At 42.2% G+C, this 52,632-nt stretch overlaps 1 protein-coding gene across 1 annotated transcript; it reads left to right on the forward strand.

Moving 5' to 3' along the window:
* The first annotated feature begins 29,042 nt into the window (after positions 1–29,042).
* Positions 29,043–51,472, forward strand: LOC120046101 (nucleoside diphosphate kinase A-like). The gene is made up of 5 exons (XM_038991052.1): positions 29,043–29,163; positions 40,536–40,665; positions 45,037–45,138; positions 48,325–48,437; positions 51,097–51,472. Exons 1-5 carry the CDS (start codon positions 29,048–29,050, stop codon positions 51,209–51,211), a joined length of 576 nt encoding a protein of 191 aa, XP_038846980.1. The 5' UTR covers positions 29,043–29,047; the 3' UTR covers positions 51,212–51,472.
* Positions 51,473–52,632: the final 1,160 nt, after the last annotated feature.

A 52,632-nucleotide genomic window follows, 5' to 3' on the forward strand; every position in this document is an offset into this window, starting at 1 on the left:
CCAACATGGACAGGCCCAGGACACCATTCTCAGGAGTTATTCCACAGAAGAGTAGGGTTTTCTCCCCAACTGGCGGCAGGTATCGGAATACAAAAAACGGTAACTGTAATCCATTACGTTACCATCAGAAATATTGTAGTCAGATTACATACTTTTCAAAAACTCAATAAGACCTTTCTTGACTTCATCTGGAAAAATAAGTCTCACAAACTAAAAAAATCTGTCCTTTCTAACAGAAGAGCTGAAGGCGGTCTAGAAGTGTTGGATTTTGTTGACATAAATAACACTTTCAAGATAAACTGGGTGAATTTTTTTTTGATCGATACTGATTCAATATGGTATTTCATTCCAAATAATGTATTTAATAAATTGGGAGATTACCTGCTAAATTGGCTAGGTTTCACCAACAAGCTTTAATGGCCTGGAAAATATGTTTCCTGCACAATTTTTCCCCTCATAAAGCTCTTTTGTGGAATAATTCAGACATAACTGTAAGGAATAAGTCATTGTTCTACCCCAGCTGGCATGAGAGGAATATTGACTTTGTTCTTGATATTTTCGACAACAAGGGTAATATTCTCACATATGAACAATTTATAACATTGAAAGAGTTTCCAATACCTTTCAGAGAGTTTATTTCTGTGATCAAAGCCGTTCTTAGTGGTCTAACTACACTTATGAAAAGTCATCTTAATTTTGGGAATGATCACAAAGTTTATCAGGAACTCAGATTGGAAGGCGTGGGCTTACTTGAGAGATCTGGTTGTAATAAATATATAAGACAAATTCTTCATTCACAAAACCAACTTACACCGAGAGGAAAGTTTTTCTGGAACATGCTTATTCCTGACATTGTCTGGAAAAATGCCTGGTTAAGGCCTTACAAATACTGTATACCAAACAAAGTTAAGGAAGTCCACTTGAAAATTTTACATAAGATATATCCATGTAATTCTATGATTTCCAAATTTGTGGCTATTGATGATATCTGTGTTTTCTGTGGAAAAGAAGGTGAGAATCTGTCTCACTTGTTCTTTGAATGTAAATTTGTGTCAGAATTTTGTGACTTATTTACCATTATGAACACTTGCTATATTTTTAACATAAAGTATATAATATGTTACTATTGCAATGATAACAAAACCACTGAAATGATTGTTAATGTTTTTATTCTTGTTGCCAAATACTTTATACACAAACAAAGATTCCAAAATTCTATACCAAAATTACCAATTTTTCTGATTGAATTTAATTATCTTATTAAAACATTAACCCTAGTGAATAACAACATGAATAACACCTTCATGAATCATTATAAGATCTTTTCAGAGTGAATATAATTGCACTTAAATTGTTTATTTTTTGTATTTTATTTTTATTGATATTTTTTGTATGTTTGAGCATTGCTAATACCTGTGTTTGGTTTGCTAGACATGTTTGATCTAGCAATGTAAGTTGATTTTTGTATTATGAATAAAAAATAAAAAAAATAAAAATAAATACATACTTTTCAAAAACTAGATGATTACTAAGGATGTTTGCGAGAAAAATAATCTTTGACACTTCTCTGTTTTCTCAATGACATTCAAATCAGCATAAGTTTAAGTTTGTTCTACCTGAGCAAGTCTGACCAGAAGTCAAAGACCACCACTATGATGGCACACAAAATGTGTTTAATGGATCGTGGGAAAAGAGCAGGAATAGTCTTTTGTAGGCTACAGTCCAAGCGATGTCTTCCTATGGTGCGACTGCTGTCGGCATCCAAAGATTATCCAACATGAATAAACGCTTGGAGGTAAGGATGACAGCAGTGGTATAGTCTACTGCGATACGGATATCACTTATTATTGATATCTACATAGTGCATTGAAGTGAATCACACTGACGCTCTCTCATTTAGCCATTTGCACCTTGCGGATTGTGGTTGTTGTGGATGGCGGTTCACAAATCGAAATGTGTATTTGAACCCAAAAATTGTTGAATTCAGAGGACAGACAGTGAAAAAGGCACTCGTGCAACAGCTGCATAGTGAGGATCCCAGCCTATGGAATAAAAGTGGGGCTTTTATTGCTCAATCTAATTCATGCTGATTAAAAAAAATCCATAAGCCTAATGGACACATGCTTAAACTCACACACTTTTGATAGACTTAAAGGGGCAATCTGTAGTTGCTAGATCCATTTTTGGACTTATAAATGATATTATTGTAAAGATTTAATTTCATTGTATTATTATATGTAGTAGAAAGAGATGGGTTAGATGAAGCGTACATAACCAACCCATAAAGTTTAAAACACGTAACCGGTGAACAAGGGTTGTGGATTAAATCTGTTATTCTGTGCTAATATAATGGCGGGTTTTCAGACACCATAAGTGAGGAATTTGTGAGCATTTGGTCAAGATGGTAGTAACTTCCCTGAGACAGAATGACCAAATTTGAGCTACAGCTAGTGAATGAAAGAGAGGACAGGAAATGGAGAACGAGAGGGATGGAGAGCCAGACCGGTCAGATATTTCTGTCTCTCTACTTTCTAAGTTGCCTTATTAGAACATTCTCCGAGCTTCTAAAACCCACAAAACACATTCTGAATCATCAACTAAACTTGCCAAAATGAGTTAATCTATATGGCTCTGGCTCTTCCTAAATTGAGCTGCTGTGTCTCTTTCACTTGGCTAGGTTGATAATTGTTTCCTATGTAGAGCGGCTCCAATCAATGTAGCCAAGGGAGTGATTAACAGAGCATGTCAGGTGACCTGCTGTATCAGATATATGACCTCTCACTACCTCTCTCTCTACCTCAATACCACTCTCTGCCTCTCTCTCTACCTCTGTCAGCCAGGTCACCCATGATACAAATCAGTATTTGACATCCATCCATGTCTGAGGACGTCGGAAATGATGTGGAAACCGGACACTTGGGGCAACAGTTAGAGCTGCTACCTTCAAGTAGGTTTCTGTTTTGCTAGGGCGTTGTGGACGGGGATGTTGGATGTGCATAAGCATCTGCTTTTGATTCCAAAGGTTGCAATATTGAATCCAGCGATAGAGTTGTTTTGATATTTTTGTCTTAAGCCTAACCCAAACCTTAACCATTCTGAGTTAACGCCTAAACTTAAGAATTTGGAGTTCATGCCTAAACTTAACCCTAAGCTTAAAAATTTGGGGTTAATGTCTACACTTTAACTCCCACCTGTTTTGAACTGTTTAGAAAAAATATATATACAGTACCAGTCAAATGTTGACACACCTACTCATTCAAAGGTTTTTCTTTGTTTTTACTATGTTCTACATTGTAGAATAATAGTGAAGACATCAAAACTATGAAATAACACATATGGAATCATGTCGTAACCAAAAAAGTGTTAAACAAATCAAAATATATTTTATATTTGAGATTCTTCAAGGTGGCCACCCTGCCTTGATGACAGCTTTGCAGGCTCTTGGCATTAACAGATGTGCCTTATTAAACGTTAATTTGTGGAATTTCTTTTCTTCTTAATGAGTTTGAACCAAACAGTTGTGTTGTGACAAGGTAGGGGTGGTAGACAGAAGATAGCCCAATAGTAAGAAGAGACTTGCTTGGGCCAAGAAACACGAGCAATGCACATTAGACCGGTGGAAATCTGTCCAAATTTTAGATTTTTGGTTCCAACCACCGTGTCTTTGTAAGACGAAGAGTAGTTGAACGGATCATCTCCGCATGTGTGGTTCCCACCATGAAGCATGGAGGAGGAGGTGTGATGGTGTGGGGGTGCTTTGCTGGTGACACTGATTTATTTAGAATTCAAGGCACACTTAACCAGCATGGCTACCACAGCATTGTGCAGTGATACGCCATCTCATCTGGTTTGCGCTTAGTGGGACTATCATTTTTTTTCAACAGGACAATGACCCAAAACACACCTACAGGTTGTGTAAGCTATTTGACCAAGGAGAGTGATGGAGTGCTGCGTCAGATTACCTGGCCTCCACAATCACACGACCTCAACCCAATTGAGATGGTTTGGGATGTGTTGGACCACAGAATGAAGGAAAAGCAGCCATCAAGTGCTCAGCATATGTGGGAACTCCTTCAAGACTGTTGGAAAAGCATTCCAGGTGAAGCTGGTTGAGAGAATGCCAAGAGTGTGCAAAGATGTCATCAAGGCAAAGGGTGGCTACTTTGAAGAATCTCAAATGTAAAATATATTTTGATTTGTTTCACACTTTTTTGGGGTACTACTATTATTTCATCGTTTTGTGCTAATTAGCTCATGTTTGCCAGTGATAGAGTTCAGTAATAGACCCATGTAATTCCAGTTCATATTGCAAGGGTTGTTTTGTTTGCTTAATGCGTTGTCTGTGCGTCGGTATATTGTCTATAAGTGTATCCTTGTGATTGTATTTTGTTTTCTTTTTAGACCACATAGGCCTAATAAAATACTTCAAATGGTAGGCTCACCGTCTCTCTCTCTCTCTCTCTGTGGTGACTTAAAGAAGAGTAAAGTTAAGGCCTCAACATCTTGCTCAATTTATCTGAACTAACATCTGAATATCTATCGGCGTCCATTTTGAAAGTGCTAAACAAAGGCCTACCTCGTCGCAGTTCGTTTGTTTGCTCGTGCTTATGCTTAGTTAATAATATGAGAACATACATTATGAATTTACATAAACGTAATAAAGTCAAATGAAGCCAAAACTAATGTCGGCATTCGTTATTATTTAAGGAGAATGCAGTTGTTAATCGAGTTACACAAATCCACAAGGAGTTAGTAGAAAACATTTATTTAATTAAGCAAGTCTACCACATCAGCTGTGTTTCTTAAAATGGCAGAATAAACTGTTTTGCTGCCAGACGAGGCTCCACTGATAGCCAGGTGTAGTGTTGGTAAGGATTCACTCCATGGTGCTGAAAGGAAAGCTCCCCTGTCAGGACAGCTTTATGTCGGCCCTAACAGTTTGTGGGCACCGTTTGTCACCATTCTAGTGCAATTAATGTATTGTTTAGTGTTGTGTTGTGTAGTGGCTTTGCTGGCATGCATCTAAAAAAAAAATGGTTGAGTTTGCGCCACCAATCTCCACTGATGAATTTCTGTCTAATTCTGACTTGAGACTGAGAGGTCTCTGTACCTCTCTGTACCACACCTCCAGTCCTGCTGTAAATGACCTATACTCCGCTATACCACAGAACCTCCAGTTCCTCCTCTTAACTAAACAGCTCCACTGAAGAGTTGACGCTTTAGCCACTGCACAGGAGGTTGGTGGCACCTTAATTGGGGGAGGACGGGCTCGTGGTAATGGCTAGAGCGGAATAGGTGGGATGGTATCAAATACATCAAACACAAAGCTTGATGCCATTCCATTTGCTCCGTTCCGGCCATTGTTATGAGCCATCCTCCCATCAGTAGCCTCCACTGAGCCTCTGTCTTGTAACATTAGTGGGAAAGATAAAGGGGATAATTTCAGTATTTTTTTAAAAAATTGAACCTTTATTTAACTAGGCAAGACAATTAAGAACAAATTCTTATTTACAATGACGGCCTACACCGGCCAAACCTGGACGACACTGGACCAATTGTGCACCGCCCTATGGGACTCCCGATCACGGCCGGTTGTGATAGAGCCCGGGATCGAACCAGGGTCTGTCGTGACCGCTGCACCACTCAGGACCCCTAAATTGTCCCCTTCCATTTTCAGCTGTCCTTGTGTCTCCTTACAGTCTTCTAAATTGATGTGAAACAACTAGACAGGTGAAATCAGGTTCCTAAAGGTTGTGGTCAGATCAGTGCGAACAAAGGAGACCACTGTAGACTATTGAGACAGACCCAGAACTCATCACTGGAACAACACTGCCCCCTGGTGGACTAGCCATGTTTTATTTTACTAGGCAAGTCAGTGAAGAACAAACTCTTATTTTCAATGACAGCCTAGGGAACAGTGGGTTAACTGCCTTGTTCAGGGGCAGAACGAGAGATAATTTTTTTTACCTTGTCAGCTCGGGGATTTGATCTTGCAACCTTTCAGTTGCTAGTCCAACACTCTAACCACTAGGCTACCTGTAACAACACAACATGCTCTTGGCATATATTACAGTTTGTATAATAATACATTTCGGCACACAGCTTCAGTTCTCCGTGGGACATAATTTATAATGACAATCTCATCCCAGTAAATCCCCTGATTAACATTTTTGTATCAGATGATCCTCATCTGCATCATAAGATGGAATAATAATTCTCAATGTATGAACACGTTCCTGCCATATGAAGGTTTCTGCATGGCAGCATACATGTATGTCAAAGCAGTGATTGGTCTGTGGATGTGGGTCAGGCAGCAGTCCCCAGTTCATACATGAAGAAAATATCATGAAGAAAGAGCCACTTTTTCACCTCGCTGCTGCTTTCCTGTCTCTCTCTCTGTCTCTCTCTCTCGCTCTCGCTCTCTCTGTCTCACTCTGTCTCTCTCTATCTATCTCTCTCTCTGTCTCACTCTGTCTCTCTCTCTCTCTCTCTATGTCTCTGTCTCTCTCTCTATGTCTCTCTCTCTCTCTCTCTGTCTCTCTCTGTCTCTCGCTCTCTCTCTCTCTCTCTCTTTCCCCCTCTCGCTCTCTCTCTGTCTCTCGCTCTGTCTCTGTCTCTCGCTCTCTCTCCTCCCTCCTTCCCGCTCCCCCTCTCGCAGAATTCCTTGATGCGGTTACAAGGACATGAGCGGCCGTGAATACTAACTACTGTACTCCTGTTCTGGCTTTTATTCTTGTCCTGTTACTGTCATCATCATGCACCCCTCAACAAAACTCCTTGTGATTCAGCTAGTCTGTATTGCCCTCCTACTGTGTGAATCCCACTCAGACAGTACAGTATATTGGAGGCATACTGTGTATAAGGACCTGTCCTTTCGTGTGGTACTGCTCACCTTTCCCAATACCAAGACCCATGCCTGTATTCGGTTGATTTATCTTCTCCCACCGCTATCTTATTTACTAAACTCAGGTAGGTATTGTATCAGAGGAGGCTGGTGGGAGGAGATGTAGGAGGATGGGCTGAGAGTGGGTGAAAACGCGCTTTGGTGATGACTTCTCCCTTCTTTATGTTATAAAATACATGTTACCAAGACAAATATGGATTCTTCATGTTCTGAGTCGTTCAGCGGGATCTTTCTCTAGCATGTTCTATTTCTTAGTGGGCGGCAGGTAGCCTAGTGGTTAGAGCGTTGGACTAGTAACCGAAAGGTTGCAAGATGGAATCCCCGAGCTGACAAGGTAAAAAAAACTGTCATTCTGCCCCTGAACAAGGCAGTTAACCCACTGTTCCTAGGCCGTCATTGAAAATAAGAATTTGTTCTTAACTGACTTGCCAAGTTTAAAAGAAATGTCATTAACATTGTATCCAAAAAGTCAGATTTCCTAACCTAATACGTTGGGTAATACACACTTCTGTTGACAGAGCGCCATGACTTTATCGCTGAAAGTTTTGAAGATTTTACATTTTGTGGTCATCGTCTTCCAAGTTGTTTCCGCTGGTCGCAAAATGAGCATGACACGAGCTGAATTAAATGTAAAAAGCTTTCAAAATAAAAACGATTGGGTGCGCCCAGCGCTTCCTTGACATTTCACAGAGATACGCTTGATTTTGTGATAAGTCTTCGAAAAATAACAGGAATTTTGCATTAATATGACTGGCGTATACTAAAATAGAAAAATACTACATGTCTAAAAATCAATATCTATCGTACCTCTATATTGGATTCGAGAAGGAAGATTATAAGGTCAATAGTGAGCCTGTCAGGTAGACTTACTGACGTTACCCTATTTTCCTGATTCTTGACCACTTTTTTACTCTGACCTCCATTGATTTAGTCACCCTAATCTTGGCCATCCTACAAGGGTTAAAACTCCAATAAGTTTTGAACGGGTTATGATAGAAACATGAGGTTTGGACTGTTGGTTTTATTACAGAAGTATCTGCACAATTATTATTTCCACAATTAGTCAAAATATACAATTTGATTGGACACCATATAGAGAGAGAGGAACCCACCTTTCAGCATTATAAGTGGTCAAATGACTCCTAAGTGGCTACGATAGAAGTAGGAAGAGAGATAGAGAACTTTTATGAGACATCTTAACAATCAATCCCCCACTTTATACCCTGCTTCCGCCCTGTGGAACAGACTGATAGCGGACGGCAGACAGCAGATAGCGATTGGTAGTTAGCACAGGGTCTGTGGTGTTAGTGGACAGTAATGGGTCTCTCTGAGAAGCGTAGGGAGCTTGTCAGGGTGGCCTAACGAAGACAAAGCCTAGGGCTGGGACTGGGTTAGGGGGGAGGAGGAGTGGGTTGAGGGGGGGCTAATGTGGTATTAATGGGGACCTCTACTGTCCTTGGCAAATCGTGAGGTTTTGGTTGGCGCACAAACACACACACAGTAGTGTACACACACTAATCACACACACACCCACCTACACAGTAGACCCGCAACAAGCCCCAAACTAAGCACTCGCCGCCATGTACGAGTTTAGTAAGAGTAGTGACAAACGGCATTTGTGACTGTACACATCCTCTCATTTGCGTAACATCATCAATGTCTGTCTGTCTGTCTCTCCACATCACATTTAATAGCACTGGTAACGGTTCCATAATGGCAAATTAATGTCAAAATGGCACAGCGTACCCCCATTGCCTTGTATCAGGGGAATGTAGCGTGCCAACAACATCGGATGCTTTTAATGCTCTGCATCCCTAATGGCCATCTGGTCAAAAGTAGTGCACTACATAGGGAATAGGCAGCTATTCGGTACACAGCTTGAGTTTCCCCTCAGGATAAAAAAGAAAGTGTTAATAGCTCAGTTGAGGACCCTGAGTGTACCGCGATCACTTTACTACCACAGACACATAACAACAATCCTCTGACAGAATCAAAAATGTGTGTTAATATGTGTTCAGCATTCCGGGTGGTCCAGCATGACGTTATTGGATGTGGATGTTGGCGTTGTGTTCAGTTCTTGTATCACAATAAAGGAGAAGTCCATTATTTAGATGCAATGACATACAATGGCATCAAGGGAAGTACTGAGCTCCCCCCCCCCCACTATCCATCTCTCTCTCCCTCCCTCCCAATTTCTCTCCCTCCCTCCCTGTAGTGATACAGTCACCCTCTGGTCCTGTGAATTGAGTTGTAAATTCCCGTCTGCCATGAAATGGCTCTAAAGAGCTCTGAGCGGGTGAGCGGAGCTATAAATTGAAGACAGTGGATCCTGGGGTAAGTAGTTGTATGCGACATGCATTACCCAACACCAGTTTAATGCACTTGGAGATGAATTGATTTAAAGCTATTTGAGAAGTTAATGTTTCAGGTATTATTCTGCTAAGTGGGTAGTAATGTCCCTGTGCTCTCCAGTGGTTAGAATGTAATGGTATTGATAGAGAGCATTGAAAAGGTATTGCAACTGATAGAGGATAATTGATTTTGGAGTCATACTATATTTCACACAGAAAAACACCTCCACTCCCAGCCTATCCTTGGCCCAGAGCAGAGGTAGAGGTAGAGTGATGGTTGTAAAGGAAAACAGAACATTAGCTTCATTGGCATCTGCCAAGAGGCTGACAGAGGAAACGCTGTCACAACGTTGTAAAGATGTACCTGAGACACCACCAGCCCTCACAGTCTGATAGCACAGCATCACTCACCCTGTGTGTGTGTGTGTGTGTGTGTGTGTGTGTGCGTGCGTGTGTGTGTGTGTGTGTGCGTGCGTGCGTGCGTGCGTGCGTGCGTGCGTGCGTGCGTGCGTGCGTGCGTGCGTGCGTGCGTGCGTGCGTGCGTGTCAGGCCATCATCATTCCCCCTGTCTTCCTCCTAGAAGTGGCCGTCACAGCCAATAACCCTGGCCTCTCTGTCACTGAGGACTGTGGGTGCCATGGGAACGAGCCAGGAGAGAACCAAGGAACTCCAACACAACACCAGTAACAAAAGTATAATTTTGAATTAGAAAATACTCAAATTCTCTTGCAATCCAATGAGGGCTATGGCAAAAACTGAGTTTTCTTCAAAAAATGCATGTTTAAATAGATAAATAATTGAACAGTGCACCAGAAGTACTTGCTACAGTGATTCCTGAAATGCAGAGCCTGTTGGGAGTATTTTTCTAATCCCAAATTATACTTTTGTTACATTGTTTGCTAGCTCAGCAGGCTAGCTAGCTCTCAGTCTCATTGACCACCAAACGTTGCCAATGCTAGCTAGCTAGCCACTTAATGTCACTTGTTTTCTCAAAATGTATGTTAGGTTATACATGTTATCCATGTTACTAATACAGCTCCCATCCATGTTACTAATACAGCTCCCATCCATGTTACTAATACAGCTCCCATCCATGTTACTAATACAGCTCCCATCCATGTTACTAATACAGCTCCCATCCATGTTACTAATACAGCTCCCATCCATGTTACTAATACAGCTCCCATCCATGTTACTAATACAGCTCCCATCCATGTTACTAATACAGCTCCCATCCATGTTACTAATACAGCTCCCATCCATGTTACTAATACAGCTCACATCCATGTTACTAATACAGCTCCCATCCATGTTACTAATACAGCTCCCATCCATGTTACTAATACAGCTCCCATCCATGTTACTAATACAGCTCCCATCCATGTTACTAATCCAGCTCCCATCCATGTTACTAATACAGCTCCCATTCATGTTACTAATACAGCTCCCATCCATGTTACTAATACAGCTCCCATCCATGTTACTAATACAGCTCCCATCCATGTTACTAATACAGCTCCCATCCATGTTACTAATACAGCTCCCATCCATGTTACTAATACAGCTCCCATTCATGTTACTAATACAGCTCCCATCCATGTTACTAATACAGCTCCCATCCATGTTACTAATACAGCTCCCATCCATGTTACTAATACAGCTCCCATCTGCTGTCAACACCAGGATACGATTCTAGTTACCTCCAAAAGTGTGTTTGACTGCATGCTGACAGTGAATTCAGCAACATTCAGTGGCTAGCTAGCTACAGTACAAACATAATTTGACCAGGTTCCCATGAAGGACTTGTAATGACAGTCCACCACAACACACAACATAACCAAAAGTTTCCCGATTAGCAAGCCATTGTGTATTAGAAACACAGTTTGAAATCACTGTGAGGGGATTTCGCCAGTGGTTCAATGGGGAATTGGGCAAAATGTTGTTTGAGGTTGCATCAGTAACCAAGGGGGGTGGGGCTTAGCGAAGGGTCAATTGTTTACCCCAGGGATCATCAGCTAGACTTAGCGCAGGCTGATTTTTGTTGTGTGGATAGTCAGGGGGCCTGAACATATTTACAAATCATTTGTAGACTGCAAATTGACCTCAAGAAACCCATGCAGACATAACATTTCACTAAAACATATTCATTTCAAACCTTGCTAACATTTGCATGGGAGCACATATCTCTCTCTATTAAGCGTGGGAATACTTTGAAACAGATTTCCAAAAATAAAATCACTTGGAGCTGATTTGTTGGTGTTTTTACAGTCTCTTATGTCCAACAATAAAAACAAAAATTAAATAAACTGTTATTTTGCTCATAAAACTTGGGGGGGAAATACAATCACCCGCAAGCAAAAATTCAGCCCACGGGCCACCAGTTGGGGAACGCTGCTTTATGGTATTCACCTTATGGTGCCAAGTGCCCACTTGACCCAGTTCCCGATCGAAAGTGATTGTTTTCCTTCTTCCGCCCCATTCACAAACACTGCATGAAAAGCAGAGTTCCTGGGTGAAATCGGATCTTCTATTGTATATTGGAATCTAGAGGAGTAGAACGAAAACAAGACGTTGATTTCCACCCACCTGAGTTCCACCCACCTGAGTGGCTGCTAACCCCCGTAGTTCAATTAATCACTGATTGCTGTACTTTGTTGGAAACACTAATTGCTTCTGTAACTGCATGGACTGTTTCACTGAAAATAACAGTAATCATGAGCTTGGTACACGTTTTGGCACAAATGCTGTTTAATACTCTAGTCCACATGCCTGTTGCTCTGTGCACTGACAGTATCAAATGAAAAACGTGTAGCTGGTTTGATTATAATGACCTTTGGGTAGGTGTTTGTGGGAGATACATTGAGTGTATGTAGCCAAAGGCTTGTGGAGCCTCTTCCAACCAGGAGGATGGAATTCAACTGTTGTTTTCACAGTAGTCCCATATTGCCAATAAACACAGTAATTTCGCAACATATCATGAAGATGAAGGTCAAAGGTGAGAATTCCCCTTTACTATATCTCAATCTGTGGGTTGGATAAAGTTCCCCATTTTATATTAATTATATAAAAATTCATGACTTGAGACTGATACAAGTGGTACTGTGTTCTATGGGTCGTAGATGAGAGAAACATCTGGGGAGGAGTTCATGTGGACCTGATAAGAGGTGAGGAGGATGGCCTGCAAAACGGCAAACTGACGTGCCTCGTCAAGCCCTGCTACCAGAGCTACTTGACGAGCCACACCACACAGATCATGTCTGATGAGTTATCGTCAAGGCAACCTACAGTGCCTTCAGAAAGCGTTCACACCCCTTGACTTTTTCCACATTTTGTTGTGTTATCGCAGCCTAAATTTAAAGTATACTGAACAAAAATAAACGCAACATGTAAAGTGTTGGTCCCATGTTTCATGAGCTGAAATTAAAGATCCCAGAAATGTCCCATATGCACAAAAAGTGTATTTCTCTAAAGTACTCTGTACATATGTACAAAGGAGCATTTCTCCTTTGTCAAGATAACACATCCACCTGACAGGTGTGGCATATAAATGAGCAGATTTAAAAAATAAAAAATAAATAATAATTTAACTAGGCAAGTCAGTTAGGAACAAATTCTTATTTTCAATGATGGCCTAGGAACAGTGGGTTAACTGGCTCGTTCAGGGGCAGAACGACAGATTTTTACCTTGTCAACTCAGGGTTTTGATCTTGCAACCTTTCGGTTACTAATCCAACACTCTAACCACTAGGGTACCTGACGCTACCTGCGGTGATTGAACAGCATGATCAGTACACTGGTGGACTGTGTGCTGGGGACAATAAAAGGCCACTCTAAAATATTCAGTTTTGTCACACAACACAATGTCACTGATGTCTCAAGTTTTGAGGGAGTGTGCAATTGGCATGCTGACTGCAAGAATGTCCACCAGAGTTGTTGCCAGATCATTTAATGTTCATTTCTCTACCTTAAGCTGTCTCCAACGTAGTTTTAGAGAATTTGGCAATACGTCCAACCGGCCTCACAACCACAGACCACGTGTAACCACGCCAGCCAAATGACCTCCACATCTGGCTTCTTCACCTGCGGGATCATCTGAGATCAGCCACCCAGACAGATGATGAAACTGAGGAGTATTTCTGTATGTAATAAAGCTCTTTTGTGAGGAAAAACGAATTCTGATTGGCTGGGCCTGACAACCCAGTGGGTGGGCCTGGCATCCGGCTTCTTCACCTGCGGGATCCATAGATTAGAGCCTAATGATTTTTTTCATGTACTGATTTCTTTTTATGAACTGGAAATCATTAAAATCATTGAAGTTGTTGCATGTTGCGTTTATATTTTTGTTCAGTATATGTTGAGAAATATTTTGAAAAAATTGTCCCACCCCCCCGACGATCCTGCAGGTATTCTTTACATCGGACTTGTCTCGAGACGGCTATACATATTCATGAAATGATGCTAGTAGCCTAGCATTTCTCTCCATTGAATACAGGCGGTTGACCTCAGAACCCTCATCTAATATTTGAAAAAGGATTACAATAATGAGGTGTATCCACCAATCCAAAGAAATGATAGGTGGGACCTAGAAAGGCCGCCGTGCCGCTTTGTGGACAACGACTCCCATTGTTAGAGCGGAGAGACATATATCTTGTCAGTATATCCATAATCTTTGGTGATGTGAAGCTTGAGACAGGCCTTTGTAGTTCTGCAGTTAATAAGCATTTCATTTTGGGGGGGGGGGGGTAAATACAGGTGAATATATTGATAAAAGCCATCTTGTCCGAGAGAGATTTAAAAGGTTATGCCAGAGTGAGGCTACACAAAATACAGCCCTTATTTGAAGTGTTTCAAAATCCCCTATTGGTAAAATGAATGGTGGAAAAACGATTGGAACCATTTCCGTGTTTGACCGCTAGGTTTTATGGGTATTTCGACTCATACTGTGGTAGTCTTGTAGTGGCAGATATTGGCTAGGACCTCACCTGTTTGGTGTACTTACTGTATATCCACTTTTGTATTGATTGGCGATGTACTATAATGTGATGTATTAAACTGAAATATCTGATGCAAAGCTGCAAAATCGCTGTCAATTGGGGGGAATGATTGCATGAAAGATTCTAGAGTTGTAAAATGTGCTTCACAGACCAGTTATCTACCATGACACTACATTTGAGAAGAGAGTGAAATATTGTTTTGTTCTGCAGCTGAAGATGTGTTCAGTGAATGTCAACAGGGACATGCTCACCAAGGAACAACATTAACATTCATGTCAGGGTGAAGACACAGGTGTAACATTACTAGAACACGTCCACCATGTTGATAGCAGATCTTTCTCCGCTAACCACTCTAACTCATTCAAACAGCCACACTGCCATCTTGTGGAGGTAGATATAATGGCATGCAGGGGATTGTTGATTACGGGCTGAGCTCCAAATCTACATTCGTTATCTCCTTGGGGTGCATCTTAATAATTGTCTGTAGTGGTTTCCTTTCCTGTTGCTTAGAATGACTATAAATGAAGGAGAGGAGACAAGGAGTGGAAATCACTTTAGACTGTTGAGGGCTGGCTGGTAGCCTAGCTGTTAAGAGGTTTGGCTGGCAACCGAAAGGTTGCTGGTTCATATCCCCAAGCTGACTATGTGTAATGTACCCTTGAGCAAGGCACTTAACCCTAGTTTCTCTGGATAAGAGCATCTGCTAAATATGTGAGATGGAGCCAACCATCTAAGTTTTTTTTATTTATGAGTCATCGCAATAGAGTGTTGGGTACAGATAGATTTTAATTATTTAGATGTTTGAAAGTGAGTTCATGTGACATTCTACGTTCTTGCCATTCTATTTCTTTAGTACAGTACTGTTGTCTTAGGAGGTCAGGAGTGGTAAAATGTTAAATCATGAACACAGAGGTGTAGAAATGTAATGGAATTCTTAAGTACGCTGAGAATGATCCTTACCAGGCGGTGTCAGAGTAAGGGAACACCCCCCTGAAATGGACAAAAATGAATGGGATGTTATTGGCACCGTACGAAACATATACACGATGTACAATACCACTCAATTGGACGTTGTTTCTTTCAAAACTGATTGCAAATGCCATATGGCAAATGCGAAGTGTAACATAAATTTTCATATTGCAAATATTTGAACATTTTTTCAAAAACTTATCACCCCCTTAAAAAAGTGATTTCTGGACCGTTTTTCGAAATTCTTTCAATTTTTTGTCAATTACACATGTATAAGAACTGTATAAACATACTTTTGTAAAATGTTATTATCATAATTTTTTATATATTTTTTTACTTGTCCATAAGGCATATGTTTTGTCCATTTGCAATATGATTTCATAGGAAGTCAAAAGTCAAAAGTCGAAAATTAGAAAAAGAATTCTAAGACTTATCACCCCCTTAAAAAAGTGCTTTCTGGACCGTTTTTCAAAATTCTTTCAATTTTTTGTCAATTACACATGTATAAGAACTGTATGAACATACTTTTGTCATACACTGCTCAAAAAAATAAAGGGAACACTTAAACAACACAATGTAACTCCAAGTCAATCACACTTCTGTGAAATCAAACTGTCCACTTAGGAAGCAACACTGATTGACAATAAATTTCACATGCTGTTGTGCAAATGGAATAGACAACAGGTGGAAATTATAGGCATTTAGCAAGACAACCCCAATAAAGGAGTGGTTCTGCAGGTGGTGACCACAGACCACTTCTCAGTTCCTATGCTTCCTGGCTGATGTTTTGGTCACTTTTGAATGCTGGCGGTGCTTTCACTCTAGTGGTAGCATGAGACAGAGTCTACAACCCACACAAGTGGCTCAGGTAGTGCAGCTCATCCAGGATGGCACATCAATGCGAGCTGTGGCAAGAAGGTTTGCTGTGTCTGTCAGCGTAGTGTCCAGAGCATGGAGGCGCTACCAGGAGACAGGCCAGTACATCAGGAGATGTGGAGGAGGCCGTAGGAGGGCAACAACCCAGCAGCAGGACCGCTACCTCCGCCTTTGTGCAAGGAGGAGCAGGTGGAGCACTGCCAGAGCCCTGCAAAATGACCTCCAGCAGGCCACAAATGTGCATGTGTCTGCTCAAACGGTCAGAAACAGACTCCATGAGGCTGGTATGAGGGCCCGACGTCCACAGGTGGGGGTTGTGCTTACAGCCCAACACCGTGCAGGACGTTTGGCATTTGCCAGAGAACACCAAGATTGGCAAATTCGCCACTGGCGCCCTGTGCTCTTCACAGATGAAAGCAGGTTCACACTGAGCACATGAGCACATGTGACAGACGTGACAGAGTCTGGAGACGCCGTGGAGAACATTCTGCTGCCTGCAACATCCTCCAGCATGACCGGTTTGGCGGTGGGTCAGTCATGGTGTGGGGTGGCATTTCTTTGGGGGGCCGCACAGCCCTCCATGTGCTCGCCAGAGGTAGCCTGACTGCCATTAGGTACCGAGATGAGATCCTCAGACCCCTTGTGAGACCATATGCTGGTGCGGTTGGCCCTGGGTTCCTCCTAATGCAAGACAATGCTAGACCTCATGTGGCTGGAGTGTGTCAGCAGTTCCTGCAAGAGGAAGGCATTGATGCTATGGACTGGCCCGCCCGTTCCCCAGACCTGAATCCAATTGAGCACATCTGGGACATCATGTCTCGCTCCATCCACCAACGTCACGTTGCACCACAGACTGTCCAGGAGTTGGCGGATGCTTTAGTCCAGGTCTGGGAGGAGATCCCTCAGGAGACAATCCGCCACCTCATCAGGAGCATGCCCAGGCATTGTAGGGAGGTCATACAGGCACGTGGAGGCCACACACACTACTGAGCCTCATTTTGACTTGTTTTAAGGACATTACATCAAAGTTGGATCAGCCTGTAATGTGGTTTTCCACTTTATTTTTGAGTGTGACTCCAAATCCAGACCTCCATGGGTTGATAAATTTGATTTACATTGATCATTTTTGTGTGATTTTGTTGTCAGCACATTCAACTATGTAAAGAAAAAAGTATTTAATAAGAATATTTCATTCATTCAGATCTAGGATGTGTTATTTTAGTGTTCCCTTTATTTTTTTGAGCAGTGTATATACACTTCTTATGGCTGCAGGGGGCGTATTGAAAAACTGGAAAATATGTGCCCATTTTCAAACGGCCTCTTAATCAATTTTTGCTCTTACAATATGCATATTATTACTACTATTGGATAGAAAACAGTCTCTAGTTTCTAAAAACGTTTGAATTATTTCTCTAAGTGGAACAGAACTATTTTTACAGCCCATTTCCTATCCGGAAGTGAGATTTCCAACATCGATGTCTCTCTTCAAGACCTTGTCTATAAAAGGGCATGTCAGGACTGTAGAAACACGTCATACGCCTTCCCCTGGGTGTCATGCGGAAGTGAGAGCAGAAAGGACTTGAATATCTCGTCCAGGGTTTGAACACAACCTCTTGGAGTGAGACTTGCGCACTTTATTTTTTTTTTCTGGGCGCGAAGTAGGACCTGTACTCGGCTCCTGGAAAACGCTCGTTTAAGGTGAATATGACCTCCGGCTTCGATTTTATTTGATACATGTCACAATATCATCCTAAAGTATGTTTTTTCAATATAGTTTAATTATATTATTGAAATTTATTCTGGACTTTAGACGTGATGCGACGCAAGAATTTTGTCAAGATGGAGAGGTTAGCGTCGCACTGCCAGTGTGCTTGCTAATTCAAGAGGGAAATCGTTCGTTCTGGATCGAAATAAAGACGTTTCTGAACAAAGGACCCCTTGGAGAACATTCTGATGGAAGATCAACAAAGATAAGGACCCAATTTGGGATGCTTTTTCATATATCTGTCGAACTGTGCTATGCTACCGTTCGACTAGAATCAATGCTGCTGTGTGCTAGCTAATGTAGTAAGCTAATATAACGATATATTGTGTTTTCGCTGTAAAACACTTCAAAAATCGGAAATATTGGCTCTTTTCACAAGATCTTTGTCTTTCATTAGCTATCCACCATATATTTTTCTGAAATGTTTTATGATGTGTAATTAGTAGTTGACGTTGGTGTCTGTATTTTCTCTGGCTACTCCCGTGCGATTTCTGACTGTTGCTATGATGGTAGCAGTAATGTAAAACTGATTTATAGCTAAAATATGCACATTTTTTGAACAAAACATAGATTTATTGTGTAACATGTTATAGGACTGTCATCTGAGGTAGTTTTTTCTAGGTTATTTAGGTTGGTTCTAGGTTAGTTAGGTTGGCTTGTGCATGCTACTTGCATCCTACTTGTGCTGTGAAAAATGTCTGTCCTCTTTTTTATTTGGTGGTGAGCTAACATAAATATATGTGGTGTTTTCTCTGTAAAACATTTAAAAAATCGGACATGTTGGCTGGATTGACAAGATGTTTATCTTTCAAATGCTGTATTGGACTTGTTAATGTGTGAAAGTTAAATATTTAAAAAAAATAGATTTTGAATTTCGCGCCCTGCACTTGAGCTGGATGTTGTCATAAGTGTACCGATGTCGGGACAGCCCGCCTAACAGGTTATTAAGTATCAAAAGTAAAGGTAAAAGTATAAACCATTTCAAATTCCTTATATTAAGCAAACCAGACGGCACAATTGTCTTGTTTTTTTTATCGACGGATAGCCATGAGCACTCTCCAACATTCAGACATAATTTACAAATGAAGCATTTGTGTTTATTGAGTCCGCCAGATCAGAGGCAGAAGGGATGACCAGGGATGTTCTCTTGATAAGAATGTGAATTGGAGCATATTATGGAGTATATTATTTTATTTAGGAATATAGTGAAGTAAAAGTAAAAGTTGTAAAAAATATAAATAGCAAATTAGAGATACGTCAAAAAACTACTTAAGTAATACTTTAAAGTATTTTTACTTAAGTACTTTACACCACTGATGAATGTGTATGGTTACTGTGTAAATAGTATTTTTGTTGTCCCTTGGTGTCTTTCCAATATATAACTCTTAGAATTTCTTCCTTTTTTTAATGTAATATCTTATGTTGTTCTTGTCTATAACTGTTCTGTACTTTGTCATGTATTTGTATGTTTTATGTGGACCCCAGGAAAAGTAGCTGCTGCATGTGCAGTAACTAATGAGGATCCTAATCAACTAAAATAAACTATGACCCTCAGTTTATGGTGATATTGTCGGAGTCACAGATCGAAGTAGGTGTGCGTGTGTGTGCGTGTGTGTGTGTGTGTGTGTGTGTGCGTGTGTGTGCGTGTGTGTGCGTGCGTGTGTGAGTGTCAGCGTGTGTGCTTACAAGGTCACTTCAGACAGCTTGAGAAATATTCACTGCACAAAACACTAAAAACTAAAACTAATTTGAACTGACAAGAAAACAGATCTCTCTCGACAAAGCTTGTTCAGCAATCTGTTAAATTATGGATTCATAAAACACCGCATTTTCTGGGGAGAGGGGGGTTCTGCACTTTCGAGAGTACAGTAAAGAGTTTGCTTACAAGGGGCAAATCACAATTTTGATCACACAGCAATCACCTCTCTTTTACAGTAGTGATCCCTGGCCTGCCAATCACCTCTCTTTTACATTAGTGATCCCTCGCCTGCCAATCACCTCTCTTTTACATTAGTGATCCCTCGCCTGCCAATCACCTCTCTTTTACAGTAGTGATCCCTGGCCTGCCAATCACCTCTCTTTTACAGTAGTGATCCCTGGCCTGCCAATCACCTCTCTTTTACAGTAGTGATCCCTGGCCTGCCAATCACCTCTCTTTTACAGTAGTGATCCCTGGCCTGCCAATCACCTCTCTTTTACAGTAGTGATCCCTGGCCTGCCAATCACCTCTCTTTTACAGTAGTGATCCCTGGCCTGCCAATCACCTCTCTTTTACAGTAGTGATCCCTGGCCTGCCAATCACCTCTCTTTTACAGTAGTGATCCCTGGCCTGCCAATCACCTCTCTTTTACAGTAGTGATCCCTGGCCTGCCAATCACCTCTCTTTTACAGTAGTGATCCCTGGCCTGCCAATCACCTCTCTTTTACAGTAGTGATCCCTGGCCTGCCAATCACCTCTCTTTTACAGTAGTGATCCCTGGCCTTGTAATAATCCACCTTGGACAGACAGAGTTGTTTGCGTATGCAGATTTCATAAAGTGTTGTGGTAAAAACTGAGCAACTCAATCAGGGAATAATGTATGTGACCAACTGGACGCACTGGCTGCTTCCACAGACTGAGACTGGCCCCCTATCTGTTAAGATAACATAGAGGAGCTAGAGCTTCCTCCCAGGCACTTTAAATGTTGCCTGTAATTTGTCATATAGACCTGCCAGATGATCTGCAACAACCATTAAGCCAACCTTTTCCCCCCGACAGCTCCATATCTCTCAATTTCTCTATGGGTGGATATGTGCTGTTATCACCCTTCCTGTTATGAATAGTGATGCCTCTGCTGTGGTACACAATGATCCCACACCATTACAGGCTACAGTATTAAAACAGAAACGACTCCCTGCTTACCCACAGTGCACCACATGCTCAATGAAAGATGAGCTCCACGTACAGAGACAGAGCCATACAAATCCCAAGGTGAAACACAATTAAATCCAATTACTCTACACAGCAACTTCTCCTGTATAAAAAAAGATATATATATATAAATAACACTGAGTGTTAAATCAAAAGAGACATGATTGTTGCAAATAAACCATCTTAGTCCTATGGAATTCACCAAGTGAGATCCTAAGATAATATTTTATCATTAGAAAAATATATATTTAACAGAATACCATACGTATTTCATAAGGCCTTATTTTGAGGTCCTATTTTTACTCTAATACAGGTAAAGGGGATATCTCGTCAGTTGCACAACTGAATGCATTCAACCAAAATATGTCTTCTGCATTTAACCCAACCCCTCTGAATCAGAGAGAGCGAGAGAGAGAGAGAGAGAGAGAGAGAGAGAGAGAGAGAGAGAGAGAGAGAGAGAGAGAGAGAGAGAGAGAGAGAGAGAGAGAGAGAGAGAGAGAGAGAGACAGAGAAACAGAGAAACAACACTCTAAAACATTCCATAAAGCTTCTTATTCCACTTTCCCCAACACACAAGTGGTCATCGCCACCCTGCCACTATACAGCCTCAAAACCTAATGTCTTCCTGGACTTGAACAGCCTTTACGACCAGGTCTACAGGATTTCTGGTAAACCTGGGAATTTTCAGGAAAGTTACCGGAAATTTGCAACCCTAACTGCAAGCCACAAACTTCTGGCTTGCAAAGATGTGTTATTCCTATTGGAATCCAGCCAAAGTTAGTATATCCAACAGTTGAAATTTGTATTCACCTGTGACCACATTCAGAATGAGTGCCAGGGTCAGGAGCATTGTGAGGACACTACCTAAAGCATTTAAACTGGAACAAACGAAAAAAAATCAATAAAATAAAATAAAATTGTATTTATCAATCACATGCTTCGTAAACAACAAGTGTAGACTACCCGTGAAATGCTTACTTCCCAACATATACACATGGGAACCAGTACCGAGTCGATGTGCAGGTGAACGAGGTAATTGAGGTAGATATGTACATACAGTGTATTCGGTAAGTATTCAGACCCCTTGACTTTTTCTCATGGTCTGAGAGTCCTTTAGGTGCCTTTTGGCAAACTCCAAGCGGGCTGTCATGTGCCTTTTACTGAGGAGTGGCTTCCGTCTGGACACTCTACCATAAAGGCCTGATTGGGGGAGTGCTGAAGAGATGGTTGTCCTTCTGGAAGGTTCTCCAATCTCCACAGAGGAACTCTGGAGCTTTGTCAGAATGACCGTCGGGTTCGTGGTCCCCTCCCTGACCAAGGCCCTTCTCCCCTGATTACTCAGTTTGGCAGGGCGGCCAGCTCTAGGAAGAGTCATGGTGGTTCCAAACTTCTTCCATTTAAGAATGATGGAGGCCACTGTGTTTTCGGGGACCTTTCAATGCTAAAGACATTTTTCAGTACCCTCCCCCATATCTGCGCCTCGACACAATACTGTCTCGTTATTTAGACAGGTGTGTGCTTTTCCAAATCATGTCCAATCAATTGAATTTACCACACGTGGACTCCAATCAAGTTGTAGAAACATCTCAAGGATGATCAATGGAATTAGGATGCACCTGAGATCAATTTTGAGTCTCATAGCAAAGGGTCTGAATAATTATGTAAATAATATTTATATACAGTATATATTTTTAAATACCTATTTTCGCTTTGTCATTATGGGGTATTGTGTGTAGATTGATGAGGAACAAAAATATATTTTTTGTCCATTTTAGAATAAGTCTGTAATGTAACAAAATGTGGAAAAAGTCAAAGGGTTTGAATACTTTCTGAATGCACTGTATAGATAGGGGTAAAGGGACTAAACAGGATAGATAATAACCAGTAGCAGCAGCGTATGTGATGAGTCAAAAGAGTTGCCATGCAGTTGCCATACCAGATACCATACAATTTCAGTAACGGGTGCAAAAAATCTAAATATCTGGTTGGATTAGTTTAGAAAATATGATATGTTATTTATCTTTGTGTACCCCAATCAATCAATCAATGTATATGCACAAACATGACATTGTAACAAACAAATGATGGACGTGGTTTTGGTTCAAAGTGATGTGTATGAGTTTCAGGCCCCTCTATTAGGGTAAACTTAGGCCCTCAGAATAAGGCCTTATGGAATATGTATGGTATTATATTAAATAAATAATATTTGCTTAGGATCTCACTTGGTGAATTCCGTAGGACCGGAAATGGATGAATGTCTCCGTCACAACCATGTCTTCGTCACTAACAAATACAGTCATTTGTGCTAACTACAATTTTCTCCAAAGACAAGGCACTCTGGGAAATATTTGAATAAGGCTTTACACTAAGCAGTGCGTTAATTTAACACTGTTCCAGTCTCTATATGGGTCCACAGACTGAACACTTTCAGTGTTGATTTATCTTATTTTTTTAACACTGGAGAATTTGCTGTGTACCACTTAGTCTACCTACTCCACCTCCCCAGGGGAGATTTATAGTAGTCCTAGCCCCATAAAACACAACAACAACTATCTGCGTTCACACGCACACGCACACGCACACACACACACACACACACACACACACACACACACACAGACACAGACACGCACACGCACACGCACACGCACACACACACACACACACACACACACACACACACACACACACACACACACACACACACACACAGAGAAGCGTAACTAGATTTAAGGAGATGAATGAATAACGATTACGATAAACAGGCGCTCCGGAATAGAACCTCACTTAAACATGGGTATTAAACAGTACCACTTGGCTGCAGAGGCTCCTAATCCTGGCCTTAAACGCTGGTAAAAATAGGACTGGGAATAGCAGTCATCCATGCAACAGAGAGTCAGGAGATTAGGGGAAGGGATTAGCTATCCAATTGTTCTCTAAGTGCATCCGCTCGGTGAGCGCTGTGGATTGGGAAGGAGAGGTAAGAGAAAAGGCTTGGAGAGGTTCTGGCTGCTGGTGCTCCATTTAGCTCGCCTCGCCTGCCTGGAAAGCTAATGCTTGTTATTCCATTAGACATAATGAGCTGAGAGAGAGAGGGAGCACAGAGGAGGAGAGGAGAAGCTGAAAGGGTGATGGTGAATCATGATTTAGGGATGCAGAGAGACAAGGGAGTAGGGGGGAGGACAAGAGGGTGACTAGTGAGATTTCCACACATAGTTGTGTAGAGAATGGATGTATTTTATGTGTGTGTGTGTGTGTGTGTGTGTGTGTGTGTGTGTGTGTGTGTGTGTGTGTGTGTGTGTGTGTGTGTGTGTGTGTGTGTGTGTGTGTGTGTGTGTGTGTGTGTGTGTGTGTGTGTGTGTGTGTGTGTGTGTGCGTGTTTGTGAGTGTGTAGAACCTGTGTAACAACATCCCATGTTTTTGTATAACTGCAATTCCTCCATCCTCTACCTGTCTAATGATAGCACTAAGGTAGCTCCTCTACCTGTCTAATGATAATACTAAGGGAGCTCCTCTACCTATCTAATGATAGCACTAAGGTAGCTCCTCTACCTATCTAATGATAGCACTAAGGGAGCTCCTCTACCTATCTAATGATAGCACTAAGGTAGCTCCTCTACCTATCTAATGATAGCACTAAGGTAGCTCCTCTACCTATCTAATGATAGCACTAAGGTAGCTCCTCTACCTATCTAATGATAGCACTAAGGTAGCTCCTCTACCTATCTAATGATAGCACTAAGGTAGCTCCTCTACCTATCTAATGATAGCACTAAGGTAGCTCCTCTACCTGTCTAATGATCACACTAACCACCAGGGAGCTCCTCTACCTGTCTAATGATAACACCAAGGTAGCTCCTCTACCTGTCTAATAATAACACTAACCACCAGGGAGCTCTTCTACCTGTCTAATAATAACACTAACATCCAGGAAGCTCCTCTACCTGTCTAATGATCACACTAAGGGAGCTCCTCTACCTGTCTAATGATCAGACTAATCACCAGGGAGCTCTTCTTCCTGTCTAATAATAACACTAACCACCAGGGAGCTCCTCTACCTGTCTAATGATCAGACTAAGGGAGCTCCTCTACCTGTCTAATAATAACACTAACCACCAGGGAGCTCTTCTACCTGTCTAATGATCACACTAACCACCAGGGAGCTCCTCTACCTGTCTAATAATAACACTAACTACCAGGGAGCTCCTCTACCTGTCTAATGATAACACTAACCACCAGGGAGCTCCTCTACCTGTCTAATAATAACACTTACCCCCAGGGAGCTCCTCTACCTGTCTAATAATAACACTAACTACCAGGGAGCTCCTCTACCTGTCTAATAATAACACTAACTACCAGGGAGCTCCTCTACCTGTCTAATAATAACACTAACCACCAGGGAGCTCCTCTACCTGTCTAATGATAACACTAACCACCAGGGAGCTCCTCTACCTGTCTAATAATAACACTAACCACCAGGGAGCTCCTCTACCTGTCTAATAATAACACTAACCACCAGGGAGCTCCTCTACCTGTCTAATAATAACACTAACTACCAGGGAGCTCCTCTACCTGTCTAATAATAACACTAACCACCAGGGAGCTCCTCTACCTGTCTAATGATAACACTAACCACCAGGGAGCTCCTCTACCTGTCTAATAATAACACTAACCACCAGGGAGCTCTTCTACCTGTCTAATAATAACACTAACCACCAGGGAGCTCTTCTACCTGTCTAATAATAACACTAACTACCAGGGAGCTCCTCTACCTGTCTAATAATAACACTAACCACCAGGGAGCTCCTCTGCCTGTCTAATAATAACACTAACCACCAGGGAGCTCCTCTATCTGTCTAATGATCACACTAATCACCAGGGAGCTCCTCTATAAATACTCCAGTCTGCAGAAGCTGCCTTCCTTGTTTAACAGTCAGCCAGCCTGCAGAGAGGGAGAGAGACTGGTCTTAGTAGACATTAGATCACTGACTTGGATACAAGCCAAGAGCTGGGATGAAAACTTCATGTTTAAATGTAGATTCCATCTAAGGGGGAGATTTGAGTCAATATTGAGATATCTAATATTTTTATTCTAAAAAACCTCAGGGGAGCTGCTCGACAGTTCTCAGTCCATTTCCACAGAATTAAGTTACAAGGAGAGATGTGTGTAGATTAATGTAGATCCTATATCTCGATGTAGATCTCATCAAATCTGTGATTAGACTGTTTCATAAGAGGCAGCTTATGAGGATTTCCATCAGTGAAATGTTATTCAATGAGAAATGTAATGACATCATAACTCTTCATAGATTAAATGTCTCTGCACCGTAGCGAGAAATGTCAGATGCCACAAGATTAACTTCCATAAGATTAAAAGCGGTACCCATTTTATGCAGCATTACAGCCTTATATGAAACTAAACTGTATTAAAAACATGTTATAAAATGTAATAAACATGTGATGAACATCATGTAATATGTTTAAAGGTATACATTCTCAGGTGGTGAGTCTGTTTTAGTCAAAATAGTGTTGTAGGCTACTTTTTATCATAGAGGAACACCTTTGGAAACAAGTGTTTTAATTAATACTGCTAAGTGCTGTCCCCTGGGAATACAATGTACGTCTTCCTGTATATGTTTTTAACCAAATAAATTAAATTAAATTCACACCATCACCTGACTGAAGTCAGAGAGGTCATTACTTTACAGGACAGCATGGGATGTCTAGCAGGGATCCATTTCAATAGTCTACAATGGCCTCCCTGGTTTCACCTGTCCAGCTCTTTCAAACCATTGTAATGGACTTTTACTTAGGAGAGGAGATGAGGAGAGGATGCCACATTAGACTATTGAGATGGAGACATTAGCATCCTGCCAGACTGAGACAGCCCGGTTGGTGTCCTAGGCCAGTATCTACAAAGCATCTCAGAGTAGGTATGCTGATCCAGGATCAGGTTCCCATCTGTCCATATAGTCTTATTCATTATGATATAAATAGCTAAACTGATCCTACACTCTTGGGAAAAAAGGGTTCCAAAAGGTTTCTATGGCTGTCCCTATAGGATAACCCTTTTTGTTCCGGGTAGAACCCTTTTTGGTTCCAGGTAGAACTGATTTTGGTTCGACATAGAACCTTCTGTGTAAAGGGTTCTAAATGGAACTCAAAAGGGTTCTACCTGGAACCAAAAAGGGTTTCTTCAAAGAGTTCTCCTATGGGGACAGCCCATAGGTCAATACAAGTCTGCCTTGTACACATAGTCTTACTGTCTGTAGACTACCTATTTTCCTTGACTGAGAGTTCATTTTTACATTCATTTTAATTTAATGCAACATTTTCACCCAATTATGTTTGACTCAAGTCCGTATGTTGACCTGTGTAATCTATTGTAAAAACATTATAAAGATTGAGTCAAACATTTAGCCTGTTAAATTAATTAATGAATTAGATATCAACATCAGGGGGCCTTTACTGGTAGTGGTGCCAAAAAACCATGGCTCGCACGAGACACACAAACAATTAGGGTTCCTCGAAGGTTATTGGGAAGGGTGATGGTTCTATGTGGAACCATACTGACTCAAAGAACCCTTTGAGCCCTTCAATGGTTATTTCTTCTTTTAGTGATAATTAAAAGGTTAGTGCTATCCGGGATCATTGGGATGTCCCTACCCTAAACCCTAACCCTATTCTTCCCCTAACCTTAACCATAACCCTTACCCAATCCTAACATTAACCCATACCTTAAACATATTACATTTTAACTTCAATGGGATAAGGCCCCAAGGATCCCATTTAGACTTAAAATGTAGGGGCGGCGACTCATTTGAATATTTTGGGTCAAAGTTTGTTCACAGCTCTTTTTGTGCAACCGTAAATGAGAGTGTCATTCCAGTTTATCTAATCTGTTGTGTTATGCTATTAATAATTATGTATGACTACAGCCAGTGATAGTGTCTTGTGAAAGACTCATGTATGACCTTGTGCTAATTGAGAACTGCTGAATAAGTCAGTAGTTCTCAGTTGTCTCCTCAGGGACCCAGCTGTTTCAGAGCTTGCACACCTGATTTAACTTGTTAATATAACACAATAAAACCTATGGAATTTTAACAACATATGGCTACTAAACCAGAATAAAAACTATGTATGTTTCTACAAAGAACCTTTGAGATTTAGAAAGGTTCTTTATAGAACCATTCTCCATAAAGGTTCTATAAAAAAATCTTTAAAAGGGTTCTATATAGCGCAAAAAAAGGGGGTTTAACAATAGTGGAACCCTTTTTTGGTGCTAAGGAAGCTTTTTTTAATGGGTATTTATAGAACTTTAGGAAAGGGTTCTTTATAGCACCATACAGGTTCCATTTGAGCATGGTTATTCATAGAACCTTGAAAAAAAGGGTTCCATAAAGCACCAAAAAGGATTATGCTATGGTTACAAGCCACTATAGTAGAGAAGCATTTGTTTTAGCGTGTAGTGTAAAGGGTTACGTCAATCGAATCTGGTATCAGGATAAAATGTGATTCTGAGTCACCGAATATACTTTAAGTATTTTTATTTAACATAAGCGATAAATGGTAAATGCAATTTTTGTATATACGGGTTCACTGTAACACCACGCAGGGTAAAGCAGAGAACTGACTGAAATAGTACAGACATCTTATTTTATACTGTGACAGAAGTAGTTCCAACTTTAGAGTTGGCCTGTCACAGTAGAGGCTTAGCGTGGTTTAAACTTGCTAGCCTATCGGTGGTGCCCAGACTGGTCCCAGCCCCACAGCACTCAGGATTCAGATGTCCGGAATGGTGTTTGTGAAGATTGACCTGAGTTGTCGGTTTCTACACATTCCTCAGTTGCTGTTTTCTTGTTATTCAGCAAATTTCCTACACATTCCTCAGTTCCTGTTTTCTTGTTATTCAGCATTTTTCCATCTTGTCTCAACCTTGTGGTTTGCCCAGTCGACACCCTAGATTAACAACAGTTTTTCTGCAGTCACGCTATGTTTTGTGATTAACATGTCCTATTTCTATAAGGCATACATTTTTGTTAAAAAGAGAACAAAACCATCCTTCACAGTAGCATGCCACAGTTGTCACCATTTTTAGACTGCGCACCTAAAAGTAGGCTACTTGTTTCAATAATGTTCATATAATCTCAATACACCCCATACCCATTAGGTTGTTACGACCCACACAAAGAGGGAGATAGTACAACACGGATAAACAAATATTTATTCGTTATAACTAATGTATTTCGTTGAACCAGTATGGCAGTCCCCGCCTCCATGTATAAAAGCAAGAAACACTCGTACAATCTGCCTTGGATAACTGAAAGCACAGCATTAGCGGAAGTAACCCGTATAGCTCACTGTCCGTCGCTAAGAGAGGCTCAGTCATCAAGGTATAGTAAAACTATTTCATAGTCTATATGTTACCTCTTGCGACCAGTGTAAGAAATTGTATTAGATATTGGTAACTTGTTTTAACAACTTCTCAACATTACCTATAAGTTGACACAACATACACACCCCCTCTTTCTCTTGGACATATGCTGGACACATAGGACATATACACGGCACCCACAATTCCCCTCCCCCATGACAATCACACAGACACACCCAACCCATGGTTGGACCTCAGGACAAAGAACTCTCAGGAACCAATGGAACGTGGACACCAGGCCTGATCAGGACTACCCAAGACCCAGATCGACCAATCGGAAGGCCGGACTCGCAGATCTACCTACTTTGCTTGTTGTCTATATAGTACTGTACATTTCTGGAAACTGGTCTCTTTCCGGACGATTCACTAGGAGTCAGACTGAAAGAGCCTTGCTGCAAGATTTTACTAAGATATCTTTACATGTAATTAAACGGCCTTATTATAAAATTATCCACCTCGTCCTATTGTCTCCTCTTGTTCTCCTGTCAACAGTAAACGTTTTACTAACAAACTTGGTAGCAGAGGATGGTTAAAACATATTTGTATTCGGCCCAATAGAAAATCCATCGGACAGGAGACGAGAGGGAGAAATTTATCCAGAGGAGAGGTGACCTTTGAGGGAGAATCGCGATTCAACCCACACAGGAAACTGATCAAAGAGCTCGAAACTAAAGAGGTGAGCAGATGCCCGTTTAACCAAAATCTGTATATTGTATTATAGCCAATATCTAAATTCAATGATCAGGACTACTGTGGTGAGTGTGAATTGTTGCTAAATTTATGTGGAATTGTTTAGAATTTAAGGCATTGTGTACAGATATCTAAGTATTAATAGGTCAAAGACTTATTCACATAGTCTGGCACTACGCGGTATGCTGATCGAGTAGGTGTACAGTGAAGAATAAGCTTTATAACGATTCACATAGTCGGGCCATATTTGACAGTCGATCAGGTAGGGGTTACCGTGAAGAATCCATAATTAAAAGATGGGATCCAAATAGCCGGGCAGTAGTTAGATTTGGCAAATCAGCTAGGTGTTACCGTGAAGACCCATAAAAAATAAAAAAATAAAAAATATATATAACGATTCACACAGTCGGGCCATATTTGACAGTCGATCAGATAGGGGTACCGTGAAGAATCCATACGTTTTCAAATAGTCGTGCAGTAGCTATACTTAGCTAGGTGTTACGTGAGAAATCTAATGTGTTTTCAAATAGTCGTGCAGTAGCTATACTTAGCTAGGTGTTACGTGAGAAATCTAATGTGAATTCAAATAGTCGTGCAGTAGCTATACTTAGCTAGGTGTTACGTGAGAAATCTAATGTGATATTGCATGTGTAAGTTGTGTTGTAATTGTATGTGTAAGTTGTGTTGTCGCAATGTGGGGGATTGAACGTTCCACGAGACCAATTGCTACTAACTAGCCATATGCTAGTTGAGGCTGTGATAAAGTGACCGCCGTGTCGATGTGTATATATTGCTGTGAAGCAACTATTTTCTGCTGATGAGTTGACCGGATTTTTCCCTCTCCTGCTGTTGATAAATCTCTAAGGGTTAGAATCAATTTGAAAATTATTATAGAAGCGCGTGAATTACTAGTATATTGTCCCCAAAGGAAATTTCTGAAATGTTTTGGCAAAGTATTTAATTAATCGGAAAAAGTTCAAATTAATCGGAAAAGTTAATAGAAATAATATCTTTCGAATTATATATCTTATAATTGCCATTCCAATTATATCAGGAGCGCCTGAATTACTAGTATATTGTCCCCAAAGGAAACTTCTGAAATATTTTGCCAAAGTATTTAATTAATTAAATAAGCGAAAAGCAATAATATTTTTATTATAAGTACCTAAAACTGTCATTCCAATTATAACAGGAGCGCGTGAATATATTCGTATATTGTTTCAAAAAGATATAGCTGAATTATTGTTGGAAAACGAAAATAATTCATCGAATACACGGCAATAAAATTCTTTGTCCACGCGAGTCGGACACGAGACTGGGGGAGGTTAGAGGAAGAAAATACATCGCTGCTTTCGATCAGTGACGGGCTAAAGTATACAAAGATAATAATAGACCCAGACATAGCTTAACGACAAAATGACCACGACTATCGTCCCCAAACACAAATTCAACGAATATTTAGATCAGAGAATGAAAGACAGAGCAGGCGGGAAATTACACTACAAATCCGTTAAAAGAATTTGGGAAGAAGTGAGGCTGAGATGGACTCAAGCAGGTTTCCTTAGTGGAGTCGCCCCATCAAAAGGGCAACTCCTCACTATGGAGAAAGAATTGGAGGAAGCAGTGAAGCAAGGGATAGAATGTGAAGTTGATAAGAATAAGAGTCACTTATTTAAAAAAGAAGGGACAAAGCAAAGGGAAAAGGCAGAGGCTGAGATGAAAATAGGATTGTGGGCGATTGAAGAGATCAGAAGGGCACTCCCATACCGAAAACCTGATACGATGGGAGTGGTCACTGGAGCACCAACTGACACCAAAGAGGGCAGGCCCAACAATAATGACGCCCCACCTACCACCACAGCAGCCCCATCGGCCCCAACCCATCTCAGGGGCACTGTGGGGTTAATGGCAATTCCCCAGGCTCAGTTCAACTCCCATGTGCATCACCACATTACCCAATACAATAAGGATAAGGGAGGGGCTGAAACACAAATCCAGTCCCTACAGGTACAACTTTTGAAACTACAATTGAAAGAGGCCCAGAAAGGAGAGAAACCCAAGAAACAGATGGTGGCTGAAGACCAACAAGAAATCTCACAAATCATTGAAAAAACTGTTTCCCGAATGATACAGCAACAACAACTACCCATCTTCACCCAGCAGGGACCACCTATACACCCACCCCAGGAGCAGCCATTCCAACTGCCGTATGCCTACCCGTTTCAGCCATACCCTTCGTCGGAACCACCACTACAACCCTACTACCCACTACCACAATCAAACTATTCACCCACATGGGGACAGCCCCAGAGGTACTCTGGATCTTATGGAAGCTGTCATAATTGTAAACAAGCTGGGCATATGGTGCGACAGTGTCCACACCCAATAACCCCGGCCCAAAGCCAGTTTCTGGCCAAAAGGGGACGAGGATACGCCCCTAGACCAAGGGGGAGTCAGGCCAATGATGTATCAACCACGTGCGGCCCTTCAACCCGCATACAATCACCCCAATCCAGACCCGAATCAGCAATCACCTCCCCCTTTTCAGGGCATGGCTGACGAATATGCCCCATGGCCCTGAAGCTGCTCACCACTAACCTACACTCATCATTGACCTGGACTACTGAAGCATCAAAGGCTTTTGCACTCTTGAAAACAGATCTCTCAGTGGCAGCAGCATTGACATCACCTGACTACAAAAACAAATTCCATCTGGATGTTTCTGAAAAGGAAGGATTCACATCATCCATCCTTTTTCAGAAACAAGAGGGGGAGAGAAGAGTGTTGATGTATCACTCCTCCAAATTGGACCACATCGAAGTAGGACAAACCACATGTTCCAGGTATGTAGCTGCAGTGGCAAAAGCTATTGGAAAAACAGCCCACATGATAATGTGCCATCCATTGGAAATCCACACCCACCATGGGGTTGCAGCATATCTGATGAGCAAAGAATTCACGTTCAGCGCTGAAAGGAAAACGAAAATCCAGAATAAATGCACACAATCACACATCACATTTGTCAACACTGACAAAAACATGGCAGACGCACTCAATGCTGAAGGTATACCCCACTCCTGTGCAGAAAGAGCTGCACAGGAACTGAAACGGAGACCTGACCTGGGGAACGAACCACTCACCAACACACACAGATATGGGGAAAGACAATGTGACAAATGGAAAAAGGTACCTGTTAGTTATGGTAGACAGGTTCTCTAAATGGGTTGAGGCAATACCAACAGCAGGGGAGGATGCAAAATAGGTCATTAAGTGGCTGCAAACCGAACTCATGTGTATTGTTTAATGACAAACGCTCCATGTACCAATAGGGTCGGATGTGTAAATGTCAACTGATTGTTGTTTAATGATGGGGTTAGTGTACAGGCCACAATCTCATAAGTCTCGTGGAACGCGCCAATCAAATGTATGTGCAGGTTTGAAGTTGATTTGGGTTGAAGTCCTGCCCCTGGCGTTGCTGGCCATGATAGCCTCTCCAGGTGCAGGCACCCATCTCTCTCCTCATGAGACAATGGCTGGAGGAGTCATGCTTGGTCCACCAAGGAAGGGAGGTCATATGCCCGCCCTTGATGTACAACAAATTGTAATGTTTGATAATTGACGGAACTTTCTGCAGCTCTCTCCACACAGATTCATAAGGTCCAACGGGGAAGCAGAAGGGAGATCTGGCACACGGAAGGTAAAAATTGGTGACTGGGTGGGGTTAATGTCCACAAGAGAAAGTGGCTAGAACCCAGGTGGACTGGACAGTACGAAGTGAGGGAGGTTACTTCACACTCAGTCCAGGTCAAAGGTAAATCAGGCGCACCTTGGCACCACCTCACACATTGCACTCCAGCCCCAATCCCTTCTAGAACACTGACAGAAGTTAGAGCTGATTTAAACAGCTTAAATTCGATTCCAAATGAAGACATTTCTGACTCAGGTGATGCGGAATCAAACTCCGCCTCCCCTGATAAAGGAACCTCGCCCAGTTAGAGGGATATTTCTCCCTCCCTGGGCAAGGCTAGGGATATCTGGCCCCTTATTTGTGATATTCCTACTGACATTTGGGGTGTCCCTGGGCACTTTCACATGGTTAATAGAATAACTATAACCGGATCCCCATGGATGTATGTCACGGACACTCTAGTCTAACTAGGTAATAATAGATTAAAAAATTAAAAAAATTAAAAATTTAGAAAACAATAGTTAAAATAAGAAACTAATATGGCTCAAATTGAGAAGGTTGAATAAGAGTGGGTGGAGAGCTATGCAGAGAATGGACAGAAGATGGCAGTATTGCAGCACCCAAATGGTCTCCCAGCCGACTGGTTGAATGCTGGTGACATAATTTTGTTTTTTGGAGTAAACATTAAGGTTAAGGGTTTCCGTGTACCCAGAGATAAGATATCTTAAAAGAATACACTCATATGGGAATAGGAGTTTTACTTTCTGAGTTTTATTTAGGCAAGGGACTTTGAGAAGATAAAGGGTTCTTTTGGTATGTTTAGATATGGAACACGAATGTAGGTGTAACATTTTGACCTGTTTTCTGTTTCCATTGCATTTTCCGGCGACTTGATCACTCGCGGGGAAATGTGGTGAGAATAATGAGATTGTGTCATTTGGGATACTAGTTTTGAGGTAAATTGATTATAATAGAGTTTATAACTCTTGACCATAAGGTAAGCATTTGTATTGGCCATTAGAAGATAGAGATAGGTTAATTAAGGTTATGTTAGGACTTTAAAGGTTGACACTATAAGACCTGTGGTTATTTTTAAATCCATGCAGATAAAGTCAAAACAGTGAGACACTTAGTTAATATTGTAAAGGAACACACAGTTGTTATTGACTATTATTACAAAAAGGCAGACAGATGGGTCTACCCCGCACTGTTCAGACCTTGAAGGTTTGAGAGCAGAGTGGGGAGGGTGGACCAGGAAATGAGCAAGGTAGGCTGTGAAATAAGATAGGAGAAAGGGGTTAACATATATAAGCAGCACAGATACATTTCAAAGTAGATAAGTCACTTGACAGAGAATTAGAAAAGAATAGATATGAATGTACGCCAAAGGGAGAATTGGATATGCGGGGAATAAAAGGGACGTTCCTAGAATATGATGTACTAAGTTATTATTTAGAGTAGGTAAGGTTGATACCTGGCCAGAGCCAGGTATCAAACGAAGGAGGGTACATTGTGGACTAGGAAAGGATGGGGCCTATTGGATAATAAACTTATTTAAAATTAAACATTTATAGCTAAAAAAATAAATAAATAAATAGGCATAGAAGTTAAATATATAATCAGAAAGAACAAATGAGGAACTGTTTGCTAACCAAACCTGTATGTCCAAGAGTTTATACATTGCAGGTGAATTAAGGGAGAAGGTGAATCACTCGACCTGGGGGCATATCGCACTTGGAGGGTGAGACACACTGACACTGCCGAATGATCACAGAGTTAAGGAGAAGAACTGTTGCTAATAGAGCTCGGGGATCAACTCCTTAATGAAGAATTCCCTGCCCCCGACCTTTCCTCACTGTGTTCGTTCATAGAAGTGAAAGTGTTGCTTGATCTCTGGCTGATGATGTGTTCTCTGGGAGAGGGTGGGGTTTTACAGGACTGCTTGTAGTCCTGAGCTGCCTGATCAGGATACGATGGGGATGATACCATCGCAGTGCTGCCAGAACCACCACCAGTTCCAACGGACCAGGGTTCAGCCGGCCTCCTCCACCACTTCAAGACCAAGTCCCACGCCATCACCTAAGCTCTCCAATCTGGTACAGATAATAAATATAAAAGACATCTCAGATAGTGAACATTTGGGGACTGAAACTGGTTATGAGGAAAGGGAGAATATGTGGTTGGCCTACAAAACACTTAATAGAAAAGACTGTGTCGTATGTGGACATGCCAGACCTATTCTGGCTGCTCACCCATTTGTCCTAAGTAATGGGGAAGGTTGGATGTGCATATTGGAAAAGTTCGAGCCAAATTCAACCCTGTGTAAAACTCTGAGTTTTGTGTTCCCAGTGGTCCCTCCCCAGAAGGTACCGTGGGGAGTTAAGGCATATGGGGGATATAACAGCTGTATCCCTGGCACAGGTAGCGGTATAGACTATGGAGGGCTCCCTGCTACTACCTGCATCACTAATACCACTAGGAACTAGAGGTGTTGCTGATGTATGGTGGATGTGTGGACCTGCCAGGCGGGTGACCCCATTTTTGAAAGGAAATTGTCGTTGCTCATGTGTTTTGGCCAGTCTGATACCACCGTTGCCTATTATTATAGCTAATCAACTTCTGGGAGTTACACAGGACACAGAGGCTTGGGACCAACCCAGGAGACGGCAGAAACGTGACGCTCCTTGGTCCGAGGGTACAGATAACATGCACACCAACCTGTTGGGGGTCCCAATAGGGGTCCCCCACGAATTCCAGACATTAACCAGGAATGATGGCCTGTGGCATCTGATGCCCATCATTGGCCCAGCTATTGTTGATGTTAAACAAAAGGTCTGGATCAATTATAAACACACCCACACAGGACTTACTGGGATGGCTGAACAATTGGATGCTGCCTCACAAACCAGTAGACACAATAGACTAACACTGGACATAAGTCTGGCCAACCAGGGAGGTGTATGTAAAAAGATTGTAGAACAGTGTTGCACGTTTGTTCCTAACAATACTAGTCCGGATGGGAGCATTTCAAAAGCTCTGAGTGGGTTGGCAAGGTTATCTGTGGAGATGAAGGGTCTTGCAGGTGTGGAGGAGAGTGGACTGTTCCCCTGGCTGGGTGGTTGTTTTGGTAAGTACACTGCAATGATGATTACTGGATTTCTGACACTAGTTGTGGTTTTTCATTTCTGTGTTGCCTGTATCATACCTTGTTTGAAGAAGTTTGTTACAGATGTGTAAGGAGCCTCTAGTATGATGCCGTTGCTTGATGCTCCAGTTGGAGAGGCTGATACGAAAACGAGCTTCCGCAGGAGAGTGGGCTGACAGAGGAGGACCCTTGGTTTGCTGTAGTTGATGTTGAATGAATAAAAAGTGATGTTTGTCCTCCCTGTTGTGAAGGTTTGAAGTTCCCGGGTGGCGACGAGCCCACCTGGTACAGGTTGCATAGAGGGATGGACCTGAGGGTTTAACATATTCTCGTTTTTTGGTTTACTAATGTGTGGTTGGCCACTCCAGGGGTAGTTATTGGAGTGGTCTCCTTTTTGGTCCTTGCTCATTTACGACTCAACTTACATTGATGCTATTGGTCTCCCTAGGGGGTGCCAGATGAATATAAACTGGCGGACCAAGTGACAGCTGGGTTTGAATCATCATTTTGTTGGTGGTGTACAGTTAATAAAAATGTGGACAGAATTAACTACATTCATTTTAATGTCCAGAAACTGGGCAATTGGACTCAACAAGGCTTCGAGGCGGTCCATGGACAATTGGCAGCTACGTCCCTGATGGCATTTCAAAATAGAATCGCGGTTGATATGTTATTGGCTGAACGGGGGGGGGTCTGTGCAATGTTTGGTGAACAGTGTTGTACTTTCATTCCCAATAACACAGCTACGGATGGGAGTCTAACTGTAGCATTGGAGGGACTTCGTACCCTTAATGGTAAGATGAAACAGCATTCTGGAGTGGACACTACTATGTGGGACTCATGGATGGATGCTTTTGGTAAATATAAGACGCTGGTTTCCTCCATCCTAGTATCAATTTCTGTTTTTGCGGCCATTCTTGTACTTTGTGGATGCTGTTGCATTCCATGTGCGCGCACGCTTGGTAGCTGTGTTATAACTGCCGCCATAGACCCTAATCAGGAAAGGGCCCAAATGTTCCCATTGCTTGATGATGGGGAAGCTGGACCTGTCTATCTATTTGAGGACTAAGATACTTTTATGTCACGTCTCTTGTGAGACGTGAAGAGAGGGAATCAAAAATTTGTCTTCTGACAAATTTTATCCCATAGCTTTGTCTTTTTATACTTTTATGTCACGTCTCTTGTGAGACGTGAAGAGAGGGAATCAAAAATTTGTCTTCTGACAAATTTTATCCCATAGCTTTGTCTTTTTATACTTTTATGTCACGTCTCTTGTGAGACGTGAAGAGAGGGAATTAAAAATTTGTCTTCTGACAAATTTTATCCTTTAGTTTTGTCTTTTATATACTTTTATGTCACGTCTCTTGTGAGACGTGAAGAGGGGGATTTGTAAGAAATTGTATTAGATATTGGTAACTTGTTTTAACAACTTCTCAACATTACCTATAAGTTGACACAACATACACACCCCCTCTTTCTCTTGGACATATGCTGGACACATAGGACATATACACGGCACCCACAATTCCCCTCCCCCATGACAATCACACAGACACACCCAACCCATGGTTGGACCTCAGGACAAAGAACTCTCAGGAACCAATGGAACGTGGACACCAGGCCTGATCAGGACTACCCAAGACCCAGATCGACCAATCGGAAGGCCGGACTCGCAGATCTACCTACTTTGCTTGTTGTCTATATAGTACTGTACATTTCTGGAAACTGGTCTCTTTCCGGACGATTCACTAGGAGTCAGACTGAAAGAGCCTTGCTGCAAGATTTTACTAAGATATCTTTACATGTAATTAAACGGCCTTATTATAAAATTATCCACCTCGTCCTATTGTCTCCTCTTGTTCTCCTGTCAACAGTAAACGTTTTACTAACACCAGTTTAACTTAAAAATAAATGCCATATCTTCAACTGGTATATTTCAGACCTAATTAGTTTCTATTCAGTGTATATCATCGTTTAATATCGCGGTAAACATGTCGTAGGCTAGTTGTAGCTCTTATAGACACCCTTTACCCTCTCGAATGGCGATATGTCATCTAGCGGGAATAATTTGGTGAATGATTTTCCACATAGTTTTACCTGGAGACGCACATGGGTGCCATTCGGGATATTATCCTACCGAATATATGGATACATTGATGTTTTTATGACATTGTATTTGTTCAATGTTGTAAGACAATGTGTTGGAACGAATCAGGTTGTATTGATGCTTTGATTTATTAGGATCTCATTAGCCGACGCCATAGTCTTACTGGGACCTGACACATAACTACAAATACATTAGTCAAAAGACTCTTGCGCTCATTTGAACGAGTTACAACTTCCATTTGTAGGATTTTGCAAACATGTTACATTGTGTTGTGTTATACAAGTGTTTAACATTAATTGAGCTCTAATACCGATTACAGTAGTGTATATTGAGGTCATAGAGCGAGTGCGCAGAAAGTAGCATACTTGCTCTTCCTGGTTCATGGCACCACGTTGGGCGTTAGCGATGGTGGGACGAGGTGAGGGATAGCATATTCTGGCACTCCAGTTCACTCACTTGTATAGGCTTGCACTGTAAAGGTGAGGGAGTGAATTTGACAGTAATTTACAGGCAGCTCAGTGGCAAGTAAGTTACTGTATTTCATATTGCATTACATCTACCCTAATCTAAAAACAGTAACAAAGCAAATACTGTGCAATGGCACACTATACAATACCTAAGAAATAACTATTTAACTATTGTTTAAAAAATAAATAAAGCTAGTTGTAATTAATTAATGGATAAAGGAAGGAAATTCATTGAGGGGAAGAGTTTATGTTTCACAGCATTTTACTTTAATTACTTAGCATCCAACCTGCTTGCACCAATCCTAAGTAATGTGTTTACACATTACATCATATCATACATCTCTGCTGTTTCATTACAATATCAATTAATATTTGGTGTACACTACTGTATTCTGTGGGGTGGAATTACATTACCATTTGAAATTCAGCAATTCTTTCCCCACCCACAACATTTTCCCAAAATGCACCATCGTTTACAGTATGATGCAGTAAAATGTTTCACAGTGTTTTTATGTTGATAAAACCCCAAATGACTGTATAAATTTGTTTGTTTATTGTCATTTACACCGTATAGGTGCAGTGAAATGTGTTGTTTTACAAGGTCAGTCATAGTACTACAGCACCACTGGAGCAAATTAGGGTTCAGTGCCTTGCTGAAGGGCACATCAATGTTTTTTTCCCATTACAGTGTGGCTACTTCTTGGCGTAGCCAGTAGGTAACTATTTAAACGCAAAGAGGATTATGTGCATACTGAGCGGCACACTTCTGGTCATGCGCAAACTTGATTTTGATGCAGGTGATTATGGAAGATTACCTTCTGGCAGCGAGTCAAAGACCTTACAGAGTATGACAGTTGTCAGACTTCAAATGCAAAGTTAGAGGTGTTACCTTGCAATGGGAGTCCGGTGTGCACAGTGTCTGTGTCTCTATTCATGAGATTGTCCCGTGATGGGGTCCAGTGCCTCGGCACCGCGACTCAAAACCCAATGTGCCAAATGCACGTAAGTAACGTTGTCTGCACTGATATTCAGTGGAATTTGCTTGTTTATTTACTCTCTTCTCTCTGTCTCTTTCTCTCTCTCTCTCTCTCTCTCTCTCTCCTCTACCCCCTCTTTCTCTCTCCTCTACCCCCTCTTTCTCTCTTAACCCCACCCCCCTCTCTCTCTATTCTCTCTCTCCTCATCACTGTGTACCTCTCTCTCTTTCTACTGTAACGTTCTTCTATCCTTATAGCGCCATGTCAAACGAGGAGCGGACTTTCATTGCCGTCAAGCCAGATGGAGTTCAGAGGAGGCTTGTCGGAGAAATCATCAAGAGATTTGAGCTAAAGGGCTTCAAAATGGTGGGGATGAAATTCATCCAGGTACGTTATTCTACTTACTGGAATCTCTTTTCTTTTATTTCAAATGTAAGCCATATAATCCTTTTCACTTTCAGGACATTATTAACCAATAATTAGGACTGAATGGCAGGCCTGTCCATTATGTAAATCAGCTATCTGACAGATATTCTTAAAAAAAAACACTTATCTTGAACCATGACAAAAGTCAACTATAGTTTGTGTGTATGCATTGATACGTAGACTACGTGTGCCTCTAAAAATATATATTTGTAGTGCTGTTCTTTTCTATTGATGTTCTGTATTATGTCATGTTTCATGTTTTGTGTGGACCCCAGGAAGAGTAGCTGCTGCTTTTGCAACAGCTAATGGGGATCCTAATAAAATACCAACTAAGCAAGAACTTGTGCCAATACACAATGATTGGACATACAGTAGAGTACATTAGGGTAAAGTCGGGTACATTTGTACATTAGAGTAACTATAGAAAATATATTCACGTCACCAGATAATTGATTAAAATACACTGTTTTGCAATAAAGGTCTACAGTAGCTTCAACAGCACTCTGTAGGGAAGCACCATGGTGTAGCCGGAGGACAGCTAGCTTCCATCCTCCTCTGGGTACATTGACTTCAATACAAAGCCTAGGAGGCTCATGGTTCTCACCCCCTTCCATAGACTTACACAGTAATTATGACAACTTCCGGAGGATGTCCTCCAACCTATCTGAGCTCTTGAAGCGTGAACTGACATGTTGTTCACCCAATCAAAGGATCAGAGAATTAATCTAGTACTGAAAGCATAAGCTACAGCTAGCTAGCACTGCAGTACATGAAATGTGTTAAGTAGCTCACTCAAAGAGAGAGAAAGAAAATAGTTGAACAGTTTTGAACAAAAATGAAGGAGAAGCGAGAGAGAGATATTTCGTTGTATTTTTCTTTCACTTAACTAGCGAATGCAGCTAGCTAGTTTAGCCTACTCAAACACCTGGCTCAAACAGAGAGGGATGCTATGTTAGCTAGCTGGCTTATGGCTATCCAACACTGGAACTCTTCCAAGGTAAGCTTTTGGTTTAATTCATTTATTGCCACCGGGGCCGCTGGTGTAACTGACTGTATTCATTCCACTGATTCTGTTGAAAAACTTTCTCAAGCGGAAGCAAACATAACGAAACGGGGATCAACCAGTGGAGGCTGTTGAGGGGAGGACGGCTCATAATAATGGCTGGAATGGAGTAAATGAAATGGTATCAAAAACATTGTTTTCACATGGTTGATACCGTTCCATTGACTCCATTCTAGACATTATTATGAGCCGTCAGCAGCCTCCACTTGGATAAACATACCTGAATCTGTCCATTATAAACTCTCTTATTTAAAACTGTTGGACTAATGATTACACCCTAGATCAGCAGGCAAGAGTGTGCAAGGCGGTATTGAATGTGTCATTGTCTGTCACCTTGATTACTCCAATTTCTCTCTACCTGAGTGCACCTACGTTGTAAACTTTCATTCATAGGCTAGGTTGTAGCAACCTCATGGTGGGTATAGGGAACATTTGAGTAACATGTAGTAGCCTGAACCTATCATTGTTACATTGAATATGGTGTATTTAGAATTAAAGCCCTGCTCATAAAAGAAATGGTCGTCCTGCCTCATCTTAAACGACACCAACCACCACTGAGTGCAGTATGGGTACAGTAGGATACAGTAGGGTGCTGTACAGTAGGCTACAGTAGGGTGCTGTATAGTAGGGTACAGTGCATTATGGGTACAGTAGACTACATTAGGGTGCTGTACATTAGGGTACAGTGCAGTATGGGTACAGTATGGCTACAGTAGGCTACATTAGGGTGCTGTACAGTAGGCTACAGTAGGGTGCTGTACAGTAGGATACAGTAGGGTGCTGTACAGTAGGCTACAGCAGGGTGCTGTACAGTAGGGTGCTGTACAGTAGGCTACAGCAGGGTGCTGTACAGTAGGGTGCTGTACAGTAGGCTACAGCAGGGTGCTGTACAGCAGGCTACAGTAGGGTGCTGTACAGTAGGCTACAGTAGGGTAGAGTACAGTAGGCTACGGTAGGGTAGAGTACAGTAGGCTACAGTAGGGTGCTGTACAGTAGGCTACAGCAGGGTGCTGTACAGTAGGGTGCTGTACAGTAGGCTACAGCAGGGTGCTGTACAGTAGGGTGCTGTACAGTAGGCTACAGCAGGGTGCTGTACAGCAGGCTACAGTAGGGTGCTGTACAGTAGGCTACAGTAGGGTAGAGTACAGTAGGCTACGGTAGGGTAGAGTACAGTAGGCTACAGTAGGGTGCTGTACAGTAGGCTACAGTAGGGTGCTGTATAGTAGGGTACAGTGCATTATGGGTACAGTAGACTACATTAGGGTGCTGTACATTAGGGTACAGTGCAGTATGGGTACAGTATGGCTACAGTAGGCTACATTAGGGTGCTGTACAGTAGGCTACAGTAGGGTGCTGTACAGTAGGATACAGTAGGGTGCTGTACAGTAGGCTACAGCAGGGTGCTGTACAGTAGGGTGCTGTACAGTAGGCTACAGCAGGGTGCTGTACAGTAGGGTGCTGTACAGTAGGCTACAGCAGGGTGCTGTACAGCAGGCTACAGTAGGGTGCTGTACAGTAGGCTACAGTAGGGTAGAGTACAGTAGGCTACGGTAGGGTAGAGTACAGTAGCCTACAGTAGGGTAGAGTACAGTAGGCTAGGGTAGAGTAGGGTACAGTAGGCTAGGGTAGAGTAGGGTACAGTAGGGTAGAGTACAGTAGGGTAGAGTAGAGTACAGTAGGGTAGAGTACAGTAGGGTAGAGTAGAGTACAATAGGGTAGAGTACAGTAGGGTAGAGTACAGTAGGGTAGAGTACAGTAGGGTAGAGTACAGTAGGGTACAGTAGGGTAGAGTAGGGTAGAGTAGAGTACAATAGGGTAGAGTACAGTAGGGTAGAGTAGGGGACATAGAGTACAGTAGGGGACATAGAGTACAGTAGGGGACATAGAGTACAGTAGGGGACATAGAGTACAGTAGGGTAGAGTACAGTAGGGGACATAGAGTACAGTAGGCTACAGTAGGGTAGAGTCCAGTAGGGTACAGTAGGGTACAGTAGGCTAGGGTAGAGTAGGGTACAGTAGGGTAGGGTAGAGTACAGTAGGGTAGAGTACAGTAGGGTAGAGTAGAGTACAGTAGAGTAGGGTACAGTAGGGTAGAGTACATTAGGGTACAGTAGGGTAGAGTACATTAGGGTACAGTAGGGTAGGGTAGAGTAGGGTAGAGTACAGTAGGGTAGAGTACAGTAGGGTAGAGTACAGTAGGGTACATTAGGGTAGGGTAGAGTACAGTAGGGTACATTAGGGTACAGTAGGGTAGAGTACAGTACAGAGGATCTTGCTGACTGTTCTAATCCACACGTGTGATTAGCATTGAGTGTTGTCTCCTGATCCTCTGTGTGTTGGTCTGTGGCCAGGAAGGCTGCCTGTGACCCCCGAACCCAGGGATCAGGAGGGCCCACTCATAATAGTCACTCTGTTTACGGTGGGCTATTTCAGGGTTAAGCGCATGCAGTCAACTGGTTCCTAGTTATAAGCTCTGGTGACTTCCTGTGAATGTACAAAATATGAAGAACTCTTTCCATGAGAGACCGACCATGTGACTCCAGGTGAAAGCTTTTATCCCTTATTGATGTTGCTTGTTAAATCCACTTCAATCACTTTAGATGAATGGGAGGAGACACGTTAAAGAAGGATTTTTAAGCCTTGAGACAATTGAGGTATATATTGTGTATGTGTGCCATTCAGAGGGTGAATGGGCAAGACAAAATATTTCAGTGCCTTTGAACAGGGTATGGTAGTAGGTGCCAGGCACACCAGTTTAAGTGTGTCAAGAACTGCATTGCTGCTGGATGATTCATGCGTAACAGTTTTCCATGTGTATCAAGAATGGACCACTACCCAAAGGACATCCAGCCAACTTGACCCAACTGTGGGAAGCATTGGCGTCAACATGGGCCAGCAACCCTGTGGAACGCTTTCAATACCTTGTAGAGTCCATGCCCCGATGAATTGAGGCAGTTTTGAGGGCAAAGGGGGGTGCAACTCAATATTAGGAAGGTGTTCCTAATGTGTTGGACACTCTGTACACTGGAGCTCTCCAGATATTGGCTGTAGCTTTACCAAACCCTTGTTGTATGGAGAGCGTCTGCTAAATCACACAAAAAATGAAATAAATGTTGTCGACATGATTGTTACAGGATCCTTTGCGCCGGTCGATTCTACGACTGATGTTCAACATAGCCCACTGTATTTTGCCGTGATATGCCTTGTGTGTGTCCCTATGGTTACGATGGGTTATTGACGGTTGTGGCTGTTGTGTCTGACTAACCCAGGCCCCAGAGTCTCTGCTGAAGGAGCACTATGCCGACCTGAAGGACAGACCCTTCTTCCCTGGTCTCGTCAGCTACATGACCTCAGGCCCAGTGGTGGCTATGGTAAGACAAACCTTCCTTATTTTGTTCATTGACATGATGTAAGCATCTAGTTTCTCCTACAAGAAGACAGAGAAGCCTACACATTGTAATGCTGTGGTTCCTAATACCTCCTGTAACAGGGAACTGTGGTTCCTAATACCTCCTGTAACAGGGAACTGTGGTTCCTAATACCTCCTGTAACAGGAAACTGTGGTTCCTAATACCTCCTGTAACAGGGAACTGTGGTTCCTAATACCTCCTGTAACAGGGAACTGTGGTTCCTAATACCTCCTGTAACAGGGAACTGTGGTTCCTAATACCTCCTGTAACAGGGAACTGTGGTTCCTAATACCTCCTGTAACAGGGAACTGTGGTTCCTAATACCTCCTGTAACAGGGAACTGTGGTTCCTAATACCTCCTGTAACAGGGAACTGTGGTTCCTAATACCTTCTGTAACAGGGAACTGTGGTTCCTAATACCTCCTGTAACAGGGAACTGTGGTTCCTAATACCTCCTGTAACAGGGAACTGTGGTTCCTAATACCTCCTGTAACAGGGAACTGTGGTTCCTAATACCTCCTGCAACAGGGAACTGTGGTTTCTAATACCTCCTGCAACAGGGAACTGTGGTTTCTAATACCTCCTGCAACAGGGAACTGTGGTTTCTAATACCTCCTGTAACAGGGAACTGTGGTTCCTAATACCTCCTGCAACAGGGAAATGTGGTTTCTAATACCTCCTGTAACAGGGAACTGTGGTTCCTAATACCTCCTGTAACAGGGAACTGTGGTTCCTAATACCTCCTGTAACAGGGAACTGTGGTTTCTAATACCTCCTGTAACAGGGAACTGTGGTTCCTAATACCTCCTTTAACAGGGAACTGTGGTTTCTAATACCTTCTGTAACAGGGAACTGTGGTTCCTAATACCTTCTGTAACAGGGAACTGTGGTTCCTAATACCTCCTGTAACAGGGAACTGTGGTTCCTAATACCTCCTGTAACAGGGAACTGTGGTTTCTAATACCTTCTGTAACAGGGAACTGTGGTTCCTAATACCTTCTGTAACAGGGAACTGTGGTTCCTAATACCTCCTGTAACAGGGAACTGTGGTTCCTAATACCTCCTGTAACAGGGAACTGTGGTTTCTAATACCTTCTGTAACAGGGAACTGTGGTTCCTAATACCTCCTGTAACAGGGAACTGTGGTTCCTAATACCTCCTGTAACAGGGAACTGTGGTTTCTAATACCTTCTGTAACAGGGAACTGCACCATAAAGTTCACCATAAACACATTCGCTATCTGTACCGATGTCAGATCATAACTTTGATCCTCCAGGCGTCAACATATTAACCCTCCTGTTGTGTTTGTTTCATGTTAATTAATTGTGTTCCCAGTCCAAAATGACCTCCCCATTATAGCTGATTATAAATCCATAATAATACATATACAGTATTATCACCTAATTGTGATAGATCTTTTTATCAACTTAATTTCTTATGAACATTACACGTTTTGAACTTCTATTTGCTATTTATGGCCTGTAGGCCTCATTGACCTGAGCTCATACAACTCGTTTTTGAGTTAAAAAAGCATAATGTATGGATTATTTTGACTATAACAAATACTCAGATGAAACATATTGTGCTATTTATCACAGACTACTTTGTGTCAAAGTTTAACAAGGACTCTCTCCTCCTCACCAGTGTCATGATCAAAGACATGATCAAGAGCCTCACATACAGTATATCGTTTGGTCATTGTGCCGCCACAGAATGAATTGTGAGCAAAGCCTCAAAAAAGCTTTTTATACCAGAGCTGTGAGAAAATTTCTATATATTATTGAAACAACGGTGCGATTATTTGTGAGAATGCCAACAGGTGTGGTTCCCCTGGGGGAAAGATTATACTGGGGAAAGGTTCCCCTGGAGGAAAGATTCTACTGGGGAAAGGTTCCCCTGGGGGAAATATTCTACTGGGGAAAGGTTCCCCTGGGGGAAAGATTCTACTGGGGAAAGGTTCCCCTGGGGGAAAGATTCTACTGGGGAAAGGTTCCCCTGGAGGAAAGATTCTACTGGAGAAAGGTTCCCCTGGGGGAAAGATTCTACTGGGGAAAGATTCCCCTGGAGGAAATATTCTACTGGGGAAAGATTATACTGGGGAAAGGTTCCCCTGGAGGAAAGATTCTACTGGAGAAAGGTTCCCCTGGGGGAAAGATTCCCGTGGGGGAAATATTCTACTGGGGAAAGATTCTACTGGGGAAAGGTTCCCCTGGAGGAAAGATTCTACTGGAGAAAGGTTCCCCTGGGGGAAAGATTCCCGTGGGGGAAATATTCTACTGGGGAAAGATTCTACTGGGGAAAGGTTCCCCTGGGGGAAAGATTATACTGGGGAAAGGTTCCCCTGGAGGAAAGATTCTACTGGGGAAAGGTTCCCCTGGGGGAAAGATTCTACTGGGGAAAGATTCCCGTGGAGGAAAGATTCTACTGGGGAAAGGTTCCCCTGGGGGAAAGATTCTACTGGGGAAAGGTTCCCCTGGAGGAAAGATTATACTGGGGAAAGGTTCCCCTGGGGGAAAGATTCTACTGGGGAAAGGTTCCCCTGGAGGAAAGATTCTACTGGGGAAAGGTTCCCCTGGAGGAAAGATTCTACTGGGGAAAGGTTCCCCTGGGGGAAAGATTCTACTGGGGAAAGGTTCCCCTGGAGGAAAGATTATACTGGGGAAAGGTTCCCGTTGGGATTGCCATGGAAGCCAAGAAGGTGTGAGTGTGTGTGTGCTCAAACACACATGCATGTGGGGGTCTGGGAGAGGAAGTGTGTCCATCTGATGAATGTGGCTGAACTCAGTTTTATACACTAATTGTAGTCTCACCCATTCACTTCTAATGACCGGTCATTTTTGACCGGGAACACCACAGGTGAACAAAAGTTAAATAAAACACCCAAAACGTAATGAAAATCATCAACATGTATTTTGTGTGTTCAGATGCCCTGTGTGGACAAAGTCATGGAACGTTATGACAATCAGATTAAATGAACTACATTTTTCAGAGAGAACGTGTAAATCGGTCCAATTCGACCAGAAACACAACAGGAGGGTTAAGATTAGTACTTATATTTTGAAATGTATTTGACCGCTGTGCAAAGAAATGGAAGATCAGAAAGAATACTGGGTTAATAAAGTGTTATCCCTCTGTGTGTGGTGGCAGGTGTGGGAAGGGTTAAATGTGGTGAAGACAGGCAGAGTGATGCTAGGCGAGACCAACCCTGCCGACTCCAAACCCGGCACCATCCGAGGAGACTACTGCATCCAAGTGGGCAGGTGAGAATCAATCGCAGTACGAGACATAACACAATGATCCTATAATGTAACGATTCTATGAAGCCTCAACCTTATGATGGATAATGGGGTTATCATCAGGGCCAGGTCCATACCAGTATCGCGATACTCGTTATATATATATATATACACACACTTTATGGGGTATTTTCACTTTTTATTTAGACAGAGAGAGCGAGGGAGATGCAGAGTGGTGGCTGGGACAGGACCCATTCTTACCCATTCTGAGGGTGTAGTATTTGTGCTGCAGGGCGGTGTAGTATTTGTGCTGCAGGGCGGTGTAGTATTTGTGCTGCAGGGCGGTGTAGTATTTGTCCTGCAGGGCGGTGTAGTATTTGTGCTGCAGGGCGGTGTAGTATTTGTGCTGCAGGGCGGTGTAGTATTTGTGTGTAGTATTTGTGCTGCAGGGCGGTGGCGTTATCCGTGCAGGTTGACGCTTATTGTCATGCGTCTTCTCCTGGAGGCAGAATTGAGCCATTTCTCCTTAAATAGGCCGGCTGCAAGGTCAAAATTGTTTATATTGTAAAAAATGAATGAAAACAAAAATGTGCTTTTTGGTCTTAATTTAAGGTTAGGCATTAGGGTTAGCAGTGTAGTTAAGGTTAGGCATTAGGGTTAGCAGTGTGGTTAAGGTTAGGCATTAGGGTTAGCAGTGTAGTTAAGGTTAGGCATTAGGGTTAGCAGTGTGGTTAAGGTTAGGCATTAGGGTTAGCAGTGTGGTTAAGGTTAGGCATTAGGGTTAGCAGTGTAGTTAAGGTTAGGCATTAGGGTTAGCAGTGTAGTTAAGGTTAGGCATTAGGGTTAGCAGTGTAGTTAAGGTTAGGCATTAGGGTTAGCAGTGTGGTTAAGGTTAGGCATTAGGGTTAGCAGTGTGGTTAAGGTTAGGCATTAGGGTTAGCAGTGTAGTTAAGGTTAGGCATTAGGGTTAGCAGTGTAGTTAAGGTTAGGCATTAGGGTTAGCAGTGTAGTTAAGGTTAGGCATTAGGGTTAGCAGTGTAGTTAAGGTTAGGCATTAGGGTTAGCAGTGTAGTTAAGGTTAGGCATTAGGGTTAGCAGTGTGGTTAAGGTTAGGCATTAGGGTTAGCAGTGTGGTTAAGGTTAGGCATTAGGGTTAGCAGTGTAGTTAAGGTTAGGCATTAGGGTTAGCAGTGTGGTTAAGGTTAGGCATTAGGGTTAGCAGTGTAGTTAAGGTTAGGCATTAGGGTTAGCAGTGTAGTTAAGGTTAGGCATTAGGGTTAGCAGTGTGGGTAAGGTTAGGCATTAGGGTTAGCAGTGTAGTTAAGGTTAGGCATTAGGGTTAGCAGTGTGGTTAAGGTTAGGCATTAGGGTTAGCAGTGTAGTTAAGGTTAGGCATTAGGGTTAGCAGTGTGGTTAAGGTTAGGCATTAGGGTTAGCAGTGTGGTTAAGGTTAGGCATTAGGGTTAGCAGTGTGGTTAAGGTTAGGCATTAGGGTTAGCAGTGTGGTTAAGGTTAGGCATTAGGGTTAGCAGTGTAGTTAAGGTTAGGCATTAGGGTTAGCAGTGTAGTTAAGGTTAGGCATTAGGGTTAGCAGTGTGGTTAAGGTTAGGCATTAGGGTTAGCAGTGTAGTTAAGGTTAGGCATTAGGGTTAGCAGTGTAGTTAAGGTTAGGCATTAGGGTTAGCAGTGTGGTTAAGGTTAGGCATTAGGGTTAGCAGTGTGGTTAAGGTTAGGCATTAGGGTTAGCAGTGTGGTTAAGGTTAGGCATTAGGGTTAGCAGTGTGGTTAAGGTTAGGCATTAGGGTTAGCAGTGTGGTTAAGGTTAGGCATTAGGGTTAGCAGTGTAGTTAAGGTTAGGCATTAGGGTTAGCAGTGTAGTTAAGGTCTGAGGACCCATGCCAAATCTCTTCAGTCTCCTGTGGAGGTAAAGGTGTTGTCGTGCCCTCTTCACGACTGTCTTGGTGTGTTTGGACCATGATAGTTTGTTGGTGATGTGGACACCAAGTAACTTGAAGCTCTCAACCTGCTCCACTACAGCCCTGTCGATGAGAATGGGGGTCCTCCTTTTCCTGTAGTCCACAATCATCTCCTTTGTCTTGATCATGTTGAGGGAGAGGATGTTATCTTGGCACCACCCGGCCAGGTCTCTGACCTCCTCCCTATAGGCTGTCTCATCATTGTCCGTGATCAGGCCTACCACTGTTGTGTCGTCGGCAAACTTGATAATGGTGTTGGAGTCGTGCCTGGCCATGCAGTCATGGGTGAACAGGGAGCGCTGGAGGGGAATGAGCACGGACCCCTGAGGGGCTCCAGTTTTGAGGATCAGTGTGGCTGATGTTGTTACCTACCCTTACCACCTGGGAGCGTCCCGACAGGAAGTCCAGGATCCAGTTGCAGAGGGAGGTGTTTAGTCCAAGGGTCCTTAGCTTAGTGATGAGCTTCAAGGGCACTGATGGTTAGGTTTAAAAATCAGATTTGATGACTTTGTGGCTGTGCCAGCTAGTGACCACTCTCTGCAGCGTTTCCTTCAGAACAAGCTCTCCTGCGTTATCAGCTATCAGACACTATTTACATCGCTTTGACAACTACAGTACTTTCAAACTCTATCCATAGGCCCTAAAGATAAATATCTGTTTCCTTATGTCATTAAACGATAATAATGGTTCTTTCCTTATTGTTTCAGGAACATCATCCATGGCAGTGACTCCGTAGAGAGTGCTAACAAAGAGATCAAGCTGTGGTTCAAACCTGAGGAGCTGTACAGTTACACTAGCTGCTCCAGCAGCTGGCTCTACTGAGGAGCTAAAGGCTACAAGTTGCCCCCAGGCACAGGTCTAGGATCAGTTTACCATCCATAAACCATTAGCATTAGAAGGGGGAATATAAATCTCTTCCTGGCCACTGAGGACCACACCACTTCCTGTTCATCTTCTGTACCCATTTGTAATTGGTCCATCGCTGATTCCATTCATTCCTCTGGACATAGTTGTCATAGTGAATATGTTTTTTATTGTCATTTGTTCAACTTTCCAATAAATAAAAAAAATCACAACCCCTTATTTTTCCTTGTTGCTGATTATAACACACATCATTTTCTATAGATTATATTGTTATTGTACGTTACATCATGAACATAAACTTTTCTTTGAACATAGACAGTTTAGTAGTGCGTCCATGTCTTGTGTGCCTCAGTGCTGTGACCAGATTGACATTTCAAACATTAGCAGGCAGGCCTCGTCACTGCCAACATGAAGAGGGATTAGCCGGCTCCATAATCTCAGATTGGGATTAACTGTAGATCTGCTGCTTTGCTCAGTTGAACTAACGGTCGACCTAATGGTGGAGGAGCGGGTGTGACCTGGGATGACACTAAGGTTGGAAGCATCACGCACACAATCCTCAGGTCTGGCTCTCATCTCCAGGACGTTGCCCACAAGTCCAAACCCCATTTTGTCTGTCTTATCGGCCGGGGACATCTTCTCATCAATGGCCTTCTCGGCGTTCTGTTGAACAGACTCAAACAAGTTGATGCATGTGTCCATTTCTCATGGATTTATAATGACTTGAGGCGAAGCCGTGGTTTAAAAGGTTTTGGAGTGTGTGCTTCATAATGGACAGTGGTGTAAAGTACTTAAGTAAAAATACTTTAAAGTACTACTTAAGTAGTTTTTTGTGGTATCTGTACTTAACTATTTATATTTTCGACAACTTTTATTTCACTACATTCCTAAAGAAAATGATGTACTTTTTACTACATACATTTTCCTTACACGTTTCATTTTGAATGCTTAGCAGGACAGGAAATGAGAACATCCCTGGTCATCCCTACTGCCTCTGATCTGGCACACTCACTAAACACAAATGCTTTGTTTTTAAATTATGTCTGAGTGTTGGAGTGCCCCTGGCTATCCGTAAATAAATAAACTGGTTTGCTTAATATAAGGAATTTTAAGTTATTCATACTTTTACTTTTGATACTTAAGTATATTTTAGCAACTACATTTAGTTTTGATACTTAAGTATATTTAAAAACAAACACTTTGACTTTTACTCAAGTAGTATTTTACTGGGTAACTTTCACTTTTCCTTGAGTCATTTTCTATTAAGGTATCTTTACTTCTACTTAAGAATGAGAATTGAGTACTTTTTCCACCACTGATAATGGAACATCATATTACCTCATACGACTTGTTGACCACAGCTTTTCATGGCGTCTTTA

This window comes from Salvelinus namaycush, chromosome 4 (genome assembly GCF_016432855.1).
Source record: "Salvelinus namaycush isolate Seneca chromosome 4, SaNama_1.0, whole genome shotgun sequence".
NCBI classification, from domain to species: Eukaryota; Metazoa; Chordata; class Actinopteri; order Salmoniformes; family Salmonidae; genus Salvelinus; species Salvelinus namaycush.

What these genes read in the sequence shown, in the direction of transcription:
- LOC120046101 (XM_038991052.1), top strand. Translation starts at nt 29,048, where the DNA reads ATGTATAAAAGCAAGAAACACTCGTACAATCTGCCTTGGATAACTGAA. An exon ending in TGGGGATGAAATTCATCCAG is followed by an intron (nt 40,666 to 45,036) that starts GTACGTTATTCT and finishes TGACTAACCCAG; the next exon opens with GCCCCAGAGTCTCTGCTGAA. An exon ending in TACTGCATCCAAGTGGGCAG is followed by an intron (nt 48,438 to 51,096) that starts GTGAGAATCAAT and finishes TTATTGTTTCAG; the next exon opens with GAACATCATCCATGGCAGTG.